The following is a 61,363-nucleotide window of genomic DNA, read 5'->3' as shown; positions in this document are numbered from 1 at the left end:
TTAGGCAGAACACATTCAACTTTGAATCTTATATCTGAGACCTAACGGTTAGGTATGGCATTGTTTGTTTTGTTACTTGCGCAAGCAGAGCGCGCAAGTAATCATTTCGCTTGGTCTCTTCGAAGTGAAGCCAAGTTTTCTTCAACCGTAAGTCTGTGCCTGGTTTGCTGGGACTAGTTACAAGTTACAAGTTACAATATTACGTCATATACACACCATGTACTCTGGTCCCAGTTCTCAACGATGACGTAATGTTGTAACTGGTCCCAGCAAACCAGGCACAGACTTACGGTTGAAAAAAACTTGGCTTCACTTTTTGGAACCAAGTAACCACAGTATACTGCTAATCAAATTACAACTACATACTCTGTATGTAGTTGTAATGTGATTTGTAATTTGTAAATCTGTGCCTGATCTGCTGGGACCAGACTACACAGATGACCATATCTCTTACGTCATCACTGAGAGCTAGTCATACATATACACACCATGTACTCTGGTCCCAGTTCTCAACGATGACGTAATGTTGTAACTGGTCCCAGCAAACCAGGCACAGACTTACGGTTGAAAAAAACTTGGCTTCACTTTTTGGAACCAAGTAACCACAGTATACTGCTAATCAAATTACAACTACATACTCTTGTAATGTGATTTGTAATTTGTAAATCTACTTTTTTTTTCATCACATATCAATGATTCATTTTTCTGTAAAAAAGTAGTTGGGTAGCAAATAGTTACACGTAATGATTATACATTTCAAACGTTCCTTCACAGAGATACTGAGATGTGATAGTTTCCAGCGGTCGAAAGTACTTGCGCGCTCTGCTTGCGCACTAGTAGGCCATTTATGGCCTACTAGTGTGCAACAAGCAAGTATGCACTCGGCAGAGTGCAGTTCTAGTTGTGATTAAGTTCAGGGTAAGGATCAAGGATCTTGAAAATTACCTAAACATTTCTGATTTGGAGCTTATAGAAACTGAGTAGTGCAAACTATAAACACACAAGCACTCTTATTTCACATAATTTCCTATCGAGTAAGAACATCACCACAAGCTCCATCCCTTTTTGACCTGACAACCGCCGCGTGCCATACCTGCTCAACCCCTCAATGCCCAAGCACTGCCATTTTACCCCATTTCACTCTGAACCCATGACCCCCACCCACATTCCCCTCATTGCTGCTGGCCCATGGAAAGCCCCTGCTAGGTTTTCAGAGGTGCTGAACTCACAGAGACACACAGAGCCCCCACTCTCTTTCCATCATGCCGCCGGCCAAAGCCAGTGATCAGATCAAATGCTATGTGCAGGCTCAGCAACAGAGGAGTGGAGATATTCGCTGGAGGGCACACATGCCGGGCCCAGTTGAATGACTGGCATTCTGGTGACCTCCCAGGCTGGTGGTGGAGTGACGTGGGGCAAGGGCCGGGGGGCTCTTTTAGGACAGGGTGCAATGAACTGTTGCTGTGTCATTAGTTCGTCTGTGCATATGGCAGCAGGCACGTCGTCTCCGGGGCAGACGGCTGGCTGCAAATGTTTTCTCACCTCAAACTGGCAACTTGGGCCGGTATTTATAAAAGGGCCTCCGAACGCGGGGGGGGGCACCGATTTTGTTTCAGTTTTGCCTTCAGGGTGAGGATGACTGAGATACCAAGAGGATCTGCTCTGTGATTCTAAACCAGGGTCTCCAAGAGGCAGGATAAATATGGGACATTAGCTCACGGTGGATCTTGGTGCACTGCATAGTATAAGACCACCTAGAAATGGATATGGTGGAATGCCACGGAAAGAGTAGAGGACTCGTAGCCTATGGCTAATAGTTTCTCTTGCATGTATTTAAAGCTTGTTTCTTCTCTCTCTGAGCTGACCTCCTACAACACCTATTAAATACCTCATCACACTTGGCCAGCCAAGAATCCTTTGTGTTTGTGTCACTAATAAAACAGGCCTTTTGCATGCATCGTTGAGATTAGGTGGAAAGGAAGAAAAGAAAACAGATAGCAGAAATTGAGGCTGCGGGAAGAAAGGGGAAGGAGGAACATCATTACGGTGATACTCAACTATTTGCCCTCAGCGGTGTGTGAGTAATAAGTAAGAGCACATGCCAAGTATTCAGAGTGTTTTCAGACAAAAGGAAACAACTTTCAAATCACCATGGTAATAATGTATTCTGCAGTACTGGGGAATTCAGTCTAGAATCCCTCTGCTGAAAAGACTAGTTCTTTTCATTTTTAAACTACTTCTCTACCCTAGTCTATGTGGAGGAGAAAGAAAGAAATACAGACAGCACAGCACAGCACAGCACAGCACAACACAGCCATATTTTATTCAGTGCTGCTTTGCTTGGCCTAAACGTTACGTTATACCTACTCTGACATCCCATCTGCATATTACAATCCAAAGGAGCGCATCTCAAATATCACACTACATGAAAAAATGTGGATTTTCCAGTTAGGCAAAGCAGGTAAGGTACACATTACATTGGAAAACAGAGCTAACACAACATTGGAAAACGGCTAACAATAAAGGTTGATGTAAATTGAACTGATGATTAAATATGGAAATCAAATAATTACAGAACATCTGCAAAGAAATAATTATTCATAACTCCCTGTTGCATTCTTTCAAAAGTAGCATCTTTGAGTACAGTTCCTGAATTACTGAAAACTGAGTGCAAGATTGCCCCCAGTCCAACATAATACATTTGATTAATTACATGTCTCAAATTTTCTTAATTGAGTTAAATTGTATTATATGGGATTTATCGCAAAGACAGCCTCACATGGGCTGGTAAAGTAAGCAAACACAGGTGTGCACTGTGCAGACATGCACGTATGAGATGTTGCTGTCATAATGACTCAAATGTCTGTCTGTCTGCTGAGAAACATTGGAAGTTCCCTGGACTGCAGCTTGACTGGCTGGAACATGAAGGGGTTGCCCAACCACTTCACAATAAAAATAGATCAGTTTGGATGTTTCCCTGATAGTTAATAAAAGGTTAATTGAGTGCTGTGGAATTTCTGTACAGTATAGAAATGAATCTATAAAGGTCCACTTTTACACAGTCAAACTAACACTAATTTTGATATACTAATGATATTAATTTTGAATAAATTATATTAATAATTATACAGTCTACACCAGGGGTCTGCGGCCTTTTTTAAATTAAGTGCCATGTTTTTATTTATTTTCTAGATCGTCAGTGTGCCAAATCAACATTAATTAATTTGAATGACACCACGTGAAAAACATATTTTGCTTGTCCACAAATATAAAGTTTTTCCTTCTTTTTAAATATTTTCTTTCATGTTGTTATAATGACCATTAGACTAACAGAGTTCAGTTTTAATGAATGTATAATGCAGGGTGTAATTTACACACAAATGTGAGGGACTTTTTTTTAAATAGTTTATTATGAAATATTCATATGATTGTAATTTGTATAATGTTAAAATCATCAGACAGCAGGCTATCATCTATATCTAGCGATAGCAGGCTCACTGTACACTGTGTACAGTATACTACTGTGTGCTTACATAAACAACGCTTGCCTTCCACGTTCAACCTATACCAACATCATCGGAAAAACTATCCCGGAATCATTCACAATAAGTCACTGCCCAAATTGTTGAGGAAATATGAATACATGGGAATGCTGGATATCAAAGGTGTGCTGAGAACAGGACACCGTTTTGGGTGCGCTGCACCTTATCCTCACCTATTGTGCCTCCGTGAATGAGGAAGCCGTCCGTGGATGTGAGAGCCGAGGAGAGGAAGCCATCCCAGTGCTTCACGTCCTATCCAGTTGCATTCCTCGCCAGTCCTGCCCTATCAGGTGACCCTGTATTCTATTCTGTCCCATTCTTTCCCACACAATTAAGCACTGGAGCATCCATCTTGTTCTTGAATTCCGCTGTGGTCTTTCTTAACCACTTTCAACCCCCAAATGTCTCTATTTTGGACAAAAATGTTCTAAATGTTGATTTTTTTTTCTTAATATATATGGCTATATTATTATCATCAGGGTAGTTGAAGGAGTTACCACCAGCATTCACAGATAATGTTGATGATACTTATAACATGCATCGGTTAATGCATAGGTGATTTATACAAATGTCAATTATCTAATGTAATCTTGGGCGCTACACTTCCTCTGCCAACCTAACCTGGGGGGGGGCAGCGGACTGACTTCATGCTTCCTTCTATGCATTAGGAGTCCAAGCTGCTTCTTTTCACCTGACAGGGGAGAGTTTCCCTGGCCGAACGTAACGTGCAGAAGGAACACGTTATTCCGACCAGTTCCTTTCCCCTCCATCAGGCGGCCCGGCTGGCCAGGGGGAGGAAATTTAGAGACCAGGATGACTGCATGTTTTTGTGAGGGTACCTATTACCACGGGGACTCGGCGAGAACATGCAAACTCCACAAAGAAAGGCCCTTTCGCCAACCCCCCGCCTCGGGTATGGGCACTGATGACGTGGAGGAGAGAACACGCCCCACAGCGTCCCCAGCGGGAATCGAACCCAGGACCTTCTAGCTGTGAGGCGACAGCACTAACAACTGTGCCACCGTGTTTCAAGGGCTGTACCCAGCAAGGCCGGTAAGATTCTACAACCGATTCGAGACTATTTGTGCTCAAGCCCATTATAATTACAGTATATATTCTACTGAGTAGCATCTACTATTCTACTCTAACATCATCTCATTCTTTTTTACCCCTCCACCCATTACATTTGTTTATTTATTTATTTTGGCAAAAAGGGTGTTTAACCCCATTTCTTATCATTTTAATTTGCAGCCTGGCCCCAAACTGTTGGAACTGTAGCCTATACAGATAAAGAATCATTACACTCAAATCCAGTACACTCAAATTAATTCACTTCTCATACAACTCCAGACTCCTTCCTTTTCCATAAACATTTAAGAAATCGTTTTCCATACAAAATGTACGAAAGGCCAAGGTGGCACATACCATATTTAGAGTAGAATTGTTATTGTTCTTATAACTGGTAGTTTGAGTATGCTCATTGTTGTTCTATATTGTGTTCTTCTTTCCACCAAAACCGCAGAGGCAGTGTGTTTCCGTGTGTAACAACAAAGCATTGCTTTTTGAGTATGGCCCTCAAATATCCTGCATGCCACTCTCTTCCCCCACATGCACATAAAGAATAACTCAGATGTAACTTTTGTCCTGCTCGAGGGCTCAAAGTCCACATACAGACACAGAGAAATGTTTGTGGCAAGCCATTTTGGATGTCCATTTACTGTAATGGCTTGTTTAGAGTGTCAGTAACTTTCAAAGGGTCGGCCTTGCATTCCTTTGGAAGTTCTCAGGAAGTGTTCCACAATGGGGAGCAAATGGCCCAGAGGCGTTGTCCCACCAGCAGAGATAGAGGGCAGGGGCCAGCAGGGCGCACACACACACACACACACACACACACACACACACACACACACACACACACACACACACACACACACACACACACCTATACTTGTGAGGACATTACTTTTTTTCTATAAATGCCATTTTTACCTATATAATTTATCGCTATTTGAACCCTAAAGATGTTATACCTGAATAAGTTCCGACCTACAAGCTCACAACACTACTCACAAGTGACACAACACTGTTTATAGCCTATTAGTGCCTGACACCGGCACAAATGTAAGTATAAATCTGGTATAATTTTTAAATCTAACTCTAACCCCTAATCCTAACCTCTAAACACAAATGCCTAAATTTCCAACCTCAATCTTTTCTTAATCTCTTGGGAGGACAAGGAAAATTCTCCACACTATAAATATGTAGCTATACTATATTGTAGGGGTGGGACAATTCACTTACCTCCCGATTCGATACAATCTGGATACCATAATGTGCCGATTCGATTTATATTGCGATTCTTAATTAGATTGTGATTCAACGATTGTTTCAATATTACGATTTTTTTACGATTTTATTCCCCCTTGACTTGCTTTTTTTCTTATAAACAATATTAATGAAAAGTTGAATCATACATACACTTCACTCAATGTACCCAGACATGAAGAAATAAATCTATATTTATATATGTTTTTCATTGATTCTGAACTTTAAGATTGTGGCTTTTATTTTGAAACCCCAATTTTGAGTGAATTCAACACACACACACACACACACACACACACACACACCATGAAGGGGGCAGAGGAAGTAGTGCTAAGTGACATGAGCAAGCCGTTTTAACAAGGTGGAGAGAGTAGAGCCTCCCAAAATACACCGGAGGAGTGAGATACAAACGTGCCCCTCTTTGTTGACCAGTCGTCTGCTCAGAATGCCACTTGCAGAGACGCAGTGTCAAGGGTGGTTTCAAAATGAGTCTATTTGCCATCTGAAACATGACTGGAATGTGCGTGCGTGTGTGTGAGAGTGAGTGAGTGAGACAGAGTGTGTGTGTGTGTGTGTGTGTGTTTGATTAGAGGGTAGTCCTAATAGAGAGAGAGAGATGGACTGCTGTTCAGGGATGCGTGCCATTGCCGAATCAATGCCAATTCAATGTAGGGCCTATAGATTTTTATGTGCTATGAGTCCATTGTCCCGTGTCTAGTGACCAAAAGCGACCCTCCATTCTGTTGAATCAATCGCAGTGATATGCTGTGGGGGTGTTTTATTTTAGTTTGTGTGTGAATTTGTTGTTTTATAGAAGTAAATGCACTCCTGTAAAGAGAACTATCAGAGGCCTCTTTATTTGCACCCCTCCCTCATCCCCATTCCACAGACACCATTAGGCTATTATGACTAACATCTCTGCTATTTAAAGGGCCCTATGTCTAAAACTCAGACTCCTCGTCTGGAGTCGTCTATACATATGGGTAGTAAATAGCTAAGACTCGTCTTGTGGTCTTCAAAGACAAAAATAATGGCTGGTCATGTAGAGATATGTTCTTGCCCGCGGCGATTCCCATAAGAAACCCAAGGTATTCTGTTCTTCTAATATAGCTGCCTCTTTTGAGCTCTATGGCTGTTGAATAATAATAAACAATTATAATATAAATTATTTATTTATATAAAGCATCGTTCCAATTTGTGTGTGTGTGTGTGTGTGTGTGTGTGTGTGTGTGTGTGTGTGTGTGTGTGTGTGTGTGTTTTTACGCCCATTCCAAAGGAAGACAGGCAGAGTGTGCATATTAGAGATCCGAAACACTTGGAACAGCAGGTGCTTCAACGTGGCATTCTGAAGTGAGTGTGTGTGCATTACATCGCGCAGTGCGTTGGCTACAAAGGGACACTATTCTCCCTGGTCACAAGGAAGCCACTATTAACCTTCATACGATGCAGGCCTCAGATACCATGGCCGCAGCTGCCGTGCACTCACACATCAGGGAGGGAAAAGTATGCACGCACAACACTTTCACATTTTCTCTGTATCTCCCACACACACATAGGACACATTCTCCCACACGTACTTATCACCACCTTTTAGCATCCATTACAACCAACAAACATGATGGAGGGAACAAACATTTCTCTGCTGGTGATACCATTGGTATAGGCATTGGAAAGAATGGTAGGCGGCTTAATATTTTTGGCCAGTTAGCCTATGTGTTCTCTATACCCCAGTACTTCCCATGGGTCTGGCTATCAGCCGTTTGCACACAAAAAAAATGGTCTGGCTTATTAGCCACTTAGCCAGGCTATGGATGAGCACCCTAGGGTCCTTGGTGGGGCGGGAAGGAGGGGGTGGGGGAGTAGGGTATCAGCAGCAAATGAGTTAATAAAGAATCTAAATAAGTTTAACCACTTAACCCTATTTTCTAAAGCAGTCAATCTAGCTCACAACTCATGGTACAATTACAGTTGTGAGCTGCTTGTAGATTTGTTATTTAATAAAAATAAAATGGAATGGAAGTTATGGAACATTTTAAAGACAAATCTTCTCTGTCCGTGGTCATATATATGCATCCATTTGGGAGACTGGGAGTCCTTGAGTTGACATGAAAATGTTTGAGGAGAACCACTACACCCGATGGGCTTCTAAATAATATAAGTTTTATTATGTGCAAAATAATCAGATTCAGCCTTATGCTCTGTCACTCTGTGCTATGCTGCATGCTTCTTTGGCCAATGGCCATGCATGCATGCAGCAATAAGCAAGCAAACTTAGTGGACGACTGGACGTCCTCATAATCCATTTGTTCTGTCCGTAATATTTTCCACCTCGTTTCATTATATTCCAACTATGGGAGTAACTAACTGTCCTGTACTTTACGCTAAACTAAAGTCCCCACGGCAATAAAGAGCACTGGCAGAGTTTCAGTTCAGCTCCCTCCCTCCCTCCCGCTGGAACCGTGTGGTTTTACGCTTTTGATCCCCGAGGGACCTCGCGCTTTGCATTCCTGTCATTCCGACCTCAGTCCCTCCTCGGTTACTTATTATCGTCGCCTGCGCTCGCTCGCTCGCGTTCTCTCTCTCTCTCTCTCTCTCTCTCTCTCTCTCTCTCTCTCTCTCTCTCTCTCTCTCTCTCTCTCGACAACCATTTCAGAGTTCAGCTACAACAGGCAGCGAAGCACACGAGACCACGACCGCTCGTTGGATACAGCAACGAGGGGGGATGAGAAACTTTTGAAACCGAAGAAACTTTGTGGAAATAGTGGAATACATCGACATTACTTCAAGTTTAATACTTTTTCGCCGGGGGAGAGAGAGAGAGCCTGAGCTGGTAAGAGAGATCTTTTTTCCCCTTTTTTTTAACCACAATAGAAACACACACACATTGTTGCTATTTTTGTTCTATTCCGAAACATTTTGGACTTGCGTTGTCGTATCAAAACTTATTTACGGAAGGTTAATAACCGGATAACTTCGCGAGGAGAAAAGATGTAGTTTTATTAGAGGCTAAATTTGGCTTTCGTGCGGTTTTGCTCCCCCGTGAGATTGGAATTTTTGCGGCACGCATTTTGGCATGTAGTAGGAAATATGTCCACACGTGTCGCTATTTAGTTGGATTGCACACACCACCGCAACACCAATGATTTTTAGTGACTTAACTTTACAGTCTTTTATGTTTATGTGTCAGTGACTAGACAAAGCAAAACATTTCTTCACTATAGAGGCGGAAATTAAATCTCCCCCCATATGTTTTTGTATTGTTGTATTAGGTGGTTTGTTTGTTTTTGTTTTTTATACAGATAAATTGAGATAATACAGTGTCAGTCAGTGTCCTTGTTGGGAAGGCAGTGGGCCTAGAAGATCATGTGTATGCTGTTCAGAATAATATTAACTATATTATGGTCTAAAAAGACAAATATTACATTACACTCATATTTCATGTTCTTGTTATTTATTATGATCAATGTGCTAATTTATTCTGCTCTCTTCCAGGTTCGGGGCTGATTCTTGAATATCGTAGAACGGATCTATAACCTATAAGATCAGCGGCGAGCATATAACGACAACGTCCATACTAGTCCTACATGGCGTCCACCGAGGAACCGTCTGGCACGGTCCTGCACCGACTCATCCAAGAGCAGCTTCGCTATGGGAACCCCACAGACAACCGCACCTTGTTGGCCATCCAGCAGCAGGCCTTGCGCGGAGGCAGCGGCAGCAACAGTGGGCCCGGCAGTGCCGGCGACGCGTCCAGAAGCCCCCGCTCCTCGCTCGAGAGCCTCACGCAGGAGGACCCCCAGTTCCCCCAGCTGTCCGCCAGGCAGGAGCCCCAGGGCCAGGAGCACCAGGGAGACTACCAGCACTCGGAGAACGGCTACCAGCTCTATGAGCTGCACGGAGAGGAGCTGCCCACTTATGAACAGGCCAAGGCTCACTCCCAGTACCTGGCGTCGCACTGGGGCGGCCCTGCTGTGCAGGTCGCCGCGGCGGGCGGCCCTCTCAAGCAGCTCCACGAGGAGGCCCTCCTGCACGAGGGGGACTTCCACGAAGAGGCCGACCTGATGGAGGTGAAGCGCGGCCATGCCCGGTCGCTCAGCGAACGCCTCTTGCAGCAGATGTCCCTGGAGAGGGAGGGGGGAAAGGCCTCTTCTCACAGCTACCCTGAGCTGGCTTACTATGCCCCACATGGCCCCCAGAGCACAGGGCCCGGCCTGGATAAGCGCAGTCCACCACCAGAGTATTCTGTCCCCATCCAAGGCCAAGGATTTATCCCCCACCACCTGGCTCAGGAGCCACAGCCTCTGCAGTCCCAGCAGCACAGGTACACAGGGGTCGGTGTTCAACCTGTGTGTGTGTGTGTGTGTGTGTGTGTGTGTGTGTGTGTGTGTGTGTGTGACTGTGTGTGTTTGTTTGCATTCATGTTTACACTGGCACCGTTTTCCATTTTCATAGCCATAATCATTATGATCACAGACATTACCTCATCATGGCCTGTATTTCATCTTTTAAATGGCCGTTCTCGTAATCGGCTTCCAGGGCTGTCATTGCGTCTTGCATGCGTAAACAAAAATACAGTGAATCACCGTAGTGTCCTGGGAACATGTCCAGTGGAGTCGGTGCACATAGCGTTCGCCATGCCTTGCATACTACTACAAGGATAGTTCCAGGTGCTTGCGATACTTTGGATGCTTTCACCAAAGCTATGTTCCCCATATAGGTTGTCACATTCTTAGCAGCCCTGGAGTCTGCTTGTCTGTTTTCTGGTAGAAGAGAATGGAAGGACAGGTGTTTAAAGCGATACGTATCTCGCTGCCTCGCTTAAGTATAGTTGTTTCTCACACCCCTGTAGCCAGCTGAGACAGCCCTGCCGTGACCAATTTAGGCAAGGTGCCAACATGTCAAGATATCTTTATGTTCCACCGACCAGTTGATGTCTTGTTGAAATGAGAAATGTGCATACTTAATTAAGACATTATAGCCAAGTAATACAACAAAAAAATTAAATCGATTATCTCTAACCCCCAGGTATGCGCAGCCTGGCCAGACAGCCGAAACATTCTGCTACAACATGTTCACCGGACTGCCCCCTGCTGGCCTGGAGGAGCCAAACCAGGTGGAACTGCTGCTGATGGAGAATGAAAAGCTGAGGCAAGAGCTAGAAGCGCACCGGGAGAAGACGGGCCGCATCCAAAAGGTAAAGCAAACCAGAACGCCATTAGGGGGGAAAAGGGTCCATCTTTTGTCTTTCATGCAGTTGCTCTTGCAAACATTGTGCACTTGAGGGTGCAATAAATGTATATTACTTGAATACTCCTAACAGGGTCAACAAAGAGGGGGTGCTTACTTGTATTTGAGGGGCGCTCCTATGCTCAGCAGCTTTGTCTCGATGTACCCCATAGTGATGATTTGATTGGCTGAGAGGACAGAAAAGTGAGTTGGCCGGAAAGTGATGACGTAGGATGATAAGAGCGCCCCTCAAGTGTGATTATTTTAAAATTCTGAACTGTCAGTTAGATGAACAAGACCACAGGCAGCACAAACTTGCCCCAGGGGAGTAGTGAAATTGGCATACATGTCCCGAAGTCGGATGAAAACTGAAGCGGCGTATGCCTTGCTAGACATTAGCACCTGTCTAGGAAACCCTATCCTAGTGAGCAGTTGTCCCTCGCACATCCAGCACACACACGCCCTCCCCTCATCTGCACTGGACAGATGAGAGTGGCAGCTGCTATCATCCATACCGCAGAATCACAAACGGAGGCCGTTAGGCAGCTACTGTGTCCACACTTCCCCCATTGTTGTAGTTGACCCAGAGGAGGGCTGGCTGTGTGTGCCCTTTAGTTCCACTGAGGCTATAGATTCTCAGTCTAATCCAGGACATGTCAGGGTGGTTGACTCCCTCAGCACAGCTGACCCACGTAGAAGAGGGTAGAGGGAGAGAGCTCTCTCTCCATGGCAGGCGGCCGACTGCTTTCGTGCTTTGATAATTAAAAACTGAAAGGATCCTTTTGTACTTCACTCTTCCTCCTTTATTTTCTTGACAGTAGCTGTCATTATTTTTCTTCTCCAAGCATAACGGTTGCATAACATAGTGTAGCGTATGTGCCGAGTTTCATAGTCAGCTCCGTAGTCAACAGGCCAAAGCATGTCTCTCCACCTTTAACAGGATGGAACCAGGCCGTGAGACGTCGACGGGACTCACTCTAGCCATTATATGTATTTTCTTTTAAAGAATCAACTGCTTTCCGCTGAGGTTACGTCATTAAGCCATTGCCTTGTCTCAGCCTTAAAGAATGATAATTGCCAGGGTTGGAAAGTTTTCCCTGGCGGGCCGCGGCCCTGAGTAAACATGCCTGTGTGACTGCTGTAATGGTGTGTCCACAGCCCAGGCACAGGCATGCACACCTTTCCCGCACTGGCGGCTTGCCCAGACCTCTGTGTGAGTGCCTTTGTGCGTTTCATCATAGTGTGTGTATGTGTGTCGTGTACTTGCGCGTTTGTGCACTCACTCACACCTGGAACTAGGGCTGTTGGCCCTCAGGAATGTAGATATAAATCAGTCACACAGGGAGTGGTGCGGGTTAGAATTCCTGTACGTACATGTACACACACACACACACACACACACACACACACACACACACACACACACACACACACACACACACACACACATATGTGTCCTGTTTATACTGTATACATAGCATTCTTCATGCCCATATGTATTTTTATGTACTGTACCAATATCCCCTCTGCCCTCTGGCATGTCAAAGTGGCTTACCTAAGAATCTCTCCACTCTTTCCTCCTGCTCTCTTGCACCCCTCTTGTCACCTATAGTTGGAGCAGGAAATCCAGCGTATTTCAGAGGCCTATGAGACCCTGATGCAGGGCAGCAGTAAGAGAGAAAACCTGGAGCAAACCCTAAGAAAAAGACTCGTGGCGGAGATCAGGAGATTGCAAGACTTCAACAGAGACCTGAGAGGTACAGACTACATTTCCCACAACCCCCACAGACAAGTGGAAGTCCTGTTTTCTAGTGTGTGGTGACACAGACACATGGTCACTGTAGTACTGCGACTGTAACTCCTACTGTACAGTGAATCTGAATACTAACCTGGAACCCACTTTGCCACCACAGAAAACCTTGAAAATGCCAGGACACACGTCGCAAAAGAGGTGGAGGTTGCCGACCACAACCAGCACATCATGGCCAAACTACTTGAGCAGAGTAAGTATGTCATCCTGTCTGACCAGATTTTTCTCCCATGCTCTGTGACACCCCCCCCCCCCCCCCCAGTTGCGATCAACATTCTTGATTGGATTGAAAGCCTACCATGGGGCCCTTTAGTAGCTAAGCACATCCTGCATGCAGGAATTTCACTTGCATAACCTCTGCTTATTTGGTAAGTGGGCTTAGAATTCAGCCCAGCTTGCTTGGAGGGAAGGAAATGGGGAAACTAGAGGAGAAATAAATCACAAACAACAGTAGAAGACCCCCACCGCCTCCAAACCCCTGTTTAGCTTGATTTATATTGTCTATTTAAGAACCTGGATAAGAGCAGAGCGGAGGTGTTTCTGTGGTCCGAGTGAGGAATGTTCTGGCCCATGTGGGTCAAAGGGATAGGGCGCACCACCCCCACTTCCTCCGACCTCCTCCTCTCGGCATTCCATGAGTGCTTGGGTAAATGAAGAACATCAGCCACGATGTCGGAATCCTGGGACTTATTAGCGGGCGGTTGAACTCCGTAGGGAGAAATGGCAGACTGATATTTTTACTTTTGTGGGAAGGGGATTCAAGTGACTTTCGACCAGCAGTGTCTTATTGGTATGCAGTTCTCCTTGGCGCAACAGTTTTAACTCACGACGCACAATTGTGCGATTGAGACCACCATTACAAAAAAATCATGATCATTTAACCATCATCTGTTGGACATGCGCTAACCACATGGCCTCCTTCTTTTTGCTTTGCACCTTTTAGACGAGGAGCAGAACTTTGAGCGGGAGCGCGTGGAACGGGAGCTGCAGCGCCTCCGGGCCACGGCAGACGAGCAGGGCCTGAGGTCGGAGGAGCTGGAGGAGGCCCTGGAGACGGCCCGGGGCCGCGGCCGTCAGCTGGAGGAGGAGCTGCGGAGGAAGAGGGCCTACGTGGAGAAGGTGGAGCGTCTGCAGAGCGCCCTGGCCCAGCTGCAGTCGACCTGCGAGAAGCGGGAGAGCCTGGAGATGCGCCTCAGAACGCGCCTGGAGCAGGAGCTGCGGAGCCTGAGGGCCCAGCAGGTATATATATATATATATATATATATATACACCACAGAAATGACCTGTCCAATCGCCCGCCTATTCCAAGACATATCCTGCACGTTGGTTCAGCGCAGGGGTAAGGGCCATGGTGGACATTTTTGTCGAAATAATTTTTTTGTCACGGACATACAAAATGAGAAACACACAAAGAGCTGGCCCTGAATGACCCATAACAGGTCTGAGGTCTGTAACTCTGAGATTGTACAAATGGAACCAAATGGACCCGTGGTCCCATTTGTACACTCTCAGAGTTAAGAGGTTCCTTGCAAATAAAACATTTGAGAACCACTAGTACTAGTTGGACTCATTTGAGAACCACTAGTACTAGTTGGACTCATTATAGGCTAATGGTGTGTAAAAGAGAAAAATTGTCATGGACATGACAGTCTTTGCCACGGACACGTTTGTCCATGTACGGACATATAGACGACCACTGCTTCAGCGTAACAACAACAACAACAACTACATCGTCTAACTCCTCCGTCTTGTTCCCCCCCTGCAGAGACAGTCTCAGCCACCAGGGGTGACGGTGAGCTCTCTGCACGAGCGACTGCGCGAGCGCGAGGAGCGCATCCTGGCCCTGGAGGCCGACATGGTGCGCTGGGAGCAGAAGTACCTAGAGGAGAGCACCATGAGGCAGTTTGCCATGGAGGTCGCTGCCACCGCCGCGGCACAGAGGTGAGCCTGGCGTAGATCAGAACGTTCAAGGCCGATTCATGGTCCAGTTTTCGGTGAAGAGGTTGACCACCGGAAACTGCGTCACGCCATGCGGTGGTCACGCATCTCTCCGTTTATACTAACCACCGTTTCGGTGGTCACCTCTTCACCATGTGACATGTCGCACAAATGTTATTTAATTGACCCAAAACATACATTTTGTAACCGGCGATCATGGAATTTATAGTTATGAGCCGCAAATAAATAAAAATAAAAATCCGTTCCCATAGACAACATAAGCCAGCTGACTTTTCACTTCATCGCACGGCGACCGGAGTGATACAGACGTGCGCAGAGTTATGAAACGTAATCAATAAATATCAAAAGACGATCTCGCCGACAAATGAGTTAAACATGCACTGGTATTTTCTTCTACATACGCGTGCATCTGGCGGTGTGTTAAACATTTTCTTTTGGATTTTGCCGACCTGATCCTAACAGTATCTCCTTCCCTTCACAGAGACACCACCATCATCAACCACTCGCCCTGTCACTCCTCCAATAACAGCTTCAACGAAGACCTGCCAGTCGCTGACTACAGGAACCAGGAGATGGAAAACAGGTACGGGTTAACAGATACGGATGCCACTGTTTGACTATGACCAACAGACACCAGATAGATTTACTTAATCATTTATCATTCGCTCAATAATTGATGTTACTATATGCTGATTAAAGTCACTTAACAATGCATGCAGTCTCTTGCACACAAACCTCATTCAGGTTTTTGTTAACAAAAGAAGTTAATTCATGTTTTTTTGTCCTTAGGATCCGTGCTCTCTATGCCCAGATCCTGGAGAAGGATGCTGTGATCAAGATCCTTCACCAGCGGCTGCACCAGGACCAGGGGAGGAAGGACCGTGTCACCCTCGCGAAGAGGGAAGCGGGGCTCCGAGCCGCCATCTCCACTCCCTCCATCAGCACTGCCAGCTGCACCGCCAAAAGTCGAGGTAAAGAACATTTTGTCGTTTTACTGACTATAAAACTGTTTCTTTTTTTTTTTCAACCACATGAACCACATAGTGTCCCTATTCTGGGCATTCGATTATGCTATTTTCAGCAATGAGAATTGGTTTAGAGCAGAGCATGTGAGCGGTGCGGAGGGGGGAGTGGAGCGGGGTGTGTGTTTGGACGTGCAGCAAGTTGTTGGCATGTTTTTATAATAATTTTGCTGCTCAGCGACGTATCTGACGCAAAGGAAGGTGAGCGCTAAGGGAGGGTTTCCCACTCCACGCCGCTCATCAGAGTGTAAAAAAAGGAAGGGGCCTTCTATCAAACCCTGGGGCACCTCGGTCAACGAAGTATACAGGGGCTGATTGGTTAAACACTGAGCGGTATGAAGAGTCATTACAGGTTCTATTGGTAAGAAAGTTGAAGAAACAAATGTAATTTTAAGCATTCCTGACTTTTCCTTCCTGCAGGTAAAAGCCTGTCAGACGACCAGACACAGTTGCCACTGCATCGTTTCTCTGTCCAGTCTGAACCCGGTAGCCTCGACCACCATGAGGAGGATGTGAAGGCCACAACCAAGCTCAACAGCGGTGAGTCGTCTTGTCTTTTGCGGGCGTGTGTAATTGTGTATGCGAGCGTGCGCCGAGATCAGCCAGCCACCCAGCAATGCGGAAAATTTGATTGTATATTAATTCTACGTAAATTTGTACGCATAGTGCACATGCTCGAAGTCACACATGCATGGACACGTTTGTACACAGCTATACACACATAAGCACACAAACACATCTGCGTGCATGTAAAATGTGATTTGAACCCTGACGCCGTCACATTAAGTATGGATGGTTCCTGGCACTCATTGATTAGCCATACCATGACGTAAACCAGCCAATGAGACGCCAGCTGTCCAGGTCATAGTTCATAATGCGGGGCCTTGTGGAATGTGCACGGTTAGGAAATGATGACCTATTGACTCTTAACTCGAGTGGTTTGTTCCAGTATGGAAAATCTCTTTTGACCTTTAGCCATTGGCAGGATTGCTGTATCCGGGGCAAATTTTTCAATGTTTACTCATTAACACATTTTGTACATAACACGTCCTGAAACGTCATAAGGATTGGAACCGAGAGGTGCCTTAGACGTCTGTGGACGTCCTAGCGACGTCCAAACGACGCGGGGCGAGATAATAATATTCAGAATAATTACTTCTTTTTTTTTTGGCATTTCGCTTTTCGCTTGCCGTATGCTAACGCTCTGTGAAACTATTAGCTTGTCATTGACTCCCATGTTAGCGCGGCGGAAAGAATGACTCGTATCTCCTCATCCAGGGCGCTCTCCGTGGTGATGAATGGATCGATATGCTGGCGCTGCGTTTCTGCTCCTCATCCGTCTCTCCCGCAAAATATGAACTCTTTTTGTAGCGTATATAAATATATTAAGATGATCGGAGATTGTGATGGCACTTTGTCAGTCAACTTTTTTAAGAAAGTATTTCCGGTTCATGGCTTTCAAAATGGAAGCGATCACTACTCTGGCGATTACTCCGGCGCAAGCAGCGCCTTTATTTTGATGCAGTTCCGGTACTAAATGTGTTAAACATTCATATAATTATTCATTCTCTTTATTTTAAATTTTTTCAGACAAGGCAGCACCACCGAAGTTGCCTTTGAACCCATTCAGAGGCTTAGATGACCTGGAATCCGAGGCGGTCGAAATATTCATTTAAAAACAAAGACGAGACTGTTTGATTCTGGACACAAAAGAAAACGATAAAGAGTTGACGAAGAAGAGTCTTCCTTGACGGCTGTGGAGAGCGAAAGTCGATGTCATTGATGTAGAGGTTGGACATAACACAGAGGTTACACGTGGCAGGAATGTTGCAGAAAGACAGCAGAATGTGTGTTTAAAAAACAGAAGACGAAGAGAGAGAGAGAGAGAGAGAGAGAAAAAAAAAAGACTGATCTCACATTTAAAGAGACAGAGCTGTGCTCTGTCTCTGTCTGTCTCATGGAGCTGGGCAGCTGCTGGGAGGCTGCCCCGTCTGGGGGACCAAAATGTGAATCTTTTGCGGTACTCAAGACAGTATTGTGGATTGTAACGGTGCAACATGTTCTCAGAGAGTGTATGCCAAAGTATTTATATAATAATTGCTTCTCATTTATACTATCCCCCCCTGTCCCTCTTGTTCCTGTTCACAGAATCAAGAGGCTTCTATTTATCTAATCCGGTTTCCACATTCCCCAAATATTAGCTAAAGCCTCGAGCCCCTCTAGATCGATCTTCAGGACAAGGTTATCTTTGTGAACTCCCAACCTGCATTCCCCCCCCCCCCCCCCCCCCTGAAGAAATGTTGAGTTAATCTGAGTTAATTTATTCTCTTGGAATTTATCTGGTTGGGAAAACTTCGCCTTTGCTCTTAAACTCATAAAACATGAAACACTGTTGATTTCTATAGTCTCACTGTTCATATTTCCAAAGCTTCAGTAGCTGGTTCTACTAAGGCTCAGAAGTATGTGTAGTGACGCGAAATGTAGAAAAGACAATGTTTTTTTGTTTTTGTTTTATTTTTTATTTTATTTTATTTAGTAGGGTGATGTGGCATGGCGTTGATTTCATCTTATTTTGTGATTATATTCTCCTTCTCAAGGTGTGTGTGTGTGTGTGTGTGTGTGTGTGTGTGTGTGTGTGTGTTATTTCCTGATTTGGCGTATCTGCTGGTCTGAACGTCATAAGGATAAAAGCTGCAAACTACACCGTTTTTGGTTTTTGTTTACTGTGAGCTTTGAACTAACAAAAAGGTTAATTATATATATATATATTTTATACAGATGTATTATTTTAGTATAATAGTGCTGAGAGCAGGATGCCAAAGAGTTTATCTTATGTTTTATTATGTAAGTTATGTGCAGACAATCACGGTCATGTCAAGCTGTGTATACCAACCAACCAAGTGTTGACCTCAAGCAAAGACATTTCTGTGAACTCCTAACAATATGAAGGTTGTTAAAATCAAATTCATGCAACATTTCATAAAGCAATAAAATATTCTAATATATGCAAAAGCTGGTCTCCTGACTCGTGATGATTGTGCTGAATGGGGTGGAATTTTAACAATTCACTCAAGCACCCTGACATTTACACGGGAAGCAAAATATAACTGTCCTATTCCTCTGCACATCCAATCACTCCAGGTCACCTTATCGCTCTGCTCTTCTCCACACATTCCACAACCCACCCAGCCATCCACAGAGCAATGAAAGGCCTTTACCTCGGCGTCCTTCCACAGAGCAGTGAAAGGCCCGTCCCTCCGCAGAGCGGCTAGCTTCTTTCGTTAATGAATGCCAGAGAGCTGCATTCTTTTGGGTTCAGCTTTCCCTGGTGGCCTGTTCTCTTGTTCTCTGCTCGAGCAATGAAGAGAGTGTTTGACATACATAGCATTCTTAAAGGGACAATGTAACGATATACTTAGACAAAGGCAGGTTTCTCCCAGATTAGTGGCTGATCCCCGTTCAGCATACCTATGAACGGGCAACATGCCACTGCCAACATTCATTACATTTCATAATTGGTCTATTTTATTGTCCCCCGATTCGACTATTAACACCTGGACATTAGAGAGGTGTTTGTGTGCTATTTTTAGGCATGCCACAGTTTGAGATACAGATGAGAATAGAATGATGAGCTCTTCTGTTATGTGATATCTGTTTCTGTCATGCATCTCTATATATATATACTTCTTCTACACACACACACGCACACGCACACGCACACACACACACACACACACACCAGAAGATATTGACTTGTACCAGTTTGTGCCGGTTGTGCGGCACTGAGCTGACAATGAGACTTCACAGTGAGGCAGGACAATGGCACAGAGAATGTGCTGGGGTCATCAGAGCAGGAGGTTGACAGCTACAGTTTTCACACACATCCCAACATTCTGCGTGTATGTGTGTGGCATGGATGGCCTGTGGGCATGTACTGTATGTACGTAGGAGCCAACACACCCTAGCGATCATTTCCTTATAGCAGTGTCTTTTCTAACTTTTTCATGGCAAGGGGAACCCCCAAATTGAAATATTTTGTACAAGATGAAGATGTGTGTTGTTAAAGCTTTTCATACAACGTTTTTTGAAAATAGAAGAACCACAAGCTCACAACGCATGGGGCAATACTTTCACACAGGCCCTGTAACATCATCGGTGGCATATCAATAAACTTTGCTTTTTAGATTTTGCAAACACTTCCATGACTTATTCATAATTTCATCTCTTATTTCTATGGAATCAGAATAGTCTCACATGTGTAACTCATAAAGTGCAATCCATGATATATGTGGAATCACAGTCTCATAAATATTTGTAACTCGTGAAGCCAATGCGTACGTTGAAAATCAGATTCCATTCTGGTGTAATCTGACTCACATGTATGAAGCAAACAGAATATCTTTCAATGTTATCGGTTAACTTGTACACTCGCAAAGTAGTCATAGTCACTTCCTTTGAATGTGTCCAACCATGCTCATTCCATGTGCCCATTCAGTGTGTGTGGGTGTGGGTGTGTGTGTGTGTGTAGTCCAATCTCTCTCTCTCTCTCTCACGCACGCACGCACTCACGCATGCACGCACTCCAACAGGCACAGATGTTAAGTATGCCTTTGTGCGGTTTGATAATTAGATAGGGGGCACTTTAAAACACCTCAGCATGCCTGGGCTTGGGCTTTTTATAAAGAGGAAATTAGATGGCAGGATAGCATGAATGCTTATGACAGAACAGCTTGTATGGGAAAACACAGAACAGGAACTAGCGGCATGCAACGCAATCAATCTTATTTATGAACTGAGAGCGTTTATCTAGCACGCTGACTGACACAAGTTTGAAGAGCGGCCAACATTCCTGAACCAATGTGAAAGGCGGTCGACATGTTTGGACCTACACTAGCTTCAGTTTTTGCCTAAATGTAGGCCTACACTCCATACAACGGTGTCATGCACTGAAAATAGCTGATCTACAAGCTCACACGCCACCGTGAACATGTAGAACAGCTATTTTCGACTAAGGCTTTCTTCCCAGAATTGTCATGATGAAAAAGGATGGGACATAGGCTGCTATACAGTATAGGGCCTATAGGCCTATAGATGAGAGCGTGATCAGAGGTCACATTCTCTAGCATGTGCTCTAGCATGTCAGGAAACGTCCTGAGATTAAAATTTTGCTACATTTTTGCTATTGCTCAACCACATGAGAGCTCTGCGCTGACCTCGATTGTCATGAAAGGAATGGTTTTTTTGGCGTGTAAACATGCAGAGGGGCTACACATCTTTGTTTGTTAGTTTTCTTATCCCTTTTTTTGTACTGCAGGAGTTTTATTGCCTTCTTTTGGCATTTTACGGGTTAACAGCGCATGCCTAATATGCTTCATTCTTTGAAGTTTCAGCACATTCAGCAAATTTGCTGATGGTAAACACTGATATGAAAGTCAAAGGGGGAGGAGGAGGCTTCTGGGACACAGACAGACAGGAATCCAATCCTCACACTGGGCTAATTAGAGTGGTGACTGTACACAACACCATTCTGTTATGAACTAGGTCACAGGCATTCAATAAGACTCGCAAACCTTTTGATCTAAGGTCCTGCCTAAACCGCTTCTTTCTTTGCCAAGTTCAGACACGAAAGATTCAAACGAATAGCAAAATGTTTGCTTTGCTGTGTTAGTTCGGTAAGAGATTGACTGACTGGCAGGCCTTGGGGGAGATATATCCATTGATTAAATCAGTGGTTCTCAATGTGGGGTCTGGGGACCCCCAGGGGTCCTTGACGGAGTTCCAGGGGGTCCCCAGCTAAATGATAGTTTCGAACCAAATGGACCCTTATGGGTCTGTAACTCTGAGAGTGTACAAATGGAACCAATGAAATGGACCCTAACAGGTCTATTTCGTTCCATTTCTCAGAGTTAAATTAACATTGATAGAAATGGGGGTCCGCCGTAGCCTATTGCATATCAAACTGCATGGGGGTCCTTGAAATTAAACTAGTAGAGAATCACTGCTAGAGCCGTAAAAATCTTCTCTGTCCCTGGCATATGTTTTCAAATGGGGGTCTGCAGGCTAATTAGTGTCAATTTGGGGATCCTTGACATGAAAAGGTTTGAGAACCACTGGATTAAATGCAATAACTTTTCACAAATTGTCCCAGCTAGCTGAAACACCCAGAGGGAAAACCATTTGAAAAAGTTCCCTCATTTGTTACTATTGGGGGGGGGAATAAGACAAACATTCTTTGAATCTTAGTAATACATGTGTCACTGTGTGTGAAGGGACCCAAGAACATAACTTGTCCCCACCCAGACACCAGCCTGCCTGCAACAGATTGCAGTTGTGTGAATGACATTCCCATTTGTTTAGAGGTCTCAAGCTAAAACAAAACAAAACAAACAAATTCATACTTAAACGCACAATTGCCACTCTGTTGTTATACAATACAATAACATCCTGACTTGTTCATTTTAATCTGAGAGTGCAAATGTAACCAGATGGACCCATCTCTTGGAGTTTCAAAGGCGAACACCAAGGCTTTGAGAAGGCGTTATAATCAAGTTCAGTGAGGAAAATCGTCTTTACAACATTCCTCTTCAATGCATACAGATTTTCACCTAATTTCTAAAATATATGAAGTAGCAGTAAAGTGGGATGTGGTAGCTAGCCCAAAAGTATTTGGCAGGCTAGATTCCCCTATGTAAAATAGGGTTCTTGACTTGGCCTGGCCAGACATATCACTGCATAGATATTAGTCTGGAACTAAAAAAAAATAAGTCTCACTTTGAATAGTGGGCTCTGATTGGTCACCCACAACTCTGGGTTGAGTGAAATGTAATTCAAACTGAGTGCCACTGTGCCAGACCCTTTTGGTCATTTCTCCCCCCTGTGGCAGATGCTACTGCATTGGTGTCTACATTTCAATAAATTACACCCTGTTAACAACAGTGTAAAAGTGATGGGAGCTATTGAGAATGGACATATTGAGCAGTTAAAGACAGTAATGACTGCAATGGTTGTTGAACATACTTAAAACGCCCCTGACAGATAGACGAGGAACAATGTGAGTAAAACCACATGTAGCTACATTATGAGCTCCAACTCCACTGGCAAACATTTTCCAACACTCACTCAGAATGTAAACATTAGGAAACCTGTTTTCTTTGGTGGACTGTATTGGTGGGCCTTCACACAAGTACACTAGCATCATACATGCACATGCATGCACACACACGTTTGGGTGACCAGATGTCCCTCTTTGCGTGGGACAGTCCCTATCATTTCTAAGAGTTTTCAGGTGTCCCACAAATTGAGACCCTCTCCCACATTGTGACTGACGGGCATCAGTGTTCAAAATCTTCAAATGCCCTAGTCCCTAGTTGGATTTCTGTTGTAATGCTCTCTCATTGTCTCTTTTCCTGCAAGATGTGTTTTTTGTTAAATATCCCATAGGCTACAGTACCAAGTCAGGCATACCAACCATGACCAAAATTTGCATTTTAAAACAAAATGTGAGATGCAGGGGACTAGGTCTATATAGTCACTCTAACGCATGAACGCACGTACACTACTCCCAAACAAACACTGTTTGACTTTAATTGACAAGTCTGTAGGCTATAAGGGAACCATTTGTGTATGTGACTGTGCTCTGAGCTCATGGCCAAGGTTTAATTGGTGGGCATGTTAACAGTCTTTTTTGGCAAAAGGGGTAGCAAAGGGGTATCACACAGTACCAGCGAAATAAATGCTTTGCTGTAACACCACCAGTGTTTAAGTGGTAATCTTTTAATGGCCACTATTTGACATAGGCCTAGGCCACTACTGAAAATAGTAAGAGCTACCTAAGGCGCATAGTCTAAAGCAACCATATAGTGTACTAGTGTACATATCCAAATGACAGGTGCAAATAAAACAAGTACCAAGACATTATATTTTGCAACACTGCATTATACTGCTGCACACATAGAGTATTAAAAGGAGGGGCTGCACGGGGATGGTGAGAAATGACATGCCTACATGTTGATTCAATCCACTTCCTGTTTCAACAGGTTTGGTAAAACATGTATGCAAATAAATTCTTCTCACTCACTGCGAATTAAGATACTAGTATCAACACAGTTCAGATTGTTACACTGGACAAATAATCCACTGGTCATGTACAGTAGATCAACATAACCTAACTAAAACAACAGTAGATCATTCTAATTCCCAGGATTCAATGTCCTGTACAGTGGAAACTGCTGTATATTTTTCTCATGTGTTTAAACACCTTACAAGAGCCTCGTATTTTGATGCTACATCCATCCTCAGCTAAATAGCTCCACCTGGTGGCACTTTCCTAAAACCAGAAAAGCATTCTACACCCAGATTTGGACAACTTTATTGCCTCCTGCTTGATGTGACTCAGAAATCTTTCAAAATCAGTTATGGTGAAGATAGACAGATACATTTGTGTTCATATGGCAGTGCAAGTTTATGCAATAGCACCCAGCTGTCATTGTTATGCAAATCTACTACTCCTTCACTGTCACTTTATGTCAGTGGTCGATTGAATGGATGTCTTGTAATGTTTGTCAGGTTGAAATAGTACGCATCATTTTCCAATGCTAGTAAAGTAGTAAGCCTGATAAAAGTATCAAACTCCCCAAATTCACCAGAACACAGACAGACTTATTAAAAATTACTAAACCTCCCAGAGAGAGGACAATCAGTATTTGATCAGATATTCCCCAACTACCCCCTTGGTCTTGGGAGTTCTCAAGAGAATATTAGGTCATGTCATCTATTCTGCACATTCTGAATAGTCAGTTACTCTAGTATGTTACCAAGTTATTATTGGTGTGAATGAAGAAAGATGGGAGATCAACCAAAACCCTGGCGAACCAATATAGCCTATATCATAAGTAACTACGGTATGTGTAATATCCACATAGCAGCACGTTACATCAGCAGCACGTTGTGATCATAGTTGTGATGTAGGATGTTGTTGTGTATTCTCCCCCAGGACAATAGGGGGTGATGTGCACGTGTTTATGGTTGCAGAATACAAAGCAAACACGACCGAGACGAAGAAGTCGTCAGTGTTGCCATGTCCGCTTATTATAAGCTACTTTGTTGCTTGTAAATATTGGTATTTGCGGGTTGCGTTTTTTTTGGCTTATTAAGTTATTCCTAAAGTGTAGTGCTTATTTGGGGTTTGTTTCATAATGTTGTTTAAATCAGTGGTTCTCAAAGATTTTCATGTTTCAAGGACCCCCAAAATAATTATGTATTTGTCTGCAGACCCACATCTGAAAATATTTTATACCAGAGCCTACTCAATGCTTGTTTCTCTCGCAAAACATGGCAACACTGGAAGTAGTGTGTCTCCGCCATTTTCTGAAATCCAAGAGGAAGAAGAATTCTCATCGGAGAAAATAGAAAACAAATCATGCGTTGCGTGGTCGCGGGCTGCGGTAACTTCCCAAAAAGATTTCACATACACCAAACGCCCTTCCACTGTTTCCCCAAAAACCCAGAACTTTGCAAGCGATGGCTGCTCGCTGTTCGCTACCCGGGCTACAGCCCCAACACCGCGATCGACTTCACACAGCTGCGCTGGTTACGTGTGTGCAGCAAACACTTCGCGAGGAGCGACTACCCTGAAACGGCAGCCTACAAACCGCATCTGAAACCCGGCTCTGTTCCCAGCGTGTTCCCGTGGTCCACCACAGAGAACACCGGCTCCGAGGCTACGGACGATCATGCCGCCACGGCGAGCTCATCGTCCGCTGGACCACCGCAGGTAAGGACGGGTCGTGCTGCCGTGCAGTGCTGAGACAGTGAGACTGAGATAGATGTTTCTCTTGCCCCTCACGATGACGATACCCTACGTAAAGTTTCTGACATTTGAATGCAAAGTCATCCAAATGTCAGAAAACTTTACGTAGGGTACCGAGAGGGCTAATGTTTCTAAAACTTTTTAGTGTGGACTAGGACCACGCTCTGCGATTGTACAGGATCTCCTCACTGACAAGTCACTGGTCAGTCGGAAATTAATACATTGGGGAGAATGGGGACTCTTGCTGGAGCACTCATCCAATGTCACATTTTGATAGCCTCGTTTGAAGAGGTTCCGTGTCCCGCCACCGTGTCGGGATATCTCTGCATACTGCATAGGTAGAAATCCACTTATTAAGCGCACTGCAGAAAATAGAAAACCCCTTTTACAGTATCGTATCCTAAAAGGTATTTCCTGAAAGCTACAGATGATTGATTTTTTAGCGCCCAGTAAAACATTGTCGAGGTTCCAAATGTCACTATGACGACTATGCATGCACATCTTGGTATTTGGTACCATAGCACCACAAAGGCCTTAAAAACAAGGCGCCTCCAGTAGTCCAGTCAGACATTCCAAAACAAAGTCAGGCAGCTGCTACTGCTTGGCCATACACCTACAACTCATTCTAACCTACCTGAGCTCAATCATTTTGCTAGGGTGGGGTGGCTCAGGGTAGAGGAGGACATACGGTAGTACAGCAACTTGCAAAGGGGCCTGGTCTACAAGACACTACAAACTACACAAAGACACCCATGTACCACTACCTACTACCTACCTGTCAATTTGTCCCCGATGGAAACCGTGCTTTCTAGGGTTCAATTTTTTTTTTTTTTTGCATTATTTAGTATTTGTAATAAAATGTACTCTTCTGTGTTCAATTAATCAATCTAAACCAAAATGCTTACGCACCGGGCCCCAGGGCCATTTTGGTCCCATGTATATCTTTTACAATTGCTACAAAACCTGCGGACCTGCAGTCACAAAAAAAATGGAAGGTCTGATAATGATCATGTACTGACATTATTTACCATTCCACAGCATACATGTTCTCATACTATTTGTGGATAAGGGTTAAACTTATTGTACCTACTGTATCATATATCCTGACTGAGCGATTCTGTGGTTTAAATGGCTCCCAATGACTAACCCTAACCCTGTATTTTCGAAGGAGAGACTACTTACTTACTTTTCACTTGACTGTAACTTAGTGACTGATTAAATTAATCCAAATTATGTCGCTCATTTAACAACCTTTTTTAGAATGATGTACAGGGATTGACCCGAAGGTCAAAGAGGCACTTGCCTGTCAGGTAAGTACAGGTCATGTTCTACTTGTTTACAGGTCATCATGCCCACTTGCCCGTTAAGTAAATTGCCGTTATCAGTAATGTAAATAGGTTTTCAATGTAATGAGTCCCAGGATGCAGGGATGGTCTTTTAGATGAGTCCCAGGGACATTTTATGAGTCCCACTTCAACGACATTAGGAGTACAAATTGCAGCATTTAACTCCCATTTCATTTTATATGGTTATAACTTATATTCGTGAGAAGAATAAATGATTATTAACTAAAGCTAGCAAAATAAACTAAAATAAAAAACAGTACAGTATTGCATCCTGTGGATGCAGAGGTAAATAAACTGTGTTTTGGGATGCAAAATGAACCCTATTGTAATCTTTGCGTTATAAAATGATAGCTCAAATTTGAATCAGTGTTCATTTGACCACTTATTTCAATTTTCAACTTACATGCTTGAAATGTTTCCTTACTCTAACTCAGCCTGTTCCAGTTGAAAAATATTGAATTTTTAGTTAAAGTCACAGGAATGAACAATCAAGTCATGACACAAAAGTAAACACACGAGAGAGAGAGACAGAGAGACAGCGCTCTGGCCATGTCTAGGTGTTTATAGACAGATATTGTGTAGTGTTTTAGAAAACTAAAGTCTGTTGTGTCCCTATTCGAACAACGCACTTGCCCGGTCGGGCAACCGAAAGGTATGCTTTTGGGGTGCCCGAAAGTTTTATTTATTTGCCACAGGCAATTTGGATCGGTATCCATTATTGTCAACCCCTGTGTAACAACAAGGGATAATGTTAATGCACACTCTGACAAGGCGGTAGCATGTATCTTGAATGCCTTGTGTTCTGCGACAGGGTTGTTGTGCTTAAGGTGCATAATTGTCTGGGAAGAATAGGAACGACTAGTTTAAATTGTTGAAGATAATACAAAACTGGCTTGGTTTGTGCAGGTTTGGGGCGGCTGTTTACCACTGACATGCTGGCCAGCAGCTTTTTGTTTTGAAAATAGCGGATTTACGTGCTCAAAAACTTGTTGCAACACATTTTTTGCTTGTAGGTTGTACTTTTGAGTACAGTATAAAATCGTTAATACATGGTTATCTTGGTGCACCCACTGGCCTAGTGGTCCAGGCGCATAACACATATAGGTGCATGCCTGACAGTGTGTCGCAGGTTTGAGTCCCGGTCCCGACGACCTTTGCTGCGTGTCATTCCCAGTCTCTCTCTTCCTGTTTCCTGTCTCTCTTCACTGTGTCCTATCAATTAAGGTAGAAAAGAATATTTAAAAAAATGTTTTATGGCTGTTTTATTCCCATTCTTTGTACTCTTTTTCTGTAGGAGACCGCAGATGTTGGATGCCAATGTGATTCCCTTGACATGTGTAGTTGTTCAACTTCTCATCCCAATGAGCTAATGTTGAATTCAAAGGGTAAGATCCTTTTACACATGTGAGATTCTTTTGTGGGCCTAAAATATATCGGGTTAAATGATAATCAACAGAGTAATTCATCATTGGACTAATTCTGAACAGTATATATTTTCCATTTTGTTTGTTCTCATCCAGCCATCCAGGTGATGCCAGAACAATGTATGGTCTCAACAGATCATTCATATGCTGTCACATTAGAACGGGGTCAGGAACAAGAAGATTTAAACAAGGAAAAGTAAGTCCCCCACAGGAACAAAACTCTATAGCAATGGTTATCCGAATGTATAGCTTTTAACAGTTTTGACCAACAAATATAACTTATCCTGTACAATGTTTAACAAACATTCAAAGAGTCATTAAGTTACATACCATTTGAATCTGAAAACCTAACACCGGGGCTCCACCGGGCGCGTCACCGTCAGGGAATGTTCCCTTTTTAATCAATGAAGGGTGGCTCCACTGCCCGCGTTGAGTTGCGTGACTGCATTAAAATTGCCCGGTTCCTTTTTTGACGCACGCGACGGAGACACAACGCGCCCGGCGGAGCTCCGCTGTAAGAGTTGAGCCATTTAAAAGCCATATTTATGATCTATGGACCATTTTAACCATCACTTGTACTTTTCCATATTACTTTCAGGTTGCAACATCTGCCAATGAGAGGCAAGTATTTGTATGTGGTGGATGAAGACTGCCTCGAGCACAACTGCCCATTGTGTGGCAGCAGCTGTAGGTTGGAGAAGATCCTACATGGCTCCCTTCTGATCATCACCCAGCAGTGCCCACAGTGTGAATACTGCAACCAGTGGAAAAACCAGCCACATTCGTACTCCCCAACAGCCGATGGCCAGGAACAGGCGGTGTGTCCCGAATTAACTGGACAACAGGTAAGAATTGTACATGTACATTATGTAAATAATGTGGAATAGAGAGAGCATCCAGTAGACACTTAAAAGACTGCAGATTAGTTATTGGAGGGAAATGCACAGCAGCACTGCAGAAACACAAGAGGTACAGGTAAAAGTCAAGAACCAAGATAAATAAGAACAGAAATAGATTAAATCAAATACTTTGTACCATTAAAGGGACACTTCACCCTTTTTGCAAAAAAAAATATGTTAATGACGTTTAGAAGCTTTAGAACACGTTCCTGGGGGTCTTTATGTGTGTAATATGTGGTTTTAGATATTTTAGATTGTAGCAGTGAGCCTGTTGTCTCTGATGTCATGGACACTGGGCTCACTTCCTTCCTGGACTACATGTTGTCTCAGTAAGACAGCTCTGAGCTCTCCCCCCTATCCACAAGGAGGAGCAGTGCACCAAATAATTATGGGAATTGTAGTCCGGGAAGGTAGTGAGACCAGTGTCCATGACAACAGGCTCACTGCTACAATCTAAAATATCTAAAACCACATATTACACACATAAATACCCCCAGGAAAGTGATCTAAAGCTTCTAAACGTCATTAACATATATATTTTTTTGCAAAAAGGGTGAAGTGTCCCTTTAAGACGCCTGAGGGTGAGAAGCGAAAGTGCTGAAATAAGAGAGCTTCTTAATACACAGTCACAGTTGAGAAGCAGGAGTTAAACTATTAATCTGGTGTCAGTGAGGTCAGACGGTACGGTGTAATATGAGTGCTAATTAGTAAGGCCAGGCGGGGCCTTGAGCCACCCCAGTTCGGGGCCAGGTAGAGCCAGACCTTTATTTCCGTCCCTGTTGAGAACTCTATTCTTCGCTGTCACTTTTAGCCACTGGTCGATTACTGTGGTGTCCACTTGATCATTACCGTTGTATGTCTCCAGCTTGACTGTTTATAAAGACATGACTGGTAGAGGTTACATTTTGAATGCAGCCCCATCAGTGTCTCTGAGTTTTGCCAGTGACTGTATGTTGTGACCCAGCAGGACCTCAGCTGTTTTCTGGAAGCATGTCACCCATAGTTCGTCCTTAGTCTTCTATTTTGATCTTCAGTACAAGTCTGTATTTAAAGTCTGGAAAGGTTTTGTCTACTACTAAGTTTCTTGGGACACGCCTTGTATATTATGCAGTTGTCCTGTTGAATGTCGACAACCTTTGCATATACCATATGGAGACGTGATGTCACGATGTGTGACCATATATGGAGACGTAGGTGACTAGACGTGATGTCATGATCTGTGACCATATATGGAGGCGTGACTAACGGGAAATGCACAATTTCATAGTAAACTGTGACCTGCGGTCACAATTAACATTTTAAACTACTCTGATGGCCCTAGATATCTACACTGTATATCAATACATTTATATTTCTAAATTGCTATACATTCATATACAACCTTTAAATCATTATATACAGTATACATATATGAAATGCAAAGGTGCCTGTAATAGCTTAATGCAAGCTTTAATTCCTATCCTTCACAGGCAGTGTTCTCGGGTGACACCCCAGGCTGCAGCGGTGTTCCACAGCTAATTACTGAAATTACATTTAGTGATGCAAGTGACTCCCCGGATGAGCGAGGAGAAAACAGACTGGTCGCTGGTGGAGAGCACCATTCGGACAGCATGTGGGGTCCCCCGGAGCAACACAATACTGACAGCGACTGTACGGACAATGACTCGGACACAGAAGAGGGTGCACAAGTCGGCATAGAATTATGCCAAATTTGCCCAGATTGTGGAACGTCTTTCAACATTCTCAAGCCGCACACGTGCGAGCACAAAATCAAGCCCTATTATTGTAATGTGTGTGGCAGGAGATTTGCCAGGAAGCCTCATCTAAAAGCTCACAGTAAGATCCACAAGAAAGGCTTCAAGCATGTGTGCAAGTTCTGCCTCTCGACCTTCAAACGGACGCAAGACAAACTTGCACACGAGCGGAGCCATCCCCCTGCGAAGAGGCCTTATCAGTGTCCTGACTGTCCACAGGTGTTTTCCAGGAGCAAAGAGCGCAATGACCACCTGTTGAGTCACAGTGGTCCAAATCCAAAGAAGCAAATTTGTTACATATGCAATATGGAATTTACCAACACCAGTGCGCTGCAGAGGCACATGGCAACCCACACGGAAGCAAAGCAGTTTGTATGTGACTTGTGTGGCCGTTCATTCAAGCAGTCAGGCCACCTCAAATCCCACATGCGCGTCCACACAGGGGTCAAACCCTTCCGGTGTCAGTACTGTGATAAGAGCTTTAATCACAATGTTAGCCTTAAGAGTCACATGCAACGTTATCATGGACAAGTCATTGACCCAGGGATGAAAGTGCACATTTGTCACATGTGCAACATGGACTTTCCCACTAATAGTGCACTGGAGAGACATGTGGTTCTGCACACAGGGGCAAAGCGGTATGTATGCGAGTTATGTCAGCGATCATTCAGCCAGGCAAGCCATCGCAAATCCCACATGCGCATCCACACGGGAGAGAAACCCTATCAGTGTCCGCACTGTGATAAGGGCTTTAATCACAATGTTGGCCTGAAGAGTCACATCCAGCGTTACCATGGACAAGTCCCTGATCCTGGGATGAAAGTGCAGCTGGAGAAGCCAAGAAGGAATGAGTCTGAGGTGGACACAGATGAGACGAATGAAATGGACAACGTTGCTGTTCATATGGTAGAGGCTGCTGGAAGTAAAGACACATGGTGCAACCTTTTGGATGTTGATGATGAAGACGACAAGAGGGGTACAAAAGCATGGAAAAATAGGTTTGTGGGTAGACCTAAAGGAAAGCCTAAGAATAATGCAGTGGTAAGCTGGGCTGAAATGGAGGGCAGCAGTGATTCTGCCTCTGACTCAGCAGATGAGGAAGAGGAGGCGAGGGCAATCAAGAAAATGAAAAAGACCACCTGGAGATCTAAAGGAAGACCAAAGAATCCACCGGGTGGGAGAACCAAGAAAAAGGTTGGGGCTCAAACGTATGGCAAGGGCACAGGGGGACGTAGGGGAAGGCAAAAGAAGAATGCATTGGTCTGACTGTAAATCACTGTTGCCCATTTGTGGGTCGCAGCCACATTTTTATGCGTCCCTTTATTTTCGTATTAATTATTTCAAAACATTAGTAAAAAAAGCAAAACAAATAATATGAATTAAAAACAAAATTCAATGATCCCCCCCCCCCCCAGTAATTTCATGAAGAAATAAAAGAATAATCTAAGAAATTCCATAAATTAGAACAAATAGTTAAGAAAGTGAAAATTGCCAATCTACAAGCTCACAACGCCGCGAAGTGACTGTTGCGTCTTGTGAGCTTGTAGATCTGCTATTTTCACTCGTTTGGGCCCCGGGCGATTATCTAATTTCTGTTTTGGGTCACAGGCTAAAAGGTTTGGGAACCAATGCTGTAAATGAAGGTGTGTGACAGAGGTTAGAAAGTCTCGACTATTCTGGCAGGCGACTGGAACAATAATAAAATGGTCAAAGGGGTTTTTGGGGGGTGTGTGATGATCTGACATGATCATCATGATGACTATGATCCTCTAAATGAGACTGCCTTTTAATGTCTGACAGGATGAGTATCTGTTTGTAATGCATTTATTTTGGGGTCAGAAATTAATACAAATGGACTGTGTCAAATGGCTGTGTTGTCTATTCTTATTGCATTTGTTTTCCTCAACAAAATGACATGAACATTGTTGCAAAAAACATGTTTATAATATTACTCCTAAACATTTTTGCCAAACATCACACACTACTATCCTCCTGGTGGAGACCTGTGCCCAGAAGGGCACTTTTTCTAGTTTTGATCTGAAACAATAGTTTGAATGTCAATTACACTTCAAATGATTGCTAATAGGGAGGGACTGAAACATGTCCTATCACATGTGTACATTTCAATGGATATAATACAACTTACATGAGCCAGATATTCTGTACATCAAGGGACACTACAGACCAAAGTAATTCACACGTTTGTTTTATTCATACAATCCATTCATATTTTTGTTTGAGCTCTACTCGTTTTCATACAGCAATATATATTGTGTGTAATGTACTGCCAATATTGTAGATGGATGTGAATGCATAAATTTGTCATAATGGTAAATGCAAAGCCATCAACCATTGATGGAATATTTTAATTGCCCCAAAGGGAGATTTGTATTTGATTTTGATGATGTCTTGTATTTGAAATGACCAGACACAAACTGTGTCCACAAATTAGCTATCCATTTCTATCGTTCCATATCACCACCTGGCCCTCTGGATCCCAGACATCTGATTGTGGTCGGCTAGGTGACGGAATACAATTCGGCTGAGTCGCCACCTGATCTTGACCCCCCGGGGTCGAGAGGTCATCACACACCGGTTGCGTATCCGGACAGGGCAGCTGTCTCTGGGTAACGCATGGATTTCTTTGTCTGCCACTGACTACAAACCAAAGACAAAAATACACAGCAGAGTAAGTTATCCTACAGATTGTATCGATTATTAAGTGACTGTCACATCCTCTTGACAGAAAGGTTTCTTGTAGTGTGAACACAGTGAACAGCATAATGAGAATAAACAACATGCCTACTGACTAATAATCTAATGGTGTTAATAAGGTAATTGTATCCTACCTGAAGCTCTTTGGGCAGGATGGTGTTCTTCCTCAATGCATTTATACGAAGCCTTTCATCTGCATAGTCAAATGCCATCTGTCGTCTCTTGACATCCCGTACCATCCTCCAGTCGACATAGTAACCCCTCACCTGCTCCGTCGCAGCCCAGCAGCTCCGCAGCGCCTGCAGTCACAATCAAGTTAAGAGCATGCGTAGGACAGTTGTTTTCAACCTTTTTCCCTATAAAGGCCCATTATTTATTTTGCATTTGAGCCACGATCCACCATGTGATGACACGTATCCTCTCAGGCCCAAGACTGAATAATATTTTGTTGAGAGATAACCGGCAAAGGATCAAAAATAATTCTACATTCTCTAATTGTGTAGACTTCTTGTAAATGAAATGATGCAGATGTTTAAGAACAATCTAACTATTGAGATTATTTGTAATATGAAACCAAATGGACCCTTACTTGGTTTCAATTTACACTCTAAATAGTTAAAGATCTATAAGGGTTACCAACTAACTCCATTTAGCTGGGGACCACCTTGGACCCCCTCAAGGACCACTGGTGGTTCACGGATCATTGGTTGAGAGCCACTGTGTTAGGTCATTAGCAGCACTGACTGGACAAGACAATCGCCACGTATGGATTATGGAACATAGAACACAAGAATTTTACTAAATAACATGTTTTCTGCCAGAAAACCTGTGTTATCGAATACATGCAGTGTCTAGTAGCCAAATCTAGAGCTAGGAATCGGATGTTTCTCTGCAATATAATTCATTTACTGATCTAACAGTCAACCCTGTCGGTGGGCTTACTTGATTGATATTTACTGTGTTCAGATGTTCACTTTGAATCGATATATATGCACACAATTACCTGTTTTGGTGCACAAAATGACGAATAAAGGGCATTTAGCCCGGTACATGCTATCCTGCAGGACGCCATGTTGGATTTATTTCCCCTCAATGTCCATTGTCCAGGGAACGTCGCCACCTAGCGATTGGGAGTAGTGATTATTTTGAAGGTTTTGACACCGCACCTCCTGGATGTAACAAGAACTCAACTTTAGGTATTTTAATCGCTAAAAAATACCAACGGTCGGGACGTTTGACGGTTTGAGTCGATCTAAACTGGTAAGTTGTCGGAAGGCACCCGCTTTGACCATATAGCTTGTGTCCGCTCATGTCATCGTGATGACGACGCCATGATAACAGTTTCCGAATACGGTGCATATGATGTCAGCCCCACATGGAAAATGATTTGTGTTAAATCTAGGCTACCACAAATACCATAACACGATTAACACCTTTATTTATAGCACATTTAAAAACAACGTTGTACCAAAGTGCTTTACAGTAAAACATTAAAACACAACTTAAAAAAACAACAAACAACATAGGCCTACACAGTGTCACAATAAGGAATGAACAACCATAAACTTTGCTCAGAGTGACAGTCATTCATCATTGGCTGCTAAAATCTCATACACGAATTGACAAGTAAAATGCACGTATTCCACGTAATAAGAAACACTTCAAGTTCATGCCAAAGATTGAGGTTCATAGTACAAAGGCAAAAGGCATTGATAAAGCCAGCAAAACAATATTGAAAATTATCAATTCATAGGCCTACAGCAGAGCAGTTTTTGCAATATAATTTTCATATAGTCATGTTGCTAAGGCAGTGTTTGCGCATTGATTCACTTTTGTAATGGGACTGTATTCAGTGTATGGAGATGTGTAGGCCTACACGTCTCATCGGTTCACCTCATTGATAACAACACATGATTGTACTAATACTGACATCATGCCAGTCGAAAGCAAAGTAGCAAACACTACGCTAGTGCTTCATTAGTGCTAGGTGGTGCATTTTTTTAAAACCCGGTGCTTTTTCATCAAATGTATGTAATATAATTGGTTTATGAAATTAATTCAGAGGTGTAAGTATAGTGGTATACTGAGGTAGCAATCATTTTGCTACGTGTCCTGCAGAGGGCATCATTGCTATGCGAACGGTTTTGATTGTTAAAGCTGATAGTCTGTCTTATATTATGGAAATGACCAGTACAGTAGTGTTTCCGTCAGTCACTCTGGTTTGATTCTGGCTGGCTGTACATAGTTTTTGATTAGCAAATATGTTATACTTGTTTCAAAAGATTTCTCAAATCATTGTAAATAATAATAGCCTACATTCAATTGCCATGCATATTTCTGGTGGTATACTGAAAACTCTCAAATTGCCAAAAGGATGCCCTCAAGAGAGTTGAGGGAGGATCTAGGAGGGTCCTATCTGAGGATCTGAGGTTGCACACAGGCTTATGGGGTTCCAGAACGTCTGTGATGTAACTGGGAGTTATAGTCCATGCAGGGTTTTAAAAGTGATCAATAAAGGGGATGCTGACCCGGTGACCCCCCTTGCACACATGTCATTCATCCTCTCTGCCCTTGTTTTCTTGTATGTCTAATCTTAAAAAAACCCAAATATGTACGAGCTGCGTTCGCTTCCGCGCGTCTTACTGGTATAGTATAGAATAGATCATTATGCTCCAGTCCTGGTATTTAGTATGTTGATGGCATATAGGGTACTCTATGAAATATGGACAGTGATAAGCACATTTGACCATGGAAAGGAAGCCATGCACATCTGGTGGTGAAAGATAAAACTGCTCACGTTTTAGCTGTAAAGACCCCTGCTGTTGCTGGCACAGTATCTGACAATCTCCAACAGACAACCACAAAAATGAAGCTATTTGTTCAGCTTTGTATGAGGATTTTGTTGTAAAATGAAGGTCAATGTTTTTTGGTTTGTTTTTTCATGTGATGCATGGATGGAAAGCAGCTCTCTCACTTGAGATTGTGGTTAGAACCAGCAGAGACTACACATACCATTCATGTAAATTTTAAGATGGTATGGTATGTTACAGGCAAAAGGGAATGTGCTTTTTAGTTGCCAGTTTCCACTATGGGACGGCTTGGTGAATTCAATTCTTGCAGTACCCACATAAACCCTTGCGTCCCAATTCTGGGGTGAACATTAGGCGAAAATGGCAAGAGATTTGCTATACTAGACCTAGCAGTGGACCTAGTATAGACTACTTTGTCAACTAAGAATAATCAATCTGAATCAGTGTAGCTGTAGCACATGCAATATTGAATTTGCCCAGTTCAGTCTGTTCATAAAGCTGAAACAATGGGATAGAATTCTAAAATGAGCTAGTATCATTATCATTAGAGGCATCTGAAGGTTACTAATGTGACCCCCTCTTCCCAAAAAAAAGGGGGAAAACTCACTCACTTTATCTGCACAAGACGCTGGGGGGCAAGTGAAAATTATTATTATAATTATTTGCTGAATGCCTAGCCAGCTGGCCAGCATTCCCCTGGTGGCGTTTGTGCCAGAAGTCTATTTCAGTACCAAACTACTTGTATTCTGCTTGTTTGTACAAGTCACAACTTAACGTCCAGTCAGCTAGAAAATAGTCGAAAAGTTGTTTCTGCACAGCAATGTGTTGAGGGAGGCCCAGCTGTTCTGTGTGTGTGTGTGTGTGTGTGTGTGTGTGTGTGTGTGAGAGAGAGAGAGAGAGAGAGAGAGAGAGAGAGAGAGAGAGAGAGAGAAAATTGCATTTCATTGGGCTGTCTGTTGACTGTCTACCTTTCCAGCTAAGTGGACTGGAAGGATAGCCAGACCCACAGGACTTGTGGGTCATATGGGGTGATGTTCTCAAACTTTCTGTCTGTCTTTTATGCATTTGGATGATGGATCGATGTGATTTGAATTTGATGTTATTAGGTGGAGAAAAACAAATGTACAGAATTTCTGTTCCAGCTAAAGACTATCTTTTTAAAAGCCCTGGGTAACTGGGTTACATCATGACATTAACAGAGCTCCTGGCCTACTGTGCGTTCCTGTGCGTCCGTGCATCACAGTTTTACCTTCAACATTCATCGACTGCAGCGCTAAAAAAATAATAATCAGGATGTTATACTGTGTGCCATTTACCAAAATACTCCTTCCATGTACCCAGTTCCCTGCAATTTAACACAGGGGTTTTCATACTGTTTCTCAGGGGACCCACATTTCCAAAATATTTTTTCTTGGCTCCAAAGAGTATGGGGCTTATATATGCGCAAGCAAACACACAATTCATCCTGTTTTAGGCTTCTAACTAATAGGCTGTTAGAGAGTAGCCTATTGTATGGACTTTGGAAGTGTGGTTGTCAGTAACTTTGGATCTTGCTTTTGTACAAATTTCATTTTGGCACTCTTTCTTACCTCCCAGTGACCAATCCTGATGTTCGACAGGCAACCTCAAGTACAGAGACCTTGTTCTGCTCGGTGTGTGCTTACCTTATTAGTTTTTACAGTAGGCTATGTGTGCCTGGAAGGCAAAAACCCCCCCCAAAAAAACAGGAATAACTACAAAGAAACCAAACTCAGCTTTGGACCATGTCAGTATCTATCTACATTGGCCTACCTGATAGTTGAGAAAGAGAAATGTATAACACACACAGTCACACACACTGACACACACACACACACACACACACACACACACACACACACACACACACACACACACACACACACACACACACACACACACACACACACACACACACACACACACACCCTACCCACACATACCCACAAACCTTCACAAATGTTCTAGTGTATGTAAAGCAGCAGTGTGTGTGCCCGATGGCAGCTGAATTAGTGCTTTGTGGTCATGTCCCAGAGGAACACTGGCCACCCTAGTGGCTGTGGCCACTGAAGCTTATTGGTGCAAACCATTCTCACACACAGTCACGAGAAAGCCTGACATGATCTCAGTCCAGTTCAACTTTCGAGATCAAGGTATATATACTACAAACAGTGATGGCTCAAATATATAGCCTATGGGCAACTTCTATATCAATCTATTAAATAAGCATGTGTCTCACAAATACATTTATACAAAGCCCATTTAACTTGGTGCTTAAAACTAAAGCAGTTTTAATTAGACCTGTTTACACACTGCCAGTGCCAGGCAGCATTTTTGGGGGGAATTAACTTGTTTGTCCATGGTTTCCTGTCAATTAAAAAAAGACAACAAGCAAACAAACAAGCAAGAAGCAAACAGACAGAGCTAGATGTTCATTTACATAACATGAGTGGGCGCTCTCATAAACCTCCAACGTTTACCTTCACGTCATTTCGAGTAGGATCAAGTTCAGTGCCTCAAAAAATAGGCCTATATAGACATATAGTTCAACCCGAGAAACCTTCAGAAGTCCTATCGGGCTGCCGGGATGGGGCCGGGGGCAGGGGGCGTGGTCCGCCGCGCTACGCATCGTTGAACCCAAATTTGGCATATAAACGAAAAAGAGCAGCGCTCATGAAGCCACAGTGCACTGAGTGACCTGAGGAATTCAACAGGTACATACAGCTCTCCATGGTTGCATGCTGGATGTATACTAGGCTACTATAGAAAATTGATTCCGTGCAATAGATAGCGCTCTGTCAAACTGATGGGATGATTTCACAAGTTGATTTGGAAAGCAGATAGGCTTATTTTCCTGAATCAAAACGCGGTTGGAGCTGGGATTGCGCATCTTGGAAATATATTTCACTTCTGTGTGGTCGACACGTTGTCTTGTCACAGGTAAAGAAAACGATTTTTTTTTAAATTCCGAGGTCATTTTTTGCAAAATAAACAAAAGCAAAACTTACCTGCGTGCATTGGACTGAGCCGTAGCGGTAGCCCACGCATGCGCATGAAATATTGCATGTGCCCAACAAAAATATTTTTCCAATGACCTAATGTGTGAAAATGTGTATTTACACAGGGCGCACTGTGTAGAAATGTGTGGACCAGATATGCTCCCATGGGGATTACGAGACTGTGAAATGTTTTCTTGTTTCTGTCATTTTGAAGTCCCTGGGCCATGGCCCTATGATAAAGTTATTAATTTACTCTCTGGTGGTGGCTCACCTCACCTGTAAGTAATAATATCTCTCACCTCTCTCCTGCCAACTTGTGTAGAACTTGTAGAACAGTGGTTCACAAACTTTTTCATGTCAAGGACCCCCAAATTGACACTTATTAGCCCGCGGATCCCCATTTAAAAACATATGCCAGCTAGGGACCCTCAATCCCATAAGAGAAGTTTTTACGGCTCTAGCAGAGATTCTCAACCCACTTAATTTCAAGGACCCCCATTTAATGGCATATTTCTATCTCGGGGACCCCCATATTGTAAAATCACTGTTAATTTTACTCTGAGATTGACATTGCATTTGTACACTCTCATGAGTTACAGACCCATAAGGGTCCATTTGGTTCCAAACTATCATTTAGCTGGGGACCCCCACGAACTCCCTCAAAGACCCCTGGTGGTCCCCAGACCCCACTTTGGGAACCCATGATGTAGAATATAGGCTACATTTCAATTAAAGTAGCCAGGCCTACAGGTCAATACAAAAACTGCTACGAGGATCAGCAGGTGACGGGTCCTCCATTTCAGTTGTCTATCTATTGATTGCCTGGCACTGTCATAAATAGCCTAATGCACACATTCTGAAAAGACCATTTGAAAACACATTACTAAAAGAGACAATGCTCTAACACGAGATGTATTGTTAATTTATTGTCTCCACCAGGCCGAAGGCATGGGGAGAGAGTATGTTTTACACTCCGTCTGTCAGTCTGTCAGTGTGACTGTGCGTCTGTCCGTCCGTCCATCTGCGTACAGCTAATCTCCGGCACCGTTGGCCATACCAAACTGTGCACACACACTCCCCGGATGCCACCAATGAACCTCTGCACCAAATTTTCCAGAACGGCATCTTATAGCACCACCAGGAGGCCGACTTTTGTAAAACACATTTATTGATATTACTCCTCTAGATTTTGTTCTAAAATCCCGCAAATTGTTACACAGTATCTCTATAGTTATGTGCTCAAGTCGGATCTGTCCGATATTTCATATTCCATCCTAATTGGCTAACATTGGCTTTCAAAGTTTGCAGGATTGGCCCGTTTTGAATAAAAAGCCTCAAATCATGAACGCAGCGTGCAATTTACGTGAAATCTTTTGCGCACTTTCCTACTAGGCTGAAGAATATATCCCACCCTTTTTTTTGGAACAAAATGCCTCAAATCAAGTGTAATTGTAATTATACACATATTCCACACATCATTCTCGTGGCCTTCCAAAGTTACAGTCATGATGCATGTGTCCACTTCCCCAGTTTTTCCAGTTGAGAATGCACAAATTGAAATTGTTGTACGCAGCATAACGTTCCACCCACTTCTGTCTTCCTTTCAGGTAACAAAATAATAGCATCCAGGATCCTTTCCGATTCCACCTTAATTGCACGTGAAGCATGAAGCGTGTTCCTCCTCTTTATCTGGGCTGCTGGAGGGTGAGCGGGTTGCTCCTGTGTCTGGCCCAGGTTGTCTTCCCCGACGCCACACAACTGGAGTCCATCTTGGACAAGTACAAGGACAAGGACGATGAGTGGTGGAGGGCCAGGTCCAGGGGGAAGAGGGCCATCACCGAGGGAGACATGCATCTCATCCTGGACCTGCACAACAAGCTCCGCGGCCAGGTCTACCCCCAGGCCTCCAACATGGAATACATGGTGAGTCATTTTTGTTATTAGGTATAGCTCGATGGACGGTATTCTGCAAGACACTAGGCCTATAGCATTTTGAGGTTATTGTTACGTTAAGTGTTCATGATACATCCTTGTATTGTCTGGCGTCAGTGTCATACCATGTATTTAGACTTTTATCAGACACTCTTGAACGACAACTGCAATGTCAGAATAACTGGACACAAGGTAACACACGAAAAGGGAAATAGTCTATATAGAAATACTAGTAGAGTTAAAAAAAAAATCATGCTTGGGAAGTGAGGCATCCCTCACTTACCACAAGTGTGATTTCTTTTACTCTTATCATCATTCATCAGCATACATTCCGTGCTCAGCCCATCAAATCATCACAAATGTCATTCCGGACAATAACGTTTGCGTCTTCACTTTTCTGCCCTCACTTTTATCTTCAATATGTACTTTGCTCAGCCAATCAAATCATCGCTATGGGGTGATCAGCCAATGTTTTGTGTTCACACAAACAGACAAAGCTGGGCATACATGTAGGAGGGGCTATAGCGCCCCTCAAAAACAGCGCGTAACTCAGATACCAGGTAAACATCAAACCTATAGCATCTGTCCAATGAATATTCTCAGCAAGGAAACAGTAAATGTCTATCTAAATCTATCTAAATCACAGAACATATTCAATTTTGAACAAGAAACTGCATCTGCATAGTTTAACTACCGGTCGCAAGAAATGGGCGACAAGAAGGGTTCGAGGGATGCAGAGAAACAGAAGTGCTTTGTATTAACAGATTCTATCAGCTTGATTTAAAATAACATTTATTCATTAAAATAAGCCCAGGGTAATAGCTTTAAGGCTATAATAGAGGATCAAATGTCATCATCACTCCACGCCTGTGTTATTCAACCAAACAGACAGAATTCATTGGTTCACTTAAGGATACCCAGGTCCAGTGACACGCCCCTTGGTGCTTGGACAGCTGTCATGTTCATGCCAGTCTACTATTCTATTCTACTATTCCCCATTCCCTTTCAGAAATAGAGTCCAACTCTATAGTGCTGCTAGAGGCATGACTTCTGCCAGATGAGGGAGGCTTGACACTCTGCCCTTAGAGCTCAGATTGATCAAAGGCGTAAGACTCGCTGCCAAGCAAGAAAACCACGGTGCCTCTTCCACCGCTGAGTGAGAGAGTGAGAGAGAGAGAGAGAGAGAGAGAGAGAGAGAGAGAGAGAGAGACCGAGAGCAAGACTGAGACTGAGAAGCAAATCCACCACTCCTAGTCCTCTCTATGGCTGTCTGCCTGCCCTTGCTAAACCCTGGCCCAGTGCCAGCTCTCACCCCCGCAGTGTTGTCCTGCCCTTCACCTCAACCATCATCCCATCCTCACCCTGTCTTTCGCTCCAATCATTTCTTGCTCCCTCGTTCTTTCCCTTTCTTAATCTTCAGCCTCCCTGGCTCCCGCATGCTTGCAAGCCCCCTTTTCACCTCTCGCCAGTGCCACTCTGTCTCTCTCTGCATCTCTCTCTCTCTCTCTCTCTCTCTCTCTCTCTCTCTCTCTCTCTCTCTCTCTCTCTCCTTGCACTCCCATCCTCTCTCTCCCCATCTATCCCAACTCACTCAAACCTTGGCTGCGGAGAATGTTATCTTTTATTTGATCCGACATGGATTTCATTCGGCTGCTGAGGTGGTGAATCTATTTTGGCCGCGTGGAGCGTCACTGTTTGAAGTGTGGGGTAGAGCAGTGTAAATGTATGTTATGCTGCACACACTAATCCAGTGTTTCTTTAGCAAAGGTATACTATTACTGATGATAATGTGGTGGTAAGGTAGGGTTGTGCCAAAGAAGTCACTAGAATATTTGGTTTTCAGAGTTCATGATGTGGAAAGCAGGATTCTGTACCTCACCTTGCCTACGGTACATGCTTTTTTTTCTCCTTCATTTTTGCGATACACTTGGCATTAAGACGGTTGGCTTACTATCTTTATAACCACTTAAGCCCTATTTTATACTTTGTCGGCATCACATGGTGAAAATAGCTGATCTACAAGCTCACAATATGTTGCATCGTGAAGTTTTTCAATGGTGTTTGAACATTTTGGATTAATGACAGACATGCGGGGGAGGGGGGGGCTTAATGCTCTGTGGAATGCAGAGGGAGATTTGCAGTTGTTACTGTGATCTTTTTCTCTAGGCAGGTGGGCAGCTCATCCTTCTCTTTGCTGGATAATTGACCATGACTAGTAAGGATGGCATGGAGAAAATAATGGGCTGCCAGTGCCAAGGGGTATTACAATCCACACTATTTTGCTGGCAGTCAAAGTTGGAGCCCCATCTTGAATACTATGCCAGCCTGTAATGATGCAATGATGCAAAGACTACTTCTGTTGAGACGTCAACTGTAAAATACAAAAAAAATAAAAATACTAAAGTTTGACAGATTTCAAAGAACAAATGTATTTCCAATGGGACCACCTATACCACAGACGAAAATAGCAGATTGGAGGCTCACAATTCGTTGCAAAGCTTGTAGATTGGCTATTTTCGCAGAATGTTTTTGTCTATCTTTTCAGAATGTTAACCCACTATGACATGCTCAGAATAGGGACGCTAAGGTCCATGTGGTTAGCAAGTGTGCATAATGACTGTATCACATACAGAAAAACACTTAATGTGTGTTGATGGCTTGCCCTGTTGGATTTTGTCCAAAGCACTACAGGTGCAAATATCACTCTTACAAGTATGTGACTATGAATGAGCCGAGAACCAGGACCAAGGCCATAGCAGTGAATGGGCAACAGTGTGTTCTGTATTTTGCTTTTTACCAAACATATGGGACACATTATAGTGGCCATTCAGTACTCTCTGTAGCATTATTCTATTAGTTCTGATGTGTGATAGGCCTAATGCAACTGAACAGCATGCCAACAGCACACTGGGCCTATTCTTTGTACCCCCAGCGAATCAGCGATCTCAACAGTAACTTCACTTTGCAGCTGCATTAGAATTCCTTAAAGCCTCATACACATGCAGGTCTCCTTTGTTCGAAACCAAAAGTGTGCAAATAGTTTCCAGGTCTTTTGACTTCAATTGCGTTTGATTTTGTGTACAGTTGACGCAAAGAAAGCAAGTGGTTTTACTGTAAAGATGGACTCATAACAATGAGTCTCTGTTACTTCAGTTTTTTTCCCCCTTCTTCTCTTAAGAGACCAAAACTAACTGGTATGATGAAACCAGCATGGTTAATGACAGTATGCTTCAATGACAAAGAAAAACGTATTTACTGGAAAACGGGAAAGGTTTTAGCTGGAGACTGGAAAAGATATTTGCAGAGGAAAAATATATTTGCAGTTGAAAATGTCAAAATGTGTTGTCAATGGAGCATAAATCAGACTTGAAACCAAGCTCTCCATCTCTCTCTCTCTCTCTCCCTCTTTGTGGTTGCAGAGCACAAGTGTGTGAATCTGTGTGTGTGTGTGTGTGTGTGTGTGTGTGTGTGTGTGTGTGTGTGTTTGATAGGCGTAGCCTAGATTTAACTATACTATGTTAAACTTGAAGTGAGGCATGTGTTAAATTACAGCCACCATGACCATACTTCACTGAACAGAAGAAACACAAACTTTACATTAGGCATGAACGTGGTGTGTGTGTGTGTGTGTGTGTGTGTGTGTGTGTGTGTGTGTGTGTGTGTGTGTGTGTGTGTGTGTGTGTGTGTGTGTGTGTGTGTGTGTGTGTGCGTGTGCGCGTGCACTGATCAGAGGCAAAGCAATGGTCACCCAAAATGTTGTGTTTGTTGTCACGATTTGTCACACTGCTGTAGCATGTGTGTGCAGTTCAGTTTTTTTGGTGTGACTATTATATATTATATTATTATTATATATAAAAACCTGAACCGTGTTTGTGCCAAGTTTGGTACTGTATGGATCAGAGCAACAATGCGCCTCCACAAGTCTGGATGTTATGTTCCATTCCATCCTCTAACTACTTGGCAATTTTAATATATGTCTTGTGTTTCCAATATACACTAGTCCACACCCAGGGATGTGCACACCCAAACTATGTGCAGCCTTGACAACTGGCACTGAAGATCCCATTGTCCACTGCAAAAATGATAACAAACAGCTTCATCCATCCATCCATCTTCAACCGCTTATCCATAGTCAGGTAGCGGGGGCAACAGCTTGAGTCTTCCCTCTCCAGATCAACATTTGTAACTTCCTCCTGGGGGATCCTGGAGCATTCCAAGGCCATTGAGTCTCATCCGTGGTCTGCCCCGGGGGTCTCCTCCCAGTGGGACGTGCATCGAGGACCTCCTTTGGGAGACGCTCGAGAGGCATCCTAACCAGATGCCCGAACCACCTAAGCTTAAATAATTAAAATAAAATAAAATGCACGAGAATGCATGAGAGCCCATGTACCCCGAATTATCCTTATGTCACTGTAGCATGCTGAGTGTTGGTTGTTGCTGACACAATTGAACATACATGCCTAGATATTTGTGCACCACCAGGTCTATACAGTATACGCTACGTGTGGCAAGCCTTGGGTCTGCAGCTTGCCATGTGTTTCAAGTCCATTATAACTTTTCATCTTTGAGCCAGTTGCCCAGTTCTGTCTCTCTCTGCTGGCATTGTGTATGTGTCATTGTGTCACCCACCCTGAGCCCAGGTACACCATGCTACTAAAGAGGAGAACTCATAGACACGCTCCCAATCCCATCTACCATATAAGTCAATATAATCTACACAATAATCAGCTAAATTAATACAAAAAATAGGGAGAATAGGAATACCATACCACTATGGTGAAACAGTACAACAGTGATTCCAGGTACGCAGTGTTTGGAATTGGAGGGTGTATGTTTTACCCATTATGTTCCCCAAGATCAAAACTGCACTGTGACACAAATGCAGGCTCTGGCTGTGTGTTGCACACAGATAGATACAGCTCACCCAGTAATGATGACAGTAATACTACTGATTTATATTGTGTGTGTTTGTGCATATGTGTGTTGTGTGCTGTCTAGATGTGGGACTATGAGCTGGAGAGGAGTTCGGAGCACTGGGCACACACCTGCCGGTGGGAGCATGGCCCAAATCACATGTTGACACAAATAGGACAGAACCTTGGTGCACACTGGGGCAGGTCTGTATGCACTGACGCAAAGTCAAATGAGTAATACCACAATGTACAAACGCAAACACTCTGTTACGAATAAATGTCCTGTCTTCAAAATGTTACTTTTTTGAGTCATTTGAGTTGTATTGGCATGAAAATATACTTACAGTTTTTTTAATTTCTCAACCATATTATTGGATTAGTAATGAATTAATGTGTTCATTACTGTATTTAAGTGCAGTACTTTGGTAAATGTACTTAGTTACTTTCCAGTTATCTCCCCTAGCCATTTTCCTTTCCTTTCCTTTCCTTTTTTTAGTGGCTCCATGCCCTTCCTATCCAGTAACATCCTGATAGTTAAATGAACACTCAGGATTTTATTGTGTACTGCTGTAGCTCCAGTGAGATCAGTGTTCTCATTCCTCTCCACTATAGAGACATTTCAAAAAGTATTTATTTAAAGACCTTTTAAGCCTCGTACAAAGCCAACTGGAGTTGTGACAAATCATGACAACAAACACAATTCTTCGGGCCGAACAAATAATTAGAAAGAAGAAGAAAACGGCACGTTACAACACTTTTTTTTTGTTGTTTTTCTTCTTTGTAATTATTTGTTCGGCCCAAAATGTTGTGTTTGTTGTCACGATTTGTCACAACTTGAGTTGGCTTAGTCCGTGGCGTAAACGTCTTTAAATAAATACTTTTTGAAAAGCCTATGGAGAAAATGAACGGGGAATTCACTTCTGGGTCATCATGACTGCGATGCTCTAGTCTATAGGGGCCGTCCTCCTAGATTTCATCAGTGTTCCCATTCTTCTCCACTAGGGACCGTCCTCCTACATTTCACGTACAGGCCTGGTACGATGAGGTGAGCTACTTCAGCTACCCGTATCCCCAGGAGTGTAACCCCCACTGCCCCTTCAGGTGCTCCGGACCGGTGTGCACTCACTACACTCAGGTAACGACTGCACTTCAGGCCACTTTTCAACTTGGGGTCTGGGGACCCCCATTGACCTCATGCAGACAGCGGCCATCTTGCCATTAAGCTAATGGCACGGTGGCAACTAGCCGCAATTTGCCATTGACAGCCCATACATCCAAACAGAAAAGTCCTATATCTGATTGTATTTAACAACGTCAAACTCACCGTCATTGCAGCTTTACTCATGAATATCCTCTTAGGATATCTTATCTGCATAGTGTTTGTTTCATAAAAATCCACCATAGGCATGTTATGAGCTACTTCCTGTCAAGAAATTCCTTGCAGGTGATTATTTTTCTTCTAAGTGTCAGAGTTTGGAAGCGCTCGCTTTCAGCAAAGCAACGTTGTGCTGCCTCCTGCATTATGTGCAAATTCAAAACAGGTGGTGCGCAGGGCCGTTGAGCATTTCCAACACTTCTTTTTGTTTCTTGACAGAAAGTAGCTCATAGGCATAACATATCTACGTTGGATTTTCATAAAACAAACACTTTGCAGATAGAAAGAGGATAATTCAAGCTTTTCATACAGCTACGTGTTGGTGAGTCTGACGTCGTTTAATACAATCAGATAGGACTTTTGTGTTTGGATATATGGGTTGTCAATGGAAAACCGTGGCTAGTTGCCAGTTGCCACCCTACCATTAACGTAGTGGCAAGATGGCTGCGGTCTGCATATGGTCAATAGGTCCAGGTCCACTTTTATTCATCTGCATCTGGTACTGGGTGGCATGTCATCATTGGTGTGCAGAAACCTTTTATCTCCGTATTTCATCTATGTCTTGTCATAACTTTATGTCAAAATTATACTTGGATTATACTTGGATTAGAGCAAAAGTAACAACATTTAAGATTTCACCTATAATGAATCTGATATGCCAAAACCCAGAGATAGACTTAACCTCTTTCAACCTGGCATCCCAAACTAGGGATGCCAGGTTGAAAGAGGTTAAGTCTATCTCTGGGTTTTTATATTTAGTCAATGAAAAGTAGAGCTTTCATGCGACTAAATTACTGTATAACCATTGGAGAACTGAAACAGGTTCTTGTAACAGTTTTCTGCCTGACACACAGTGACAATGTGAGAAATCCACAGAGAAATGTGAGAAGACTGACTTTTAAACTGTTTGGATTTTAGATGGTGTGGGCAACCAGCAATCGCATTGGCTGTGCTATCAATGTGTGTTACAACATGAACGTATGGGGGATGATCTGGACCAAAGCTGTGTACCTGGTGTGCAACTATTCCCCACCGTAAGACCTGGCTTTCCTATAGTAGATCAAACGAATCACAAAAATCATGTACTGTAGTTCAGAAATGCACAATGATTAGGAATTGTTAGACGCCTACTTGTTGACCAGTAGTGATATAATATACTGTATAAATATCTTTCTCGGCCAAGCAGGCACATTGTTTTGTTTTAAGAGTGGTAGAAGTTTAGTCTCACACATGGGAGACCTGGGTTCAAACTGTTGCTGAGAGTGCTAGAATTCCTGTTGTGGTTGTGTGTTTCCAGTGGGAACTGGTGGGGTCACGCCCCCTACAAGCATGGAGCCCCCTGCTCTGCCTGTCCATCCAGTTATGCAGGAGGCTGCAGGGACAACCTCTGCTACAAAGGTGGGTTTGGGTCAAGCCAAACATCACTCAATGATGTTTTCGCACAACTGTATCACTCAACGAAGTTGCAGTTAAACATCAATTATTTCCGTTGAGTGACACAGTCATGTGGCAAAGTACCGGTATGACTTAGTCTTTACAAATACAACCTTGCATGTCATCATGATTTTCTTTTTACAAAATATTATATTATATTGCTGTGGGGAGGAAACCACCTAACTCAAAATGACTATAAACAACATTAAACTGCTGGCCAAAAACAACGCCCAGGGACACTTTTCACACATTTTCACGCGCACGTGTGACTGTGTGTCTATTGGCGCTGCCGTACGTTTTTCAGAAAACTGTCACGATTCTGGATTAAAACAATTACATTTGTTACATTTTTAGACATTGACCTCTCTGTCTTGCCCCTTTCGTCATCAGATGGGGGTGTTGAGAGGCGCCCTGCTCCAGAGCTGGAGGAGAACAATTTCATTGAACCAGAGTCTGACCCAGTGAGGGACAGGGAGCAGGCCCAGCCCAGGAGCCAGTCTCCAGAGCCTTCAGCTAACCAGCACCTGGAGAGGAACCAAGTGGTCAACACAGAGCAGATGTGTAAGAATCATGGCTCACAAGACTTTATCTTCAAAGAGGAAACATTTATCAATTTACAATTTAGGAATTTAGCAGACACTATTAAGCATTATGTTGTACTTCAGCTATTGAAAAATAGCAGATCTACAAGCTCATAGCGCGGCACCGAGTGCCGCGCTACAAGCTTGTATCTTTTTTAAATCGTGAAAATGTGGCCCAAATGTTTGAATACCGGTATATTCTTTCAGAGCGAACGTTTTTAACTCAAATCTTTGCTTCTGGGTGGTCCCTGGAACAACATATTTTCAGATGGGGGTCGGCGGCCAATTACATATATTTTTGGGGGTCCTTGACATGATAATGTTTGAGAACCACTGATATAGAAACAGGTTTTTCAGATAACTGTCAGGATTTAGAAGGCATTTGTAGAATCGATCTCAGGTCTAAATGGGTTTTAATCCAGTATGATTTACAGTAAGCAAGAACAACACATGGTAATACATCAAATACAAGAAGCATAAGCAAGCTAACCTAACGTCCGTCTAACAGTGGAATATATCTGAAACTATGCTATCAAATCAACATTTTATGGAAGAGTCCTATATATTATTAGTTTTTTTATCACATATACGTGTGTGTGTGTGTGTGTGTGTGTGTGTGTGTAAAAATAGTAATTATAGTGAAAAGAAATAATAATTTATATATAAATATACAATATTACTAATGACATGAACATGTGTTATTTATTTCAGGCCAACAGGTGGAATGTGAAACAAAGCTGCGAGATCAATGCAAGGGGACAACCTGTAACAGGTACGCTCTAACGAATACTTTTAACCAATATGTGACCTGCATCCAATTACGATCCACTTCAATATGTACATCTGAGATAGTGTCAAGTAATATTTCTGTCCTGCTGTCCCAAAGTTATTAGCGCAGCCGTGCCCGGCAGCCGGCGAGTTCTCAACAGGCCCGAAAATGAAGGCCCGGCCCTACCTGGGCCCTAACTGGGCCCTAACTGGGCTGGCATGAGGCCCTCCTGGCCTTACTAATTACCACACATTGTACGCCCTACCCGGACGGAAAACATAATACAAAATAAAAAAATTCCATATATGGGCATTCCCATATATCGGCATTCCCAGACCTGTTGTTTCAGCTTCTCCCCCTCATCAGGGTAGACATTACCAGGTTAATATGGTCCAATACAAGCACTTAAGTGCATTGAACAAATCAACATAATTCAATGAGCAAAAACTAACTTAACTGTATACCAAGGAATAGTTTAAGTAGGATTTGAAGAAATCAACCAGACAACTGTAGTTGATTTCAGAATGGTCCCGCTCGAGTACTTATTAAGACCAAAGAAAGTTGATAATGAAACTCCAGTTCTCAGGTCTTTGCACTTGCTTCCTGTCTGTCAAATGACCGACGTACTGTTGATTTGTAAAGCATTCGGTGGGTTTAGGGCCAAAATAAATTTCTGACCCTCTGCTACATTATGACCTGTCAGGTCATCTGGGACAGGTCTGCTTTCTGTACACAGAATCAAAACTGTGGAGAAGCAGCATTTAGTTTATATGCACCACATATTTGGAACAAACTCCCAGAAAATTGCAGTTGCTTGTCAAACCTGAAGACCATTCTATTTATTGCTTCCTTTTAATTAAAAAAAGAAAATACATTATTGGTCTGCACTCTAACTTTATTCTATATGATATGTTTTATTTGAATTGTCTTTCTATTCTCTTAACTTTAATAACTATTTCCCTTTTTGTTGAAATGTGCTACAAAAATAAGCTTGCATTGCCTTCACCTATACTTTATTTTAGGTATGAATGTCCACCTGGCTGCCTGGACAGGCCAGGAAAGGTTGCTGGGACTGGATATTATGACATGGTAAGTTATCATTTGAGATTTTAGAAGAAAGAAAAAACGTGATGTATATAAAAAGAAAATAACTACAGTTATGTTTGTAAACGGAACATAAAAATGCTGGTATAACACAGGCTAGAAGAGGAAATCCTCTTATTATAGTGGAAGACAATGTAGGACCAATATAGTAAAAATCACACTCATGTGAAGTGAGGGGCTCTTATCATCATACATCATCATACATCACATTCTGTGCTCAGCCAATCAAATCATCAACAAAGTCATTCCGGCCAATCACTTTTGACGTCTTCACTTTTCTTCCCTCACTTTTATCTTCAATATGTACTTTGCTCAGCCAAATCATCGCTATGGTGTGATCAGCCAATCATCAGCCAAGTTGGGAATAGGAGGGGCTAGTGCCCCTCAAAAATATGGATCCCACATTTTGTGGAACTGGAAAGTGCCCAACTTGGAATGCAACAAGCAAGTAATGTATTCACTAGGGATACACTCATTAAAATGTTTTGAGTTGACACAACCTTTTTGTTGGAGAAATGTCCTTGATCCAAAACAAAAGAATATTCTTCCTAGCAGCAAACGTCAATAAATAACAATATGCCTGTCCGGGAGACCTAGCAAAAGCATAATTTAAGTTGATAAGAACACCAGAGATAACAAAGTTAATTTGCAATACCGGACCAATAGCTCTGGGCCTTCACACAGGACCAAAGGCAATTAATCTCCAGTCTCTGTTTGCATTTAGCTGAGATGAGATGAGATGAGATGAGATATACTTTATTAATCCCAGAGGGGAAATTGAAGTGTTACAACAGCAAAGTGCATAGAGCTAAAAACTAAAAACCTACTGGACAGACAGAAAAACACAAAACAGACACAAGGGACATAACCACACAAGACCAGGACCATATGGGTGGGGGGGCAGTTCTTAATGCTTCTATGAATTGCGTAGTCTGATGGCAGTTGGCATAAGGGAGTGTCTGTAGCGTTCCGTGCGCATCAGGGGGACAGCTAAGTGGGGACGTGCTGGCATCTATTTCTATTTCTAGAGCAGGTGTTATATGTATATGATGTAATATCCTACACTGGGTGGATTTGGTTTGATTGCAAATAGAAATGTCTTTAGTATAAACCCCCATTTTTTGCCAATGAACATCATCAATTGAAATGCCTAGATCTCTCTCCCAAGCCTGCTTAGTAGCATGGCAGATAGATCTCTATGAGGTTATATCTTCCCTTCTTCTCTGAAGTTCTGCCTCAAAGCAGACCAGAGGTAGAAAACTGTCATTCCCTGATGTCATCGCTAGGGACACATGCATCCGTAAGCAGGAACTGGGGGTGGCAATGTTGTCTTTAGTATCAAACGGTCTAATTTGTATATCTCTGAACAACTCAGATTTCATTAACCCACAACACTGCTGAAAGGCATAGATTTAAAGACTAGAAATAGCTATACTATAATGAAATAAACTGTAATTCAAAGTATGTACACATCTCACAACTGGGATGATTGTTGCCTACATGCCTTGGTTATGGGCAGAAGGGGGATAGAAGACATTCATTCCCCTAACCCCCTGCCCGCACCTTCAGCTAGCATGGGGAATCGAACCAACCACCTTCTGGTCAACTTACTGCATTTTGACAGTATACTGTATATAGTACATCACGTTGTCTTTATTATTTCTGTCCCTGTCTTTAGCAATCCAGTGTGTGTGGAGCTGGGTTACATGCTGGCATTATTGACAACGATGGTGGCTGGTTGGATGTGACCCGACTAGGCAGAAAACCACATTTCAGCAAATCATACAAGAATGGAATTCAGTCTATTGGGTGAGGAGGACACATTTATTTGGTTCAAATTTTGAGGGGCGCCAGCTCCTCCTATACACAGGTTTAATGTTTGTCTTTAGTTCAATGTTTGTTTTGTAAACGCATTGACAATGAAGGGAAAATGTACGTCATAATGTGTCATTTACGTCATATTGTCTCTTTATTGTTAATGGCGTTTAATGTTTGTGTTTGCACCGTTTGTTTTACATCACCTAATCAACATGAGTTAGACTTTATATTAGTGCCCCTCACTTCACACAGGTGTGGTTTTTTTCAGCACCATTTAACTTTTTTGTTTTTCATTTACAGGAAAAACAGAAGTGCAAATTCTTTCAAAGTAGCCACAGTGCCTGGTAAGAAAGAAATGCAATCAGTTGCAAAATACACTGTACCATATTAATGATATAAAGTGTATACCGGTATATAAAATAATTTCTTCTTGTATTTCTTTCCCAGTCAAGGCAGTGACATGTGAGACGACTGTGGCAAGTTTCTGCCCTTTCAAGAAACCTGTGCGGCACTGTCCAAGGTCTGGATCTCTTTTTATCTATTTCCTATTTGATCTATTTCCACTTCTCTTGATAGAACCAAATCAGGCTGGGTAGGGGAACTAGGAGAAATCATATCGGATGAGACGTGGAGTCAAGCCCTCTCTCAACTAGTAAATGGTAGTACCCGATCATGTGCCAGGCTCAATTTGATCCAACTCAAAGTTCTACACACCGTTGTCATTACTCCTACAGATAGAATGTATACCAGTGTTGACGAGTGTGATAAATGCCACATATCTCCAGCAAATTTAACACATGTGTTTTGGTCATGCTCTCGATTAACGCAATACTGGACTCCCATCTTTCGGTCCCTATCAGAAATGATCAGCACGCCCAGGCGGTGGCGTAACCGTCTGGGCACCCGACTGGTAATCCAGTCGCAGTGTGCCGCGGGTTCGACTCCCGAGCCCGACACGGCCTTTACTGCATGTCTTCCCCCATCTCTCTCCCGTTTCCTGTCAGCCTACTGTCTGTCCCTTCAAAAAACCAATAAAAGGCGTAAGCCGCAAAAGAATATCTTAAAAAATAAATAAAAATGATCAGTACAACCTTACTTCTCTGTCCTGAAGTGGCAATCTTTGGTGTACTCCTTAAAAACAACAAAGCTCAGAACGGTATAGCCTTTCTATCATTATTCGCTCGACAGAGAATCCTCTCCTAAACTGGAAAGACCTTTGGTTGAAAGATGCTATGTTATTCTTGAACCTTGAGAAAATTAAATATGCCATGCCATGCTCTCCAGGAGGATTTACTTCCTCCTGGGGTCCCGTAATAACCTAGATAATCTGTCTTTCGAATGCCTCATAGGGCTTTAGTTTATCAATGTTGGTATTCCCCTCCTACTCCACACACCAAAACCATTCCCTTCCTTAACCCTTAACCCTCTAGTTTTTCCGTCCCTCATTCCTTTCCTCTTCTTTTTTCTCTCCCCTTTTCTTCCAAAGCAAATGTTTGTACTAATTTCTCATCTCTTTTTGCCATTCTTTCTTAAAACACTAGTTCTTATGTCATCATTCACTCTTCAAAGTCAAAGTCAAAGTCATACGATTTGTCACACACGTTACCGCAGTGAAATTTGTTCTACGCATTTGACCCATCTCTTGGAGCGGTGAGCCGCAGCCAAGGAGCGGTGAGCTGCAGCGTGCGCCGCGCTCGGGAATCATTTGATTAGTAGATTTGCCCCCCAATCCAACCCTTTGATGCCGAGTGTCAAGCAGGGAGGCACTGGGTCCCATTTTTACAGTCTTTGGTATGACCAGGCCGGGAATCGAACCCCGACCTCCCAGTTTCAGGGCGGACACTCTAACCACAAGGCCACTGAACTCTTTTCTCTTTTTGAGTGGTGCAACCACTCCAAGGAACAGCAATGTCCGTGTTCACCTATGTGTTCACCTATGTGTTCACCTGTGTTGGTTAATGAGCACCAGTATGAGTACCAGTAGGGGCACTGTTGTGCAGAAACAGAGAGAGAGACAGTGTTGCACTGTTGCCTGCTAATGAGAGAGAGCGAGAGAGAGAGAGAGAGGAGGGGGGGGGGGGGGGGGGGGGGGGGGAGAGAGAGGGGAATTGCACCACTCGGTTCACACGGGTGTGATTTTCTTTTTCATACCTTTCTTTATTGCCAAAGTGGCTATTTCTTTTTTTTTACAAATACATGTATGGTGAAACGAGAAGGTGTCAAAGTTCAAAGTGGGAGGTTAGGGGATTGTTTTGCTTTGTTTTGTTTTGTTTGTAACTGTCTGCATTAATTTAACTAATTTACATTATTCTGTTGATATCTGTTTAGCAAAACTCTGTAAAATAAGAAAATGTACTGCATTTTTCCCTGTCTAAAACACTCTTCTATGCTGGCGTTTCATTCATGTAAAGTGGAGAGCTTTAATAATATCCAAAACAACACACAATGTTCCATATGAGTAGTTCCATATGAGTAGACATGTCATTTTTGTTTTATATCTAACTGTGCAATCAGTCCATATTACCCACTGTACGCACTGTACTGTAAATATATTACTCAAATTACCTCCTGGTCTGTTATTTAGGATGTACTGTCCCAGGAACTGTTTGCATGAGAGTCGAGCCAGGGTCATTGGAACAAAATTCTATTCGGATGTAAGTTCTTTCTTGTTGATTGAGTATCCAATGATCACACTTGATTGATAATCACTGAATTATTACCTATCGTGTCCATGTTTAATCATTTGACATAACCTTGGTATGAATGATACATGATACAACATAGTTTTTAAGTTGAGGATGTGATATATTGGTATTGCCATGGTATTACCACAATATATTAAAGCATCTATTGCAATTGTTTGCAGTTAGCAACAAGAATCAGCTCTATTTTAACCAGATGATTTATGTTGCTAAACTAGCATACTAGTGGGTTATCCTGATTATGCAACAACATCATTGTGTTCAAATGGGGAGTTTTTACCATATTATGATAATTTATTTCCTATCATTAATTGATTTCATGCCAAATCTACATTATGTATTTTCTAACAATCTTGCACAAAATGTGATATGTGATTTGGCTTACTGTACTGAAAATGTCTTTTCCAGAAATCCAGTATATGTCGAGCAGCCATCCATGCTGGGGTGATTCAGACTGAATCAGGAGGATATCTAGATGTGATGCCAGTAGAGAAGAGGAGCCAGTACAGTGGCAGCTATCAGAATAGTATCACCTCAGAGAGGTACCTCAAAAAGAATATTTTTCTAAGACAAGTATTCCAATTATGGATGTCCCGATACCTCAATTTCTGTGTTAGACGATACCAGTGTCGTGATCTCATGTTGTGTTTATAGTTATCTAGCTACAGTATATATCTCGTGTTGTGTTAATAGCAGACTCACTTAAATGTGCACTTGCAGTTTGGGCAACTCCAAAGCAAACTCCACATGTCCCAACTCCCAACATTTTATTTACCTGCCATAGTGTCAACCCCAGCTGTGTCGGATCAGTGGTTAGACTGGCATATTCACCGATACCGATATGACAAATAAGGGCCGATCCGATAGAAAATGCATATTCTTTGCCCTTAGAGCTGTAGCGAATCCAAGTCTGGATTTTCTATAAACAACCAGCCACCATGAATTACAATGAACACGTATGATCTTTAACTCTTTAACACTAATGTGGCTATACTTTGTTTGAGCTTGTATCAGCAGAGGCATTTCTCAATCTCTCACACGCACGCACGCACGCACGCACGCACACACACACACACACACACACACACACACACACACACACACACACACACACACACACACACACATTAATGAATTAATGACCTACTACAGCAGTGGTTCCCAAACTTTTCAGGTCGAGATCCAAAAGAGAGATTAGTTTAGTTAGTTAGAGTTAGATTAGTTTCCCCGGAACCCAAACTAGTGAAAATAGCAGATCTACAAGCGCACAACGCATCTCTTCATGCTGCGTTGTGAGCTTGTAGATAGGCTATTTTCACTACTTTACGATTATTATTACTTTTCATTCATGGAATTTCTTGTGTTCAAATGTATAACATTTTAAGGGGAAATTATTTTGACATGTTTTTGTTTGTTTTTTTTGTAGGAAAAAAAAATGTTTTTTTATACTTGAGTCATGACCAACAACACTTACACTGTACACTTTTTGAGGAAACGGTGTACTACAGTATAGGCCTATGTTTGAACCAATTTAGTCAGTGCTAAACCTCTTAGCCCTTTTTTTATATTTTGAAAACGTTTTTGAATAGTTCAAATAGACGATCTACAGGCTCTAATAGTGTTGATGTAGATCGGCTACTTAAACAATTTTAATGTCTAGATGACCCCATCTCTCCCGTCTCCAGCCTGGTGAGCCCGACGGGGGGAAAGGCCTTCAGAGTGTTTGCAGTCATCTGAAAAGTCCAACTCCTGACAGCAGAGAGCCCATCAAACATGGCTACATCACATTCAGCAAACCCGTTCATCATCATCTCAAAATCTGCAATTATACAGTACATGCACGACGGAACGTTTCGGTCTCTGACACTAAAAACTGTTAGCCTGGCCTTTATTCAAGGCCAATTGTGTCACTATATGGCCAAAATAGAAATTAGTCATATATGTAACAGCCACGCAGGAGATATACAATTATAAAACCGTTTGTATTTGATAATTTTGATAATTCTACAGCGCTGGTTCCCAAACCTTTTAAGCCCTAACCACACCAAAGGGTCAGGAAGGTTTTAGCGTTGTCCCTGCGGTGTGATATGTCTTGTTGCACGTTGACCCACGTCGACCCTAGTGATTCAACGCGTGGAATTCAATGGCCCAAACCACACCAAAGGGTCGAGACGGTTTTAGCCTTAACTCCTTGCAACCGTTTGGACCCAAGGAGTTGCATGGTGACCCTTTGGTGTGGTTAGGGCTTTCGGCTTTCGACCCAAAAAAAAAGAAATCCCTGGGACCCAAACTAGTGAAATAGTACATTTACAAGTGCACAACACGGCGCAAAGTGGCACGTTGTCCATTGGCTATTTGCACTACTTCTTAAACATTTGTTTTGTAATTTATGGATATTCGTAATTCTTTTGTAGACTTCTTCATGAAATCACTGGAAAGAAATCATTGAATTTTGTTTTTAATTCATGAAAAATGTGGCTTTTTTGGAAATGTTCTTTTGAAAGGGTTTTGAAATAATAATAATAATACAAATCTAAATGTAGGAAACCAAAAAATAAAGGGACCCATAAAAATGTGTCTGCGACACACAAATGGGTCCCGACCCACTGTTTTGGAACCAGTGATCTACAGTATTAAGTACAGTATTTTTCTTGTCCATCCATGCAGAACAATTTTGCCCCTTTGAACACCATTATCTTGTCTCTCTTGGAAGACATTTCAAGAGTGCTTACATTAGGGAAGTAGCAGAGCAGTCCTGCCTGAAGACCAGGATAGCCTAATAGCCAAGCCTCTTTTCCAAGACTAATTTCCTTTGATCTCCATCCATCCATCTTCAACCGCTTATCCGTAATCGAGTCGCGGGGGCAACAGCTCCACCACAGACTTCCCTCTCTAGAGCAACATTAGTGACTTCCTCCTGGGGGATCCCGATGACGTTCCAAGGCCAGTGAGTCGATGTAATCCCTCCATCTGCACCTTGGTCTGCCCCGGGGTCTCCTCCCAGTGGGACGTGCATCGAGGACCTCCCTAAGGAGACGCTCGAGAGGCATTCTAACCAGATGCCCGAACCACCTAAGCTGGCTCCTTTCCAGGCGAAGGAGCAGCGTCTCTACTCCGAGTCTCTCCCGCGGGACTGAACTTCTCACCCTATCTCTAAGGGAGATGCCAGCCACCCGTCGGAGAAACTTTTGTTTGGGTTCGAATCCAGGTGGATACACCTATATTTGGGATACCTAGACATTAACTCTTGTTATAAACTACAATTCTGATCAAATCTCGCCCCATTTAATTATGCCACCTCACACAATTTCAGAAAACATAGGCTTCTTCTGCGCTTCTCGTGTTGAGAATTAGGCATAACATGTTATGTCAATGGGCAGCAAAGTGAGACATCACACAGCTTTATAAATGTATCCAGATGTCACCTGTTGACATGATGTTGCACTGTGATTACCGTAGTAGGCTAATGCTAATGTAATTCCATTCACATTGTTCTACTCTCAGCGTAGTTGCCCCCCAAAAATGTATGGTGTAACATAACAGTGCAAGTAATATATCTATGGACAACACACCAAGTCCAAAGACACCATGTATATTTTTGTACATACGGTTGTTGTAAATAATATTTTAACATTTGATCAAATACTGTATTGCTATCGTTGTCCTTTTCACTTAAAGGATGAATATTTCTAGCACAATACCAATTACAGTAAAATCCCAATTCGGAGGATGGCAACACAGCTTTTGCATGCACATGATATGTTCTTCATTCAAGCTCTTTTTTTAAAGTTACATATTCGTTTCAATATATTCATATTTATGTAAACACTGTTTGTAACATAATGATGTTGTATTTTATGCTACATGTGATCAGCTTTTATCATTGGATTTATACAGATTACGCCTGGCTGGCCAGGTCTGTGCATGGCAGAATTACATAAAAAAAGAAGAAAAGAAATTCTTAATATGCTTAATTTATTTTCAGAAACACTGCCACATTGATCAATGCGAACAGTTGTGATATTACAGGAGTCATTATAATAATAATAATAATAATAATCTTTATTGTCCCGAAGGATATTTGTCTTCACAATCTGTTCAACAGTTCAACACCCACATCAAAACAACACAGAGCACATAACACCAAGACAGTACAAAAAAACAAAACATGAGGTCCCCACAAGCTGTGTACAGAACCATCCTATCGGCGGGGCAGTTTGTTTAATGCCGCGATGGCTGAGGGGACAAAACTCCTACTAAAACGGACCTTTTTCCATGGCAAGGTTCTGTATCTTTGTCCAGATGGCATGAGGTTAAAGAAACGATACAGAGGGTGGTCAGTGTCATTTGATATCGAGAGTGCTAGTCGTGTGATGGCGTTATTGTTCATATCAGAAAGTGTGGGTGTAGGAAGTCCGATGATTTTGGAAGCAATACGGGTGATACTGAAAAGTTTGTTCCTGTTAGGCATGGACAGTATGGTGTAGAAACATGCAGAACAGTACAACAGAACAGGTTGAATAATGCTTTTGTACAATAATAGCAGAAGATGAGGAGCAACAGATAATGATCTTAGTTTTCGGATTACATGGAGTCTTTGCTGAAAGCGTGACTGGATAGATGTAATGTGTTGATCAAACCTGAGTCTATTGTCCAGTGTGAGTCCAAGATATGTGAAACTGTCTACCTGTTCTATTGTTTTACCATTAATGAGGAGTGGGTTAAGTCCAGTGTGGGTTGTTGTTTCAATGACAGCTATTATCAAACAATGCAGCTTTGTCGTGTTTTGTTTAACATAACATCCCTGTAGATCATAAAGTACTACCTCACACAATATTCTATAACGTTTATGCTCTGTCCATCATTAAAGTCTCGTAAAAATTATATTACTGTCCTTGAATGATGTAGCATATTTGTCTTAGTTTACATTGTTTCATGTTACAGTTGCTTTCAGTTTTCAGAGGCGTGTGGCAGAAGCTATTTTAATATCTGCTCTCTTCCGGAAAGGCCTCAGAGGAATTTTGGCTTTCACATTTCAACAACATCTCAAATTCGGCCATGAATCAAACTTTCAAATT

At 42.8% G+C, this 61,363-nt stretch overlaps 4 protein-coding genes across 5 annotated transcripts; 3 read left to right on the top strand and 1 right to left on the bottom strand.

Annotated features, from left to right (window-relative positions):
- The first annotated feature begins 8,521 nt into the window (after positions 1 to 8,521).
- LOC308325548 (angiomotin-like 2a) lies at positions 8,522 to 17,774 on the top strand. Its single transcript, XM_080778074.1, has 11 exons — positions 8,522 to 8,697; positions 9,360 to 10,188; positions 10,893 to 11,061; positions 12,706 to 12,850; positions 13,007 to 13,096; positions 13,847 to 14,142; positions 14,669 to 14,844; positions 15,344 to 15,445; positions 15,652 to 15,833; positions 16,305 to 16,424; positions 17,475 to 17,774. The coding sequence occupies exons 2-11, from the start codon at positions 9,452 to 9,454 to the stop codon at positions 17,558 to 17,560; spliced, it is 2,103 nt and encodes a 700-aa protein (XP_080634200.1). The 5' UTR covers positions 8,522 to 8,697; positions 9,360 to 9,451; the 3' UTR covers positions 17,561 to 17,774.
- Positions 17,775 to 25,246: 7,472 nt separating this feature from the next.
- On the top strand, positions 25,247 to 33,158 carry LOC308325234 (uncharacterized protein). 2 transcript variants are annotated; one of them, XM_080777691.1, is made up of 5 exons: positions 25,247 to 25,656; positions 28,333 to 28,423; positions 28,559 to 28,658; positions 29,061 to 29,307; positions 30,831 to 33,158. In XM_080777691.1, exons 1-5 carry the CDS (start codon positions 25,303 to 25,305, stop codon positions 32,379 to 32,381), a joined length of 2,343 nt encoding a protein of 780 aa, XP_080633817.1. In that variant the 5' UTR covers positions 25,247 to 25,302; the 3' UTR covers positions 32,382 to 33,158. The 2 variants fall into 2 exon arrangements, with proteins under 2 accessions (XP_080633817.1, XP_080633816.1); XM_080777690.1 differs by having other exon boundaries at positions 28,526 to 28,658.
- Positions 33,159 to 33,305: 147 nt separating this feature from the next.
- mrps14 (mitochondrial ribosomal protein S14) lies at positions 33,306 to 34,916 on the bottom strand. Its single transcript, XM_080777692.1, has 3 exons — positions 34,834 to 34,916; positions 33,965 to 34,129; positions 33,306 to 33,773 (listed from the first exon to the last, which is right to left on the bottom strand). The coding sequence occupies exons 1-3, from the start codon at positions 34,900 to 34,902 to the stop codon at positions 33,591 to 33,593; spliced, it is 417 nt and encodes a 138-aa protein (XP_080633818.1). The 5' UTR covers positions 34,903 to 34,916; the 3' UTR covers positions 33,306 to 33,590.
- Positions 34,917 to 39,375: 4,459 nt separating this feature from the next.
- Positions 39,376 to 61,133, top strand: LOC308326429 (cysteine-rich secretory protein LCCL domain-containing 1-like). The gene is made up of 15 exons (XM_080779311.1): positions 39,376 to 39,598; positions 41,265 to 41,580; positions 46,588 to 46,706; positions 47,505 to 47,637; positions 48,796 to 48,911; positions 49,175 to 49,275; positions 49,702 to 49,872; positions 50,604 to 50,664; positions 51,684 to 51,750; positions 53,444 to 53,574; positions 53,884 to 53,927; positions 54,031 to 54,103; positions 56,168 to 56,237; positions 56,694 to 56,827; positions 57,971 to 61,133. The coding sequence occupies exons 2-15, from the start codon at positions 41,323 to 41,325 to the stop codon at positions 58,020 to 58,022; spliced, it is 1,530 nt and encodes a 509-aa protein (XP_080635437.1). The 5' UTR covers positions 39,376 to 39,598; positions 41,265 to 41,322; the 3' UTR covers positions 58,023 to 61,133.
- The last annotated feature ends 230 nt before the right edge of the window (positions 61,134 to 61,363 follow it).

Source organism: Protomyctophum bolini (genome assembly GCF_963924005.1).
Source record: "Protomyctophum bolini genome assembly, chromosome: 12".
NCBI lineage: Eukaryota > Metazoa > Chordata > Actinopteri > Myctophiformes > Myctophidae > Protomyctophum > Protomyctophum bolini.
This window is presented reverse-complemented; position numbering and strand designations above follow the sequence as displayed.

What these genes read in the sequence shown, in the direction of transcription:
- LOC308325548 (XM_080778074.1), top strand. Translation starts at nt 9,452, where the DNA reads ATGGCGTCCACCGAGGAACCGTCTGGCACGGTCCTGCACCGACTCATC. An exon ending in GCCACCGCCGCGGCACAGAG is followed by an intron (nt 14,845 to 15,343) that starts GTGAGCCTGGCG and finishes TTCCCTTCACAG; the next exon opens with AGACACCACCATCATCAACC. An exon ending in CTGCACCGCCAAAAGTCGAG is followed by an intron (nt 15,834 to 16,304) that starts GTAAAGAACATT and finishes TCCTTCCTGCAG; the next exon opens with GTAAAAGCCTGTCAGACGAC.
- LOC308325234 (XM_080777690.1), top strand. Translation starts at nt 25,303, where the DNA reads ATGCGTTGCGTGGTCGCGGGCTGCGGTAACTTCCCAAAAAGATTTCAC. An exon ending in CGTCCGCTGGACCACCGCAG is followed by an intron (nt 25,657 to 28,332) that starts GTAAGGACGGGT and finishes CTTTTTCTGTAG; the next exon opens with GAGACCGCAGATGTTGGATG. An exon ending in GCTAATGTTGAATTCAAAGG is followed by an intron (nt 28,424 to 28,525) that starts GTAAGATCCTTT and finishes AATTCTGAACAG; the next exon opens with TATATATTTTCCATTTTGTT.
- mrps14 (XM_080777692.1), bottom strand. Translation starts at nt 34,902, where the DNA reads ATGGCGTCCTGCAGGATAGCATGTACCGGGCTAAATGCCCTTTATTCG. An exon ending in CATTTTGTGCACCAAAACAG is followed by an intron (nt 34,130 to 34,833) that starts GTAATTGTGTGC and finishes TTGTGACTGCAG; the next exon opens with GCGCTGCGGAGCTGCTGGGC. An exon ending in TCCTGCCCAAAGAGCTTCAG is followed by an intron (nt 33,774 to 33,964) that starts GTAGGATACAAT and finishes TTTGGTTTGTAG; the next exon opens with TCAGTGGCAGACAAAGAAAT.
- LOC308326429 (XM_080779311.1), top strand. Translation starts at nt 41,323, where the DNA reads ATGAAGCGTGTTCCTCCTCTTTATCTGGGCTGCTGGAGGGTGAGCGGG. An exon ending in GGTCAACACAGAGCAGATGT is followed by an intron (nt 49,873 to 50,603) that starts GTAAGAATCATG and finishes TATTTATTTCAG; the next exon opens with GCCAACAGGTGGAATGTGAA. An exon ending in AAGGGGACAACCTGTAACAG is followed by an intron (nt 50,665 to 51,683) that starts GTACGCTCTAAC and finishes ACTTTATTTTAG; the next exon opens with GTATGAATGTCCACCTGGCT.